At 44.5% G+C, this 70,469-nt stretch overlaps 6 protein-coding genes and 2 long non-coding RNA genes across 15 annotated transcripts; all 8 read left to right on the top strand.

Moving 5' to 3' along the window:
• The first annotated feature begins 2,772 nt into the window (after positions 1-2,772).
• LOC147962986 (uncharacterized) lies at positions 2,773-3,267 on the top strand. Its single transcript, XM_087531280.1, has 3 exons — positions 2,773-2,882; positions 2,971-3,046; positions 3,136-3,267. The coding sequence occupies exons 1-3, from the start codon at positions 2,773-2,775 to the stop codon at positions 3,265-3,267; spliced, it is 318 nt and encodes a 105-aa protein (XP_087387406.1).
• Positions 3,268-4,383: 1,116 nt separating this feature from the next.
• Positions 4,384-6,820, top strand: LOC147962985 (protein FAR1-RELATED SEQUENCE 5-like). The gene is made up of 6 exons (XM_087529429.1): positions 4,384-4,475; positions 4,584-4,800; positions 5,470-5,584; positions 5,666-6,126; positions 6,222-6,311; positions 6,593-6,820. The coding sequence occupies exons 1-6, from the start codon at positions 4,384-4,386 to the stop codon at positions 6,818-6,820; spliced, it is 1,203 nt and encodes a 400-aa protein (XP_087385555.1).
• A 10,514-nt stretch (positions 6,821-17,334) lies between these two features.
• LOC147962984 (wall-associated receptor kinase 3-like) lies at positions 17,335-20,022 on the top strand. The gene is made up of 3 exons (XM_087529428.1): positions 17,335-17,602; positions 18,207-18,419; positions 18,918-20,022. Exons 1-3 carry the CDS (start codon positions 17,335-17,337, stop codon positions 19,904-19,906), a joined length of 1,470 nt encoding a protein of 489 aa, XP_087385554.1. The 3' UTR covers positions 19,907-20,022.
• Positions 20,023-21,278: 1,256 nt separating this feature from the next.
• LOC147962983 (uncharacterized) lies at positions 21,279-24,888 on the top strand. 4 transcript variants are annotated; one of them, XR_015609509.1, is made up of 6 exons: positions 21,279-21,763; positions 21,884-21,940; positions 22,058-22,108; positions 22,198-23,091; positions 23,196-23,976; positions 24,597-24,888. It is a non-coding gene; the product is annotated as an uncharacterized LOC147962983 (long non-coding RNA). The 4 variants fall into 4 exon arrangements; XR_015609508.1 differs by having other exon boundaries at positions 23,162-23,976; XR_015609507.1 differs by having other exon boundaries at positions 22,198-23,976; positions 24,648-24,888.
• A 14,351-nt stretch (positions 24,889-39,239) lies between these two features.
• On the top strand, positions 39,240-39,734 carry LOC147962982 (uncharacterized). The gene is made up of 3 exons (XM_087531279.1): positions 39,240-39,349; positions 39,438-39,513; positions 39,603-39,734. The coding sequence occupies exons 1-3, from the start codon at positions 39,240-39,242 to the stop codon at positions 39,732-39,734; spliced, it is 318 nt and encodes a 105-aa protein (XP_087387405.1).
• Positions 39,735-48,907: 9,173 nt separating this feature from the next.
• Positions 48,908-51,479, top strand: LOC147962981 (wall-associated receptor kinase 3-like). The gene is made up of 3 exons (XM_087529426.1): positions 48,908-49,175; positions 49,828-49,992; positions 50,491-51,479. Exons 1-3 carry the CDS (start codon positions 48,908-48,910, stop codon positions 51,477-51,479), a joined length of 1,422 nt encoding a protein of 473 aa, XP_087385552.1.
• Positions 51,480-52,466: 987 nt separating this feature from the next.
• Positions 52,467-56,461, top strand: LOC147962980 (uncharacterized). 5 transcript variants are annotated; one of them, XR_015609486.1, is made up of 7 exons: positions 52,468-53,336; positions 53,457-53,551; positions 53,631-53,681; positions 53,771-53,904; positions 54,200-54,664; positions 54,769-55,549; positions 56,170-56,461. It is a non-coding gene; the product is annotated as an uncharacterized LOC147962980 (long non-coding RNA). The 5 variants fall into 5 exon arrangements; XR_015609485.1 differs by having other exon boundaries at positions 54,735-55,549; XR_015609484.1 differs by having other exon boundaries at positions 52,467-53,336; positions 53,771-53,892; positions 54,200-55,549.
• Positions 56,462-57,573: 1,112 nt separating this feature from the next.
• LOC147962979 (uncharacterized) lies at positions 57,574-60,344 on the top strand. Its single transcript, XM_087529425.1, has 4 exons — positions 57,574-57,832; positions 58,537-58,593; positions 59,495-59,697; positions 59,802-60,344. Exons 1-4 carry the CDS (start codon positions 57,574-57,576, stop codon positions 60,342-60,344), a joined length of 1,062 nt encoding a protein of 353 aa, XP_087385551.1.
• The last annotated feature ends 10,125 nt before the right edge of the window (positions 60,345-70,469 follow it).

The following is a 70,469-nucleotide window of genomic DNA, read 5'->3' as shown; positions in this document are numbered from 1 at the left end:
GGCTGCCACTACAGCTCATGATGATGACTTTATGGAGCCACCGGTTAGGTCAACATCACTTCCCGTTAAATACGTAGCGCCGGTTTCTAGATGCACACCCATTTCTATTTCGTCCATCGTGAAAGATTTTAACGATGAGAAGAAACGCTTAGTCATTGAAATGAAGTTTGACGGCATTTTGAAACTACCGGAAATCACAAACTCTCGGGAATTTAGTCACAACCTTCTATCTAGGGTATCCACTGAAGAAATAGCAATTAGAATGGGTGATGGAACTCTTCTGCACTTCACTGATGGTGATGTTCACAAAGTTCTGGGTATCCCATTCTCGGGAAAGGAGTTGCGAATTCCTTCCACGGAAGAAGTCAGTCACATAAAAAATGTAATATGCATCCGACTGAATGTCCCGGAGTTTAAAAAAATCACGAGAAGTGTACTCACTGATATTCTAAGCAAGAAACATGAAGCACCAATGTCGGATGAGGAAATTGCTGCCTTCAAGACTGCCTTCATTCTTCTTTTGATGACAAAATTTCTCGCGCCACAAACTTTGTTGGACAATATATGTCCTAAATATTTTATGGCGCTCAAGAATTTAGATGACATCCCTAACTGGAACTGGGCGAGGTATGTCGTCAATGACATTATAGCAGCAGCACGGGCATTGGCCAACAAGCTCAGTGATGACACAAAAGCCACGTATATAAACGGATGTGTCATATTTCTGCAGGTATTTACATTACCTAACAAAATTAAGTTTGCATAAACAGCTTGCATATAGTTTGAATTAATAATTACATTCTACATTCAGATATTCTACTTGGACAACTTGGAATTGGGTCCGCTGAGTCTCAAGCATGATTGCTTCCCACGAATTATGGCGTATGATAAACACGCAATAAAAGTAAGAATGAGTATGGACCTCAAAGAGAAGAATCAGTACAAGCCAACCCAGTTTGGGATGATGAAGGTAGAAAACAGTCTGATTGTTACATTATAGTCTGTCTATCATATTGAATTAGGACCTATTTAGTCATTTTTATTTTCATTTTTATGTCCTTACATGCATTATTTTCTTGCAGCTACGTCCAAGAAGTGATGTCTGTTACAACAGACCTAATGTGGGTATGATGTCGGCTTTTCGAGTTGAAAGTGCTTCTGTCCCATCAGATAACAATCCTGATAATAGCAAGGTATTTTCATAATTGTCTAGTTATACTCGTTTAGCATAGTGTCTGCAATTCAATACGTTGTGAATATATGTTTACAGATAGTTCAGCAAGCATTCCTGCAAGGGGACAATTTGTCAGATGGAAATATGGATTCCTGCGCCAATGTATTTCGTCAACCTTCTCATGTTCAGCTGCAGCATCCGTCAGGTATTTTTCGAAACTTTCATGGATGACGAATAGCAATTTTAGTAAGTAATGGTTACTGATTTCATTTCAGCTCTAGCTCATATGCAATTTACGCCCAACATACCCGCAGCAAATAATTTGCATGCCAGAACATCTACAACAATGAGTACACCAGGTTACAATGGATCACTCGATTTAAATCGGTCGGTTAAGGGTGAGGAAGAGACGAGCCTAAACCTCAACAAAACATACCCACGTCCTTCATTGTGCGATATAGAGCCACCCTCTTTTGATCTCGGCATTGACCTGACACCAGCACAAGAACCAAAGAAAGGTATTAGTTACATACATTTTCATTCCTTTCTCATCTACATTTCTTAATTACTTTTCCTACATTTTTTCTCAGATTCTACGGACTTCCGTCGTTCCATCTCACCACGTTCTATGTCACGTGAGATAGCAGCATCTAGCTGCATTATTCTACAAGACATGTACGTTGAGAACAGCCAAGGGGAACTAAAGCATGTGTGTGGCATAAAACGAGAGTACCCTGAACCCAAACACTTGGACTTCAGTCTTTCTACCCATGACAAACCTCATCGTCAGTGCTTCAAGTCTTCTATTAACTCTCCATTTGGCAACGTGACCGCTGTACATTCCTGTCCAGAAGACGTGATGAATGTATTAGTTAACTGGATTAAGAACTATCAGACTGAAGATGTATCCAGGTATTTAAACTTTTCATAAATTTTTTGGTAGTATAGTAACCTATGAAGTTCACAATGTTTATTAATTATCCCCTACATATAGCTCTACTTGGGTAGCTCATGTCAAGCCAACTGCGATCAAACTAACGGGGACAGACATCCATAATTTCATTGAAGGCAATGACAGAGTTGAATATCCAACTATGAGTCTTTACACTAGAAGGCTCATTCAACTGGATTTCGAAATGTACGGGGAAACTGACGCTTATGGAAAGCGCCACTTTATTGAGCCTGATTTTGGGGTTAGTTATCTCGTTATCGTGCTCCGTAAAATTTGGATTTATTACCCAAACTTTTATTTACGGAAGACGTTTGCAGGTTCATGCAATTGCTGGTGGAGATTGTTGGAACGCGGAATTATTTCGACAACAGTTCACTGGTCCGCACCTCAAGTACAACGTCTCCAAGTGTGAAACTGTAAGTGTTGTTCAGATACAAGTACATTTTTTCGCTAATCTAGATTAATGTGCTTTGTCTAACGGCCGGGTATATAGTCAATGCAGATTCATGTTTCCCTATGCGACATTAAACACTGGTCTTGTTATACATTCAACTTGCGTCACAGAGTTATTTACATCCTTGACTCTAGTGAGACTAAAATTAGCGCAGATATTAAGCAATATAGTAGACATACTTGGATTGTACCTATGTTGGCTTCTGCCATGCAACAATGCTTGACCCTCTTCTTCAGTGACTGGAAAGAAGATGTAACTACATGGGCTTATAACGAACCTGTTGTGCCAAGACACCGATTTGAGTAAGAAATTCTTCTGGATAACCTTACATCTCATGATAGTTCAAGATTTAACTGTTTATTTATATACCAGTTACATCCAATTATGCAGGGTTGAGAGTGGTGTTTATACTTTGGAGTTCATGAAGAATTGGAATGGGATAGAAGTCGCCAAAGAGCTCAATCCAGTAAGCCATCCATAATTTTTCTTACAATAATTTCCATTGAAAAACTATCATCCTCGTGTTGCATTACTTACTTCCTATCCTCAACACAGACTTGCATGGACAATGTTAGGGCCAACATTCTAATGGACATTCTTACCATCAGAGATAATGTAGCGGCACTTCCAGATTTCGTCAAACAACTTGTGAGGCAATACGAGGATGGAGTCGTCGTGAAGAAATGAAGACGGTCTTATTACCTTTATTTCATATTTTACATAAGTATATCGAACTAGCTGTCATTTTGGGACAAAGTAGTGAACATTATATGTAATAAGTACAATTATTTGCTTCATTTTATGCCAGAACAACTGCCGAATTATTGGTCAATCCGTTCATACGTTTCCTTGGGTATCATGTTGTCAGTCCAGATTCCCACGGACATATCTTGTTGTCACACTTTTTAGCGCCGACATGTATAATTCTTAAACGAAGCCTCATACAAATTAGACTACAATTATTTCCTCCATTTCGGATTTACAATTCAACTCGTTTGGGTCTCCCATACTCCAATAAAAACAAAATCTGAATATTACCTTCAGTTTCATACATACACTAATCTTTCTCCTCTAGTACTTGGCCATCATAGCATATCATACCTCAGATATATACTTAATATTCGATGACATCAACTTAAAATTTTACGTACCGACAAGTCATTAAATTCGGCGGATGGTGTGCTGCGGTTTAGGGAAATGCCAACTGCGCGTCGACACGGGTCAGCTAAATGGCGCCACAGATATCATGGCGGGCTCAGAGGGTAGCAACTGCTCTGCTGTGGGTTTGACGCATCCATGCAAACCGGACCGCCATACTCACTACTATTTTACGTTATTATTCTCAACTAACCCTACCAGCGCCATGCTCACTACATTTCTCGTCGTTGCAAATAACCAATATCCACACCTTCTATAGTGCTAGTACCCAGTTCAATTCTTAATAAAAAATGTAAGTCAGACGATCATAGCACACATCAATTTTTAATACGGAATCAGCGAGGATTCTTTAACTAGGTGTCTTGCAATTAAGAAGCAATCTAAAATCTTTCGTAAATATGGAAGCTGAGCAAGTGCTTGTGCACTGCCTTGTACGCTGAACCACTACTAGTGAATGCAACAAATCACTAATTCCTAGTAATTTGGCAATGAATCACACCAATAACTATGAGTTAATAACCCGAATCAGTTACTGATCATGGCTGGTGGAGTCTCCTATCTCACGTATGGGTATTTAAAAGGAGAATCCCTCCTTCCCAGACACACCATTTCACAACGAAACACCATAGATTGAAGCGCAACCTAATGGCCACTCCTTCTGAAGGAGATGTCGCTGGTGTCACGGATGGATGTTTTTCACTGGATTGTTCTAATCAAGGCAGGACTACCAATGGCAGGTGATTTCTGATACTACTATACCCGTCTTCCCTATGTAATGCACACATTAGTCATTTTTGTTCTAGATATTGTACTGAGTATTGACTCATTCTATATTCTACAATTAGTGATGACTCCAGAACTGCGCTGGTTACTATTCCACCAGAATATTGTGATGCAATGATTATGGATCCTTTTTTAGGCCAGGTATTCCATGAAGACACGGATGCCTTCCAGTTTTATAACATGTACGCGTTGAGAAAAGGGTTTGGTATAAGAATTCGTAAACAAGTCCAAAATGTTGCTGGTGACACTACTTACATCGAATTTGTATGCTCATGCGAGGTATGTACTACTTATCGTTTATTACTGAAACTAAATTAATTCATGATTGTGGGATCATTCAATTTTCCTATTGTCTTGTCTTTCCTTTCCCAGGGCAAGCCATCTAAGGGGGTTCAAAAATCTGTGAAGAGAGGTTGCGGTGCCATGATGCACATACACAGACATGAAGAACATAAGTGGATCATCACACAACTCCGGCAAGAACACAATCACCCCCTTACAACCAGTACAGGTATGACCCGCAACTGGAAATCACATAACAAAATCGGTGAGGGCACCAGACGCATTATGAAAGATATGATGGAAAACAATAGCACCACAACTCAAATGTATGGATATTTAGCCGGGATTGCTGGAGGAGCATCGATGCTGCCTTACACTAGGACGTATTTTCAAAGTGTTAAACAATCAATCCGAATTGAAGAAAATACAGATGACATCAAGAAGACATTACGGCTATTTGTAGAAATGCAAAAATCAAGCAAAGATTTCTTTTATGCTGTCGATGTTGGAAAGGATGGCAAGATAAAAAATGTTTTCTGGTCGCATGCTTGGTCTAGGCTTAGTTACAAGCACTTTGGTGACGTGGTTACATTTGATACTACCTACCAAACAAATATATATGGTATGCCATTTGCTCCTTTTGTGGGTGTAAACAATCACTTCCAGACTATCATCTTTGGCTGCGCACTGGTTATAGAAGAATCAGAGGATGCCTTCAAGTGGTTGTTTAGTACTTTTCTCAAAGCTGTCGAAGATAAGCATCCAGTTGGAATTCTCACAGGTTTACTCTCCACATACCCTTAAAGCACTTTCCTGTTTTCTTTTCTTCAAACATTCTAATTATTTTCTACAAATAATACAGACCAGAACAGGGCCATGGAACTTGCCATCAAAGCTGTATTCCCTAACACAATCCATAGGTGGTGTAAATGGCACATTTTTTACAAAGCCAAAGAACATATAGGTCCTACTCTTTACAGCAAGACATCTGATTTCAAAGACAAGTTCCATAGAGTTCTTAATCATACAAGGACCATAGGTGAGTTTGAAGGTGCTTGGAACTCACTTATTGCTGAGTATGATCTCCATAGCAACACCTGGCTACAAGATGTGTGGGATAAACGTGATCGCTGGGCGCCACCATACTTCAAAGATTATTTCTTCGCAAAGATGACGACAACGCAACGCAGTGAGTGCATGAATCATGTGCTCAAAGCCTACGTTTCACCATCATCAACCATGCATAACTTTGTTAAACAATACGATAAATTTATTGCGGATAGGATTGCGGCTGAGGACAAACTTGAGTTCGACACTTCGAAGGTACATTTATAATACAATACAAATATACCTTTTCCATTTTCTAAACGTGATTCATTACCCATACCTCACTAATTTGCCACTTCTCATATTCACAGGATGCAAGGCAACCGAGATGTGGTTCGCCAATAGAGAGGAAAGCTGCTAAAGTTTACACGGACACCATGTTTGCGAAGTTCAGCGACCAGGTATACATGAGTGCATCTTACTTTGTCCAAGAAATCAGAGATGATGGCACATACATCACTGTTCACATGGATTGTGATACGAGGGAAAACTGGAGTAAGTTGGAGTTTCCAGTTCATGCAAATGAAGATGAAGAGGAATACAGATGTATTTGTAGATTGTTTGAAACACATGGGCATATTATGCTCACACATAATCAGGGTATGAACAATGTAACCTTTCAGTACTAGTCTTCTTTTCCCAAGGAAATTAGAGTCAAATTATATTCTTTATTTTTGTTCAGGTTATGGTGCATATTGGGTGCTGCACTCTTCCAGACAAATACATCAAGAAAAGATGGACGAGCAATGCCCGAGAAGGAAATAAAAGCAGATTCGACGTGGATGCTGCTACTTCGAGGACTCACCGGCGTACCCTGTTATTCGAAGCTTGCATGGACCTATCGTCCAAAGGTGATGCATCAGTTGATGCGCACCATGTTGCAATGAGGAAAATTACTGAAGCTTTATAGGAGATCCGTTTGCTGCCAACCCAAGAAGATGCTATGGCTATACCTCAAGTCCACACAACGTCTACACATTTATCTGCAGAATCAGATGATGAGTGCGCCAATGAAATGGAAGACGAGGACATCTTGGAAGCTCAAATGCATGACGATGTGCTTCCACCTAACCGACGCAAGAAGCGAGGACGTCCGAGGACAGCAAGGCTCAAATCTGTTGCGGAAGGTGGTGTAGGTAAACAACGGAAATGTTCATTCTGCCATGAGAAAGGACACTACAGAACTGGTTGTCCTCAAAACCCAGAGAATTTGACAAGGCCAAAGATTAATAAAGTCTGCAAGAAGTGCCAACTTCCTGGCCATAACACTTCCACATGTGGCGATCCTCCTTTACATACCTGATACGTTTCAGTACAAGTGTATTAGTTTTCTTCCAAAATTTCCTTCATCTTATTGAAGCATGTACTGTTCGTCCTTAATAATAACAGTGCCAAGATATTTATGATTTCACATTGATTTTGTTTTTTGCATAACACTAAGCAATGGTCGTGTTAATCTAGTGTCGTCCTCTCTGCCAACTGTTTAATGTGTGTGTTCTGACTGAGTATCATCCTGCTATCTGTTGTTATCTCCATTGCCATACCTTGCTCATGTTTGTAGATACCCAATGTTTCTCGATATCTTAAAAGGTAAATATGTGATTAAAGCTTCTAGACGATAAGGCAACGGAAAAGATATTTGATAAACTTCAACAAAGCAAAATCTGCTTACAAAGTATTACGTCATACCCAACTATTTTTGATAGTATTACTTCTGAATTATTTCTAATTATATGTACATATACCTACATGACCCAGACTAGAAAAATGGCTAACATTCAACAATTAATGATTTTTGCAAATATTAGTAGTGATCCTTTATATTTTACCTATCAACTACCATACATGCCATTGCGTGCGGGAATTATTTCGGTTTCATTATTTCAAAAAAATTACATTAATTAGAGGCCCATCTTTGGAAGGTATTTCATTGCCTAGTTATACCATTTCCATAATACACACGCCCTGCAAAAAATTTGGAAGGTATCCGACGGGAAATCAGCTCGGTTTAATTTCGCCAAAAACGATTGACCATTGATGACAGCCCTATTTTTTGGAAGGCAATACCCTTTCCATGTTATACCCTTTCCAAAACCATGTATCATTTCGGTATGTTTTTTCAAAAAAGATGGACCATTAATGCACATTCCACGCCATTCAACTTTCATAGCAAGGTATTCAATTCGCATGCATCAATTATTTTTGGAAAGTTCGCACAAACATATGGAAACTAATTTTCTTACCAATGGATATAAAATGCATAAAATATACACCTATTTCTTAACGGGTCATACCCAATATCAGATCTAATGGCATCTAGGCAAGGTGCCTGGGCACCTAGGTGTCCCAAACTGCCGTCCTATATATATATATATATATATATATATATATATATATATATATATATATATATATATATATATATATATATACTCACAACCACCATTATTCACGACAATTGGGTGTGTTTCATTCGTGCCTACGTGTTGTATACAATTAGGTATATATACTATTTCTCCTACATGTTGTTTTCGTGCCTTCGGAGCACGATGACAATTGGGAGTGGTTCATGGGGCGGTAGCGGCTAATAGTATTCTTCTTTGGATCTATGACCTGGTCGAGCAAAAATCCCGATATTTCATCTTGAAGTGCTCGTATGCGCTCTGTTGGTAGGAGTTGGTCCCGCACGTCTTTGAACTATTAAGAAGGAGATCAATATGCATGTGTATTGTCAGTTGTGTGACTAGATATCGATAATCATGTAAAATTTGTGAATAGTGTTCTGGCAAACGTACCCATTGCTGTCTAGCAGATTTGCTACTTTCAGACGTCATGATTCAAATGTTATCGCAAACGTAGTATGCACACACATCAGTCTCCGGCTCCTGCTTCAGGGCCTTTATGAGAATAGAATTTAACCTGATAATAATTAGTCAAGCATGATAATTAATTAATGGTATTAAAACAAGAAATAAAGGGATGGTAGCTAGCTAGTACTACTTAATTACTCCCTCCGGTCCTTTTTACTCCGCACATTGGATTTGCCGAAAGTCAAACTTTGCTAAGTTTGACCAAATTTATATTAAAAATTATTAGCATCTATAATATCTAATAAATATAATATGAAAATATATTCCAAGATGAATCTAATGATATTGGTGTTGTTATGTGAATGTCTATAATTTTTTATATAAACTTGGTCAAAGTTGAATGAGATTGACTTCAGACAAACCTAATATGCAGAGTAAAAAGGACCGGAGGGAGTATTACTTACCTTTGGTCAATACCAGAACAGTTTTTGTCGCCATTTGCCTAGAGTCACCTTGATGAACTTTGCCCAACCCCTGCCCGCCGACAAAGAAAATTAATAAAGAGGTTATTAAATAGTTGATACAAGGAAATGACGAACTAAATAGGCCAAAATATAGTTAATAATGATTGAAATTACCTGTCAACTATTCCATTCACGATGGTGAAGTCACTATCTTTTTTAAGTAGTGAGTCCAGTACTTCAACTTTTACTTCTTCAACTCTAATGTCTAACAAGATCCAATGGTAACTGCATGCGCACACGTTTGCATGTCTTAATTAAGCGGGCATGTGCATAACACTAATCAACTACCCTAAACCCTATACACTTAATTATTAACATCTAGCTAGCTAGTAAGTAAAAACAGAATTTGTAGTACAAGACAGTGTGACTCATAGGAAGTTGTAAGGGAAGTAGTATATCTTCATTGGTATTGAGGCGCTTCAAGAACTCTAGAATTTTATTCTCTACATCTTGTTTATACCATTCCAATTTCTATGTGTGTTCATTAATGGTATTTGGGTCAATGAACCCAATGCCATAGCGTTTAACTTTTTTCATTTCATATATCTTCATCCTGCATAATACCACAAAAAAGAATATAGTGAGGATAATTACAGGTAATGATCGATCAATGAGCACTAAAGCTAGCTTGAGACTTACTTTACAAAAAGAAATCACTTACAGACAATAGCAACTGACTACAGATTTGTCGAGTGCATCTTGATTGAATAACTGAAATAGTTCTGAATAATCAACGGATAGAGCTAGCTTATGGAAGTAATGATCTTCCTTGACATTCACCATGTGGGACTCTTGATTGGAACTCTTGGTAATTTTCATGTACCAATCATACAATTCATACATTCTCGTTCGGAGATTCTTGACCTCCTCGGACTCGACCAAATGTTGGCCACGGACATATTTCCGTTTTATTTCCTCCTCTCTAAGCAGAGACATGGGCTCGATCTCGAGGAGTTGTCCAACAGTGATACCGAGCATTTTAGCCTGGCTTATATGCTCCTCGGTTATTACCAATGATAGATCCACTGAAGACACACCTCCACACACCCACCGACGATACTAGACGCACCATCTGAACGGGGACTAGGCGGGAACAACTTCAGTCCTTCTTCAGAAAGCTGTTGCCGTCTTGTGTTCCTGAGCAGGACACAAACCCTAACAAAATTTGAAGAAACATCTAACGACGGAACCCTCCCGACGGCAAGGGCTGGGATTCACTGCACCATCATGGCCCTAAGGCCACCGGAGACGAGGCGGACCGGCGACGAAGCTGGCGGGAGACGGAGGAAACCACCCCTTTTACTATAGTTATTAAGTGCGAGGAAATTTGAGGAGTCAATGGCCTTCCGTGGACAGAAAAATCATGTCATGCTCACATTGATTGCCGCTTTATCTCTGAATCACAATTCATTGCAGATTCATATACACTGCCCCTCTTCAAACTCTCAAAACCTTTCTGTGGTTACGCTCAAGCGTCTCCCGTGTGAAGCCTATCCACGTGCCTTGTCTGATAGTTAAGGCACATTGTTCTCGTATACATGCATGCACCTGCATCCACTAGCTACTAGTTTGAAGCGACAGGTAGGCCGTATAGGTATGTGCACAACTTGTCATGAGCGTGTTTGTTTTTATTAATTGTTCTATAGCTGTTGCATTATTATTGATGCAAACTAGTGACTTTGCCTGGCATGGTACGTTTGCTTCGCATTTATTTTGAGCAATCATGTCCTTTGCAATTTTTTTTTACTGTTTGCGATGCATTGACAGATTATTTAGTATATAATGCCACCAAGTTGCAGTTTGTCCTAGCCAATCCAATCATGATAGGTTCATCTGTTCCAAGACTAGTCAATGGGAAATATTCTCTCTGGTGAGAGCACGTGGTACGATCCAGTTCAAGTCTCTTGACCAGAAATATAACTGTACAAATTCAGTTGGTGTTACTTTAATTTCTATGTGGTAAATATTTGAATTGTGTTTTTGTAATTAGTGGTCGAAGATAGAAAAAAAATTTGACCATACATGACCAGGGATGAATGCAGCCTTGGCTTTGGAATGCAATCTCCTGGACGATGTCACCACTGTTTTGGTTTTTCTTCTTTGGCAAGTAGCAATGTGCATATGGTTAACTATCTGAAATAGAGACCGGCACGAGACCCGTGACTGTGAAAGCGATATTGTCGAGTGAACTGTTGGTTTCATTCGATCTGGATTTTTTAATATGGAGATTGAGTCGCACAATACCAAACACGGATCACCATTGGTAGTAGTTATCTGATCTAAGATAATTAGAGGAGAAGAAGAGTAGCAGGCACTAGTTGGACAAGTGGCACATAGAGATTGAGTTTATTGGTTGGCAGGATACGACCACTAGCAGTAGCCGTAGCAAGGTTCTTCATCCATAGGTAAGTCAGAGTTGGACAAGTTGTTAGATGTTTAATTTGACGTGACAAATTTTTCCATACTTACAAATTTGGACAAGTTGTTAGGCAATAATGCAGCCACCTGCCTACTTACATTGTTTGAGTCTTGGAAAAACTGTTATTTTCCACATGAGGATTGCTGTCTGAGGTGGTGGAGGCCTTTTGTCCTAGAAAAAAGAAGTAAAGTGGCGAATGGAGTGACTCATGGAGGTGAGGTCATGTGATGGACGTCGAGCAAATTGAGCAATCCGGGAGTACATACGAGGAGGGAGGTGATCTCGCTCCCGTGAGACTCAAGTGTGTCGCACCGGTCAACCTAGGGCGTCCACCACCAGCTCCGGCTCTATGATACGTCTATTGTGCATCATGTTTTCCTACTATTATTTATAGTGTTTTTAATCAATATAACACTCTGTAGAGCAATTCTAATGCCTTTTCTCTACTATTATCCAAGGTTTACACAAAGAGGAAGATTGCCGTCAGCTGGAATTCTGGACCTCAAAAAGCTATGTCAGAGATACCTATTATGCACATCTACAAATGAGCTATAATTTTACGGAGTTTTATTTTGACATAAATAAAAAATACTGGAGCAAAGAAGTACCAGAGGGGGCCACCCAGGTGCCCACAAGGCACTAGAGCATGTCTCCCCCCCCCCCCCGCCCACCCCATCCCCAGTGCGCCCTAGTGGGTGGTGGGGCGCTTGGTAGCACCCGGTGCCCACCAGGCACCAGGGCGCGACTGCATCCCATTTTCCCTAAAAATAATAAGGGGAGGACTTTCGAGATGGAGCACCACCATCTCGAGACGGAACTTGGAGACGAACACTTTTGCTCTCCGGCGGAGCAATTACGTCGGGGAAACTTCCCTCCGTGAGGAGGAAATCGAAGCCATCGTCATCACCAATAACCCTCTCATTTTGTGAGGATCAATCTTCATCAACACCTTCACCAGCACCATCTCATCTCACTACCCTAGTTCATCTCTTGTGTTCAGTCTTTGTACCTATGGGTGACTAGTAGTGTTGATTACATCTTATAGTTGATGCTAGTTAGTTTATTTTGGTGGAAGATTATATGTTGAGATCAAAGGAATTTTTTATACGAATATCCATGCAAGATCAAAGGAATATAACATCAATTGAGACATAACGCTGAGACATAGCAAAACTGTTGGTACAAACCGCGACAGTTTACCTAAAGTCGTAGACCCCCCCCCCCCCCCCCCCCCCCAAGAAAAAACAACACTTGAGACGAAATAAGAAAATAAAACTAAACGCAACCGCACTACTAGCTCTTTGTCGGCCTAACTCCTACCTGAAATAAATATGATACCCGAGTATGGATCTTGATACTGCTCACTGTGGTCACGCTCTCATCCTACTAGGCATGAATAGAGCTGCAGCCTACAACTTCATCATTGACAAGTTTAAGGCTATACTCAAGTGCAGGTAGACTCACTCTCATTAAATATGTCTTTGCTTCTCTTCCTATTACTACATGTCCAACATTCTCTTGAGTAAAACCACCATTTGTAAGCTTACTTCCATCGTTTGAAAATTATGATGAACTGGTATTGATAAAGATAATGCTTATAATCCTATTTGTTTCAAAGCATGGTATGATAACTGTAAATAAATGCATAAAGGTGGGTTGAGCATCACAGATTTGGCTCACATGAACAAATATATGATGGCTATGATAGAGTGGAAAATTATCAAGAATCCTAATTCATTAATAATAAAAAATCTTAATGATAAATATTTTCGTAACTCCTGTATTTAGAGACCGGACTATTATGCTCCGAAATCCACCTTTTGGGCTTCTGTTATTAATATTCTTCATTTCATGTTGAAGGCTAGTAAACTTCAAATTTAATGGGAACTCTTGCATTTGTACAAGTCCTTGGTGAAAGGATTGGGAAAACGTTCATGATCATCTCCAAACTAATTTGGAGGGGCCCAATATTAATAGTCACCTTTGAAAGCCCCATGACAAAGTTTGGGATGAAGAGAAAATTAGTGCCTGCTTTGATGATTCCATTAAGAATAATATATTGAATAATCATGTTATCAATGCCAATCTTGAATATACCATGTGTAGCGCTCACACTCCAAATGCAGATTGTACAACAAAAAATGCAGACAAAACTCTTGTGCAGGAAATTCAAGATTGCTATTTGAGAAGAGAAGCTATTTTTTGGATCAAGGAGTTGCTATCCTGAACCAGGTTTGGAATAGCAAAACCATGATCCCTAGGGTCAATTTTTTTTTGCTTGGAAGCTAATTACACGGGTTGTAACTACATGATTAAGAGCTTCCAGGTACTCCAAACATATCAAGAAATATTGTCGTAGGTATGGTCAAGTAGAATCAGATTTGCACATTTTCTTCGAATGTACTTTTTCTAGACCAATTTGGTTCACCGTTTGTTCCAAATTTGATATGATAAATTCTAATCTATATCTTGCCGGTGTCATTCAAAAGATCTTGACCACATATCACTTAGAACTAAAGGTAGACACTATTTCCACAATTCTATCGAATATACGGAAATCATATATCTTCTCTTCAATAAAAAAATAGGGTACTACAGAGGTTATACATGCCACAAAAGCAACGCTTAATGAAGGTTCAGTGGGGAGAAAGAGGAAGGATATAAACCCCCTTCAGATGGGCGAGCTCACCAGAGGGCGATCCCTTGGGAGCAGCAATAATAGAGGCGGCCAATGACGCGCCTGCGCGACCGCCCTTGTCGGCCCATGATGAGAGCACCATGGGTGAGGTACGTTCTCACTACACCGACATGGTGTTGGCCGATGGGGAGGTGCTGCTCGAGTCCAACCACTCCGCTCGTAAAATCCACCACGACAGATGGCGCTACCGCCTCCATGAGGCACAATTAGAAGCCGCCTTGAAGGAAATCTATGAGTCGGCAAATGGAGTTTACAGGCCCGACGGTGACGAGAATGAGGAGGTTGGTAGCTCTGCAACGGCCGCGGCATGGCGCCACAACAACAATGCCGACATGTCCCCCTGGGCCGCCGGCATCCAGGTAGAGTGGAGCATGGGAGGGCACCGACACTCGGGTCCCGGGAAGGCCACCACTCTTCCCCTCCCACAGAAGCTAAGCTTGGCGGGCTCGTTGGCTGTAGAGGTGGAGCTGGGGCATTAGTTTCTCGGGCTCATTGCCGGCCAGACATGGGGAACGGGCGCCGGCGGTCATTTAGAGTAGGTGAGAGTATGGTTTAGTTTAAGAAAAGTCTGAATATAATTAATGTGCTCTAGTTTATATGAAAATCATTCGGTTTGCATGAAATATATCCAAAATGAAAATGCTTTCTTTTGGTTTATATGAAAATCAGCCGGTTTGCATGAATTTTGTCCGGTCCGTTGAGATGAGATTTGAAATGTATGCGGATATCTTTGGATGGCTGGCTCCCGCATCCGTGTCTGCGGGCTGGTCCTCACCAGTCCGCGGAGAAATGAGGTGTCTGTTTTGTGGGTTGGTGTTGGAGATGTCCTTACCCCTAAAAAAAGTTATTTTCCTCTCTTGTCTCAACAAAAGTTCTTTTCTTCTCGATCCGATAAGGTAAGTTGTGTTCGCATTTTTCTTCATGCAATTTAACATTTGCATACACCCGCAGGAAAAAGAAACTTTCTTGAATTTTATATTTTTTAATATTTCATCATGGCTATTATCATTCCAGCTAAACGGAGTAGCTGCAGAACAGTCGTGTGCATATATTTAACTTGACGTACATGTATATAGGGTGCTGAAATGTGTACTGCCTTCACGATTCTACAGAGTTGGCGTATGGATGTGTAGCCAGACAAACGATTCCGATGGTGATTCCCAAGTTGGGTTATGGATGTTTCATGTGTAACCTTGGACATATAAAACTTGTGCACTAATTGTATGTCGAGAAGTCTTGTATGCCCTTCCCATCTCCATTGGTTGAGACAGATCCATGTCTCCTCGTGCTCCTTATAAAATGTAGCCAATTGATAACGCGAATCAAGTCAAGAGCAGCCAGCCTATCACAGACAATATACATTACCATCACGCGTAAAACATGTATCAATAAGTATGTAATAATAGGTATATAGGTATGGCACATGCAGTCAGTCCTTCCTACTCCCTCCGTTCCTAAATATAAGTCTTTTTAGACATTTCAAATGAACAACAACATACGGATGTATGTAGACATATTTTAGAGTGTAGATTCACTCATTTTGCTCCGTATGTAGTCACTTGTTAGAATCTCTAGAAATACTTATATTTTGGAATGGGGGGGAGTAGATGCTAATAATGGAGCCAATAATACGGGCTGACAGCTGACTTACATAAGATAAGCCAGTCAATACAGCTTCTAGCTAGTAGATGCTGACTCATATTGCGTTATTTTTTCTGCAACAAAAGCAAGTTGCTATTTTTTGTTCGACAAGCTGTACTAGATTCTTTTGCCAATCCAAGTTGTTTATTTGAGTTAGACTCTATAGAATAGCACATTTCCACACAAGAAAAACTGCAGAATACCGTACCAAGTCGTATCCTGTATGGTGTCGTAGTGCATATGCCGATTCAGTTTTTTTTGGCAATTGGTATGCGAGTTTCTCCTATTTGCATTTATTAGAGATGCATATACGTAAGCAAACCTTGATATTTCTTTTCGTAGAGACTTATTATGGCATCACCTGTATCGTGCAATGAATTGCTCACACGTCTAGAGCCAATTCAACTGTCAAACAAACCGAATGAGTTTCGATGGAACTTGCATCTGAATGGCAGATTTGCTGTCAAGTCTTGATATGAGGAGCTTTCCAATAGTGATGTTCCTATTGATGATAAAAACAATTGTAAGCTCAAACTACCTCTTCGAGTGAAGTATTATTCATGCATGCACATGATCACTCTGTAATTGGCCGATCCTTCAGAGGCCAAGGAAAGAGACATTTTTAGGTGGCATCTACCCACCTAGATGATCAACCAATAAGGTTGTGTCCCATCATGGATGGCCATGTAAAACTTGGATTGGAATTCTTAATTTTAATGTAAAACAATGTTCTTCTCGGTTTTTTTTTTGGATGGGAGCATCGCATTATGCAGAGGCTGAATATTTCCTCACTAGGGTTGTATCACCTTGATATATTGGTTGAATGAAAATGTTATTTGTTGAATACACATAAGCATGCCATCACAGGCATGCTTACATCAGAGTCATGCCTTGTTGTCCACTGGTACGTTCTTTATCACTAAAAGAATAATCCACCTCAATTAGCTGGCTGGCGTTCTCATTCATTTGTCATGTTGTACTGGATCAACCTGCATTTCTTGGAGACACAACATAGGAAAAAAAGTATATTCAGTGCATCGTTCGGAGTACTATTGTTGAACCATATATTCACATCTCATGAAGCTCCACTTCCCCACCCATCCCTTGCTGCGCTCATGGTTTTCACTTTCGGTGAGATTTCGGTGAAATTCACTGAATTTCAGTAATTTCAGCAGACACTGAAATATTACGTTTCGGCCAAAATATTTCAGCAATTTCAGTATAGCACAACAATTCCAATATTTTTCAAAATATTTTTAAATTATTTCAAATTTTTAATTGAATTCAAGTGAATATTTCCACAACGTCAGTCGCTGCAGCTACGCGGTCCTGATGGACTCGTCCAACTTCACCTTCTCGACGACCTATGTGACCTGGCCGGCGTTCATTAACAACTACGGCGGCCAGGCCCCGTTCGTCATGGATTGGGCTATCGGGAACGAGACGTGCGACGTAGCCCGCAAGAAGCCTGGGTCCTACGCGTGTGTCAGCGACAACAGTGAGTGCTTCAACTCGCTCAATGGACCAGGCTACATCTGCAACTGCTCAAAAGGCTTCCATGGTAATCCTTACCTGCAAGATCCGGAGCACGGATGCAAAGGTACGTAAACCTGCTTACCCATCCATCAATTTATTTATCCACATGCATGCATGCATGTTCCATCATCAATTTATTTATCTACTCCCTCGAAATACTTGTACCTGGAGGAAACTAGTACATGTTTAGGCGTTATGGAGACTCTACATGTTTCTGTACAAGTTCCCCTAACTACAAGTACTTCGCTACAGAGGTAGTATACCAAATAAGATTAATTTTATAAGCAAGATTAACTTAGTGGAAGAACCGTAAATTTGGTAAAATATAATTGTCATCTCGCAAAAATATGTGTGCTTGCTTTAAAGTTTTTTTTTTCAACTGCAAACCGTAGAACAATTGTTCTACGCTATTTTCACATTAATAAGTCAACAAGATACACTCTTTACAACAAGAAGAGAAACAGCAAAGAAATAAAGTGAAAGTTGGGCTCAACCAATTCTCCTTTTCTTGGGAACATGTGATTATCTAGTGGTTCTGGTTCTCAAAGTGTTAGAATCATAGATGTGCACTAATCCATCCTTTCAAGGTATTCAAATGCTTTGCTTTGATTCTGTGTTCCAGCGCTAGCTTTAAACTAGATGAAATGGTAGTTGAAAACGTTTTGGAGAAACTGTCATTACCAATTCGTTAACATCCCCAAGTGTTAATTCTTCAGACATTGATGAATGCAAGCTCCCCCAACTGTATCGCTGCACAAATGGCGGGGTCTGCAGAAACAGGCTGGGAGGCTATGACTGTCCGTGCAAATTTAGATGGAAAGGCCACACCAAAGCGGGAACCTGCATAGATCATTTCCCTCTAGCAGCAAAGGTCGCAGCCGGTAAGTACTCTACTGCACCCCATTGTGGGTATTTTTGTTGATAGCTCATGGTGCAACGAACATTAGTACACAGCACGCTGGGTGAGATCTGTTCGAGTAGAATCTATAAACACATGTATGACATACCGACTGCTTGTACATCTCTTCATGGATGCAAGCCATATGATTGCTTCAAAGGATTTCAATCATTCAGTTGTATATACTGCTTAATTTCTATAAATGGCCTGGCTGTAATCTACGACCTACATGATTTCCTTGTCTTTTAAAAGCTCAATTTCCTTGACGTTGTTCTACGGATTCAGATTCGGCAGTCGAGTTTCAGCCCCTTGGCGGTCTTGATTTAGATTCCTTTTTCTTCTTGTAATTCTAGTGGTAATTTGTTTTAAATTCTGAGTAGATGAGCAAAAGAAACTATCAACTTTTTATACGAAATATTTCTGCCAGAATTGTAAATACGATTTTAATGATATAAAATAAGTTTGTTTTATGTTCACCTAGGTGCAATAGGTGGTATTCTTCTCATGTCGATAATATCGTTCCTTATTATTCTTTACAATGAGAAGAAGAAGATGAAGAAATTCTACAAAAATAATGGCGGCCCTCTATTAGAGGAAGCAACAGGCATTAAAATTTTCAAAAAGGGGGAGCTCAACCCATTTTTGAAGAATAGCAACATAATTGGAAAAGGTGGATTTGGTAAAGTTTACAAGGGCCTTCTTGACAATAAAGAAGTTGCAATAAAGAAGACAATCAATGGTAGCGTGCGAGAGAATGAACAATTTGCAAATGAAGTCATGATCCAATCTCAAGTCATCCACAAGAACATTGTTAGGCTCATTGGTTGTTGCCTCGAAGTTGAAGCCCCCCTGCTGGTCTATGAGTTTATCTCACAAGGTAGCCTCCATGGTATTCTTCACAACCACAATAACAAGGTGGCTCTCAACTTGGAGACACGTTTGAATATCGCTGCGCAGTCAGCTGATGGGCTAGCTTATATGCACTCAAAAGCAAATATTAGAATTCTGCACGGTGATGTCAAGCCAGAAAATATACTCTTGGATGATAACTTTGTACCCAAGATTTCCGACTTCGGCATATCTAGGTTGCTTGCTAGAGACAAGGAACACACAGGATCAGTCATCGGTGACATGAATTATATGGATCCAGTATATCGACAGGAAGGCCTACTCACCGAAAAAAGTGATGTCTACAGCTTTGGATTTGTGATCCTGGAGCTTATCAGTAGTAGGAGGGCCATACATTCCGAGAATAATAGCTTGTTAAAGAGCTTTCTTGAATACGATAAGAAAAAGGAAAAAATGACTGAGCTTTTCGACAAGGAAATTGCAATAACAAAAGATTTGGGGCTTCTTGATACTCTTGCAGGTATGGCCCTAAAATGCCTTAGCCTTGATGTAGACGAAAGACCAACAATGATGGAGATAGCTGAGCAGCTACTCATACTGAGCCGCTCTCGTAAGGTGTAAGATATTTGGTAGGCTGAATGTCTGTATGCTGGTTTGTAACTGTGTTTCAAAGTGCTGTACTTTTAAACAAACTTGTAACAGTGTTATGGTTAGGCATTGTTTTCCTTGAGTGCAGAATTCCAAACCACTTTATACGCAGTAATGAAAATATTTGCCTCAAATCAAGAACAATTCTCATGTTGGAATCCCCTCCTGAGCGCTTCCCCTCCCCTCTTTCCACTAGCCACCACTCTGGCACCGGCGTCCACCTCCGTCTGCATTGCCGGCCACTACACCCTCCCACCACCACCACCTCTCCCCCTCCCCTTGACTCCTCATGGCGTCTTCCTCTTCTGCAGCCGGTGGGCAGATCCGGGAGGGACACGTCACTAGTACAGATCGGGCAATTTAAGCACCCCTGTTAGAGTTAACCACGACGTGCGTACACAAAAACAGTCACCAGGTAGGATTAGAAGTAGAGACAGAGTAGGTAGCTTCTAGTCTATCTTGAACATATTTATATGCGTGTACCCATACCCCTTGTACAACCGTGAGTTGTGGAAAAGCAATAAAAGTCAAACAGCACGCACGACACGTGTGTTGGCTTTAGTAACGCTAGACCAAATCCTCCCGTAGCAGTGCACTGCAAAGCTAGCAAGCTAGCTAGCACCTGGCTTGATGTACAGTAGTAGCACTAGCACACGCAGGTACACGAACTTGACTTGGGCTAGCAATCGGCTTCTCTCCGCGGAACAAATACGAGGCACCAAATCGATGTATTGCAACAGGCTCGTCTCGAGCCTGGTTCTGTTTTGCTTTGCGTTTTGTTGGTCTGATTACAAGGTTATACGTGAGTATATATACCCAAGCCTCTATTCCAGGCAAGGTTTTCGCGATGAGAATTACCCACTTGGTCGAAAGCGGCCTGGCGGTAACTCATTTGATGGCACGTGTATTTGTTTAGTACCTGGTTGGGTACGAATGCGCTGTGACTTTGGTTTGCCGTTTCAAATTTTTTGAACTGCTATACAACTTATTTAGGTAGATTTAGCATACGTTCAGCGTTTCTTCCTGTGCTTGCGTTCAGTCCATGGCGGCGCCGTCTCGATCGCTCATCTGGTTCTGTATTGGTTCCTGTCACTGTCGTTTCCTGCAATTTGATTCATGGTTAAACTTTTCAGTCTGCCGGGCGGTGGCCTGCTCCCTCTCGAAGACTCCTGCCGCTCGCCGCCCGCCGCTTATCCCGTCTGCTGCCGCTCGCCGCCTGCCCCCCGCCGCTTATCCCATCTCCTGCCGCTCTACTGCCGCCCCAGCGCCTCTATAAGATGGCCCCCGGCCTCGCTTATCCACAAGCGGCCGCGGAGGGGCAGCTCACCCGAGCCACAACCAGGGGGCGTACCGGCGAGGGGCTGCGTCCACCTTGCCGTCGAGTGCCTCCTCCCCTCCGGCCGCCCCGATTCCCTCTTCATCCTCCAGCTCCAGCCCAACCCCGACACCCCGGATGTCAAGCGGGCCTTCCGTCGCCTAGCCAACCTCCTGGCCCCTCGGCGCGATCCCCATCCCCGGCTGACACCGCCCTTCGCGTCGTTGAAGAGGCCTTCGCCCACCTCTTGGAGAGCACCTCCACCAGCGCCGGTTTCGCTCCTGCTGCTCCCGGCGGCGTTTCCGTCGCAGAGATGTGCTCTGGACGGTCTGCCCCCACTGCTGCCATGTGCATGAGTACGAGCGCATGCTGGTGGGGCGTTTGCTTGGGTGCTCGAACCGCTGGTTCATGTGCGTGTTCGTGGCTACCTAGCGTCCTAGCCCACGCGGCTGCCCTCTCCCTGCTCGCCGGTCGCCGCCGCTCGGGTTGTTCGCGCAGGCTAAGCCACGGATTGTGTACGAAATATTCACAACAAAGCAACGCTAAGCTTGCTCTATCCTTGAATAAATCTTTGCATATTTTATTTGGGTTGCCATCGTATGTTTATCCTTATGTATCCTATTGAAATTGAATAGATCAAACAGAGATCCAGTTACAGCAAAGATGCGAAAATTGAGTAGTCAATATAGCAGGTGCAGTGTGAACTCCTGTTTTCCCGTAGTAACTTTAGGTGGGTTTGGTGCATTCACCAATCAAATTAGTTCATTTTTATCTCTAATGTTGTTTTATGCATCTTTCGGTTGTTGCAGAGAAAAGTCTCTCTACATGGGTTAAGAAATTCAGAACTTTACAGTGAGCAGGTGTGTAAAATTATATCTCGAATCAAATAAAGTTTTCTGTGCACATTGTCATGCCACCATACTTGAACTGTTATATTTTTTCCAAGCAGAATGTGGACCTTATAAGGGCTATACATGCAAGATTCAGGAATTGGAAACGGAAGTAACACGGCAGAAGTTCTCCACTGGGCTCAAGGGGATGAATTGGTTAACTACAGAGAGCTTCAACATGGTGGCAACCTGGGTGACCTACCTTTTGTTGATCCTTGCTGCTTGCTGATATTGTGGTATCTCTAGCCTGATTTTAGTGCGCTAGCGACAATTAGCACTGCTAAACTTGAAACCAAAATGAAGCTATGAGTTACCCCATAAGTTGTGTAGAAAACGATTATTCATCTTCAAATCATGTCATGTTTATTCTTATTGTTCCAAGGAACATCCTGCTGTTGTTTTTACCTCCTGAATTGTCAAGTATTAAATTGTACAAATATAAAAATTCACTGAATTAAGAACTTCCATATCGTTTTCTATTTTACCAGTTTGGAATCCATTGATCCAGTTTGGAATCCATCGCCGCCGCCTGAGGCAGCCGCCAGGCAAGCCCGGGGCGCCAAGGATGGTGGCGGCGGGGCCTCGGTTGCCCTGCATCTGCGTGGGGAACCCCGGATCTGGAGCGGCGGCTCCATTGGCAAGGCACGGCCGGCTAGCAGCTGTGGGGGCGGTGGATCTGGTGTCCCGGCTGCGCGGGCGGCGGGATCCGGTGGTCGTTGGCGGCCGGCGGCGGCTTCTGCGGCGGTCGGTGTGCACGATCTGGCGCCATCCCCTCCTTCCTTGTTCGGCGTGCGGGCAAGCCTGGTCGGGCCGCGCTTCCTCTTGGTCGCCGATTCTGTACAGGAGGCGCTGCTGGTGGCAGGGATCTAGTTCGGGCGAAATCCCTGGCCGGCCATGACCGGCCGTGCCGACGGCGACGCCTGAGGGCGCCGTTCCCCTCCTTGGAGGCGTCGGTATGGACTGATCTCCTCAATTCACCTTCCCCTAGGTCTCCCAGGCGAAAGCCCTAACTTTGTTTGGCAGCGGCGGCGCTCACGGCGCCGTTCCCTTCTTGAAGGCGCCGCTTTGGGAACCTTGGGGTTAGGTGGCGCTTGTGGGTGGTGGGCGACGGCGGTGGTGCGGCCCTATCCTAGCATGGATTTACGTCCGTTGCTTGGAGATGGACTCGCGTAGGTGGAGGTCGTCGGCTGGCGTCGTGGTGGCGTCAATGGCGGAGGACCTACCAAGGCTCGCGTAGGTGGAGGTCGTCGTTTGGCGTCGTGCTGGCGTCGATGGCGGAGGACCTGCCAAGGTTGTCACCTCAATTTGCTCTGAAGATGGACCAGTGGAAGATGGCGGCGATGACACATTTGAGTGCGTCGGACCGGTTTGAGCCCCGGACCCGGCAGAAGGCTTTGGTCGGGGCCTCCGGCTTTAGATGTTAGGCTTAGGTGAGAGGTCTGGATATGTGGCCCAGCTTGCACCCCTTCATCATTTGGATAGGAATAGCGGTAGATGTTGCCAAGATGGCGGATTCAGGCATATTGTTGTTCTACTTTGTAAGGTCCTTGAGAATAATCAATAAATTGGCCGCATGCATCTTCCAGATGCAGAGGCCGGAGATCATCCTCCTTTTCCAAAAAAAAGCAAATTTTTCTGTTTAATCATTTTGTTGAGGCTTCCGGAAAAACAGGTTAATCTATCTTTTGTTCACATGCCTTGCTACCTAATTTTACATGAGCTTTCTTCACGGATGTACATATTTTTCTTTACCCTGTAATGTTGACGGGCTCATTTTTCTGGTAGTGAAGAAATGAGAGGAAGTGGAAGGGTAGAAGGTACGCTTCTGCAGAATCCAAGTAAGACTTTGTTCCTTACCTATGCTTGAACAAAGAGCAGCACACAACATGTATGTTAGTGTTTCAATTTCAAATGATGGATTTTTATATCATTAATAGTGGTAACTAATGATAAGTAACTTTTAGTTCTGCTAAAATTATTTTTCTTTTTTGAATTTCCTCAAAATGGAATAGTAATGATTTTAAGCTAAATAATGAGTTCTCTTTGTGTGTCGCTGGGTAATAGAAGGAATAAGAAGCAAGTTTTATATATTATATGGAATACTTCTTTTAAATAGCTATTGAGTTATGCCGTGTAGTTTCTTCTTCGTGTGTATGTTGTTCTTATGCTATTTAAGATGGTGACTATTTAATTTACTGTCATACGGTTAATTCTTCGGAATTCTTGGTCAACTGCTTAGATAGAGACAAATAGTGTACTCTTTATTTTTTTTTGTGCTGAGATCTTCATTTATATGCAGAACCAAACATGTAGGTAGCTTAAAAGTACATTTAAAACGCAAATCACCCTAAGATATCCCAGTGTGTGGTTTAACCTGAACATATCTTAACTTGCAAATAAGCATGATTTTCTTACAACTTGCTTCTCTGATGTCCCCCTTATTTGCCTTCTTAATCAGTATACTTGGAGTCCACATCCAAGATAAAAGCATCTTGCTCTGTTCACTCAGGTTCTCAGAGATGTCTCATCCAGCCGGACGATATTATTGACCATTTAATAGCAGCTGACCAACAGTTTTGGTAATTAGAGAAGAAGACAATTCCACAGAAGCAAAGCCAGTTCATTGGTAGGGAGCTAAATTAGCAGGCATGCTACCTGTACTAAATACATGTTGTGCTTCCTGCCCCTTATGTCATTCTATATATTGAACTCATTGGCATATGATGTAACCTGTTAATATTCTTAATGAAATCACCCGTAATGGGCATTTTTCTTAAAGAAAAGATTACAGTATACCATGACTAAGGCTTCATACAGGATTGTGTCTCCCTTGGTGTTATTTGCAACAGCTGAGTAGCTCCAGAGAGTGTCAACGTATGTGCCCAAACTCAGTAGAACAAGCACTAACGATAGCAGAACTTGAAAATTCCAGGAGATGGCTGCTCTCACCATATAGTTCAAAGGTTCACTATCCAATTATGCTATTTATGTTTAGGGTACTTATTGTATAACTGGTTATAACAGATATATTGTTTTATGATGACATATCTTTAGGAAAGAATATTCAAATAGAGAAATTTTGCTGTGTTAGATTTTTATTATTACCAAGTATACGAGTTTGCTCTATCTGATTGTCTCAAAGTATTACAGTTATACGTGAATATGATAATCAATTGCATGTTTGTGAAGAACAGAGGCCTGTAAGTGTGGCGGTATGGCCTAGAGACATACTTGACTGCTTATTAAGTTGTGGGTTGTTTTTTGACAGATATATTTTCTCACTTCCTTACAACAACTTAGTCTCCAGCTATTGTACAAGTCTGGTGCGCAAGTGTTGTTTCGTTCCATCTTCAGTTTGATTATTGTTTTTTTGGCGAGAAAAGTTCCCATCTATTCATCAACTGTCAAGGCAGTACAATTCTTTTTTTTTTAAACAGGATTCCTAGATCAAATTTTCTGGCTGGGACAAGAAAAGGAACATGCTCCAGTCTCCAGAATGTCATAGATTCAATAAGGACTGTAAGCTGATCACATTCTATTTTGAAGGATACTACATCAATTGTTTCAACCTAGAAAATCAAAGCAGGCCCAATTCTCGGTATTCCCATTCACCATCGTAAGCTAACAAACAGCGAGTGGAAGTGCATCGAGGATCGGTTTGAGAAGAAACTGAGTTGCTGGAAAGAAAAACTCATGTCTTATGGAGGCCGGTTGATTCTTATTAACTCGGTGCTCACGAGTTTACCTATGTTCCTCTTATCCTTCTTTGAGGTCCCAGTTGGGGTTAGGAAAAGGCTTGACTTCTATCGATCCCGATTCTTTTGGCAGAGTGATGAACTTAAGAGAAAATACCGACTGGCCAAATGGGATATTATCTGTCGACCAAAGGACCAGGGGGCCTTGGTATTGAAAATCTTGAAGTCAAGAACAGATGCCTGCTTAGTAAGTGGCTGTATAAGTTGTCATTTGAGACAGAGGTAACGTGGGCGCAGATTTTACATAGTAAATATCTGCAGTCCAAGACCCTGTCCCAGGTCACACTGAGACCAACTGATTCGCTGTTCTGGAAGGGGCTCATGAGAATCAAAGCTACCTTCTTTAAGAGAACTAGGTGTATTGTCGGTAATGGTAACAACACTCGATTCTGGGAGGATACGTGGCTTGGCGACGCGCCTTTGGCGACCTAGTATCTGTCCCTATATCATATTGTTCAGCATCGTGAGGCTCTTGGTGCCATGGTTATGCAGTCCATTCCACTCAACATTCAGTTTAGGAGGGTGCTTGTGGGTGATCGATGGGAAGCATGGCTTCACTTGGTTCGTAGACTGATGGAGGTTCAGTTAACTCCTCAGCCCGATCAGTTGTGTTGGAAGCTTACTAGATCTGGGGAGTTCACAGTTAAATCTATGTATATCGATATCATTAACTCTAGTGTGATTCCTAGCTCCAAAGATGTTTGGAAAGTTAAGGTCCCTTTGAAGATTAAAGTGTTTATGTGGTTTGTACATAAACAAGTAATTTTAACAAAGGACAATCTAGTTAAGCGCAACTGGACAGGTTCTACTAGGTGTAGTTTCTGTGATCGGGACGAGACTATCAAGCACCTCTTTTTTGACTGCCCGTTGGCACGAGGTTTGTGGCGCTCTGTGCAAATTGCCTTTAACATTACTCCGACTTCGGTCAACATGTTATTCGGGGTGTGGCTTGCTGGGATAGAGTCCGAAACAGCTAGACACATTCGTATAGGAGTATGTGTATTGTTATGGGCAATTTGGAATTGCAGAAATGATTTGCCTTTTAACAGAACAACTATTTATTTTTTGCAGGTTTTATTCCGGGCTACTGCGCTGATCTGTATGTGGTCCTTACTCACTCCGACGGAGGTCAGGGAGCGTTTGGTTACTGGATCTGTCCGGTGGGAGATGGTAGCGCGGGATATCTTCAACCGGTTTGGATGGCGGTCATGTAATAGGATAGGCGATTAGTTTACCTATTTTTTATTTTGCCAGCCGGTTGTGGCTTGTTGGGCTTTCTGTTTTGGCGTTGAGGCTCTGTGTGAGCTAGCCGTTCCTTTTGTTTGCAGACTTTAAGACCTTGTTGAACCTTATTTACTTTCTTTTAAATGTAAACGTATGCATCGTTCTGATGCAGAGGCCGGGGAGTCCCTTTTTCGAAAAAAATGATGCTGACAGGAGCTGCCCGTCTGCACCTTCTCGGACAGTACTTCTTCAACTCAAGTGGCACCCTGCAACTGCAGAGTGGTGAGCATCGTGTCACGTGTCATGTTCGATGTCAATTCGTCTTGGTACGTAAATCAAGTAGTGGATGTCTTTTCTTTCTTTCTTTCTTTTTTTATTTTTTCTCACAAATGAATAAATCTCCCGACCGCTGCATCTGTGGATCCATACATCCATAACATTAACAATGTTGATAAAAGGCAATAAGTCCAAATTCGTCAATAAGCCAGGTATACAATCATGACAAGATATAAAAAAACACATATGCATGACAAGTCATCTTTCTTGCAACAGCATCTTCAAGAAGGGAGGGTACTTTTCATCTGTATACTGGGTCAAACCAATTAAGGACGGTACACAGAGACAACCTCTTCAACACGGGGAACTTTTCTCTTTTGGTTCTTCATTAATAATTTGATTGCTATGCCGGTACACGATAATTTGCATGAAAACTATGGCTAAAGAAGAGGAAGGGTTCAAGAAAAACAACTTGGTTCTGCCGTTCTAGTTTGTGCTGACCTGGCAAAGCCTATGTGCTGGTCAACAGAGGTTGGAGAAGTTTCTGGCCGGAAACTGGCTGCAATGTCATACACCGAGCCACCGAGCAGTATGAGAGACATCAATGTCCTTCACTACACGCAAATGAAAAGGGCTCAGACGTTGATAAGGAGGAATCCATTGTTAGGATTCCTTCCTGGAGAAACGAAACTGAACCGAGCATACAGGGCACCATTGGGATTCAGGAGATCGGCGAGTACATGCAACTCTGGCACATGATCGAGCACACGACGCTCTCCGCCGAGCCAGATCATCTCCTCTAGAAGTGGAGCTCCAAGGGCACCTACACTGCGCAGTCCGTCTACCTTGCCACGTTCCACGGATCCACCCGATGTGATGCCTGGAAGCTCACTTGGAAATGCTGGGCGCCGCCCCGGGTCCGTTTCTTCCATTGGCTCGCCCACCTAGATCGATGCTGGACGGCCGACCGCCTCGCCCGTCGCGGCCTGTAGCATCCCGCGCGCTGCCCACTCTGTGACCAGGCGCGGGAGACCATCCAGCATCTCCTCCTCGCCTGCCCATTCTCTCGGCACGTATTGTACGAAGTCCTGAGCTGGCTGAGGGTTCCCCGCAACCCGCCTGACAGCAAGCCATCAACCAACACCTGGTGGCTCTCTGTGCGGCAGCACACGCCCAAGCCTATGCGCAAGGGCATCGCCTCTGCAACATTGCTCATTCACTGGATGCTTTGGAAGCATCGAAAGGACTGTGTCTTCGACAGAGCTAGCCCTTCAATCACTGTGGTATTGGCTAAGATCAAGGAGGAGGCTACCCTTTGGGCCAAAGCCGGCGCGTTGGGCCTGCGTGCTCTCATTCCCCACACCTGGGATGTACACTAATTAAAACACTCTCGCATTGTATGATTGCCTCCTAGGAGGATGTAACTCAAACCCCTTCCTTTTCAATGCAATGAAACGCAAATCTTCTGCGTTTTCTCAAAAAAAAAACTACACTTGAGAATGAATCTAACAATATTGATTTGGCATTGTGGATGTTGCTACTTTCTTCTATAAGTTGGTCAAAGTAGAGGTGCTTTGACTTTGGACAGAACTTATATGCAGACTAAAAGGGACCAGAGGGAGTATACGATGCTTACAGGAGCTGCCCGTCCATTTGCACCTTCTAAGACAGTAGCTCTTCAACTCAACTGGCATCCTGCTGAGTGGTGAGCATCGTGTCACGTGTCATGTTTGATGTCAATTCATCTTGGTATGTAGCTATAAGTGAACGTCTTTTCTTTCTTTCTTTTTTTTCATAAAAGGAGGGTTAAAATCTTCCAACCTTTGCATCTGCGGATCCATACATCCGTAACATTATCAAAGTTGATAGAAGGCAATAAGTCCAAATTCCTCCACAAGCCGAGTATACAATCATGACACGTTAGAAAAAAAAAACACATATGACTAAATCGTTTTTCTTGCAACGGCATCTTAAAGAAGGGAGGGTGCATTCACACTAATGCCTGTCAGCGTCTAGCCTAAAAAACCAATCAATGGCGGTATTTGACCAAGGGTGGGTCCCTCTCTCCTAGCCACTCTCACTGACTTCTGGGTCCGGTCAACGCTGACTGTGCCAGTCAAATATGACACATGGGGCCCACATCTCGGTTGCACAGAAACTAATAGGGGATTTATTTAGCCCTAACTGCATCATTAACATTGGGGGACCCACATGTCACTGTCTCGAACTAATGACGCCTCGTGTCGGCACAACCGAGGTTAACTGCTGGCGACCTCAAATCACGGCGGTGTTTCGCCGGAGGCCACAACGACGGTGTTGGAGGCTACCAGGGTGTAGCTTGCGCTCGCGCACATCCATGGGTGGTCACAGGAGGCTGTGGGATGGCCGGAGGCAGGCTACCAATGGAGCTGAGCGGCGGCAGAGGCACGACTCCGACGATGTCGGTGTTACGACACGAATCCAAGCGGACTAGCCAGATGGGCGTAATCTACGGACCTATGGGGTCACGACAGGTAGCATAAAGACACAAGGGGAGCTCGGCAACGACGAGCACGGCGACCATGGAGGACGGCGGCGCTGAGCTCGCGTGGATGACGGCTACAACACGAGTGCGAGCTCTAAAGGAGAGGGCAAACTGAGACAGGATCACCGCGAGTCTAATTGTGGCGAAGGTTAGGCCTGGGCTCGCCTATGCGTGACAAATCATTTGTCGGCGTCCGGCGGCTGCAGCCGGAGAAGACAACCCGATTGGGCCGACTCCGGGCATCTGGGCTTGAATCCTTCGGTGCAGAGGTCCGGCATGATATTTTGGAGGCTCCGGACATGCTAGTTTGGCGAGGGGTGGCCGGTGGCTACGTCGACGGTTGGCGGCGCTCTGTGGTGCTCGATTTCATAGGGTCTTCCTGTCCTGTCGTTCATAGGGTCTTGTTGGCTGAGGATACCATCCATTTTGTATGCATCTTTCGTTCGTAGATCTTCATCAAATAGATTGCTGCAGAGATTCTCGATGCATCACCAATTCAGCGTAAGCATCCATGATGCCACTGAATTAATTTAATGAATGCAAGTCTTTTCAGCCTCGCCCAGTTGAAGAAGGAGCCTGAACATTCTCCAGGCAAGCCGAGCAAGTTCGAGCAATCCCATTGCCGCTAGACGAGGATCCGAAGATGAAGAAGTCCGCACGCCAGACCACCGCCGCCACAAAAGGGGGCAATGTGGGGCTGCACCTGCCACCGCCGAAAAATGCGAGGTTTGGAGCCGGCATGGCGTATGGGTGGACGGGGTTGGGAAGGCAGCAGGCGGAGAGCCGATGCGGAGGGATGGTGGTGGCCGACGCCGCTAGCAAGCCAAGAAACGGAAGGGGATGCAGATCCGGGCTGCGATATACGTGGCCGCCTGAACATTGACAAGCCAAAGTAACTGGAAGGGACGCAGCTACCGGAGCGTCGAGGCTGAAAATCCGCACCAGCATTGCGTCGACAGGCCATGGACACTGGAGAACACAGGTTCGTGGCCGTCGGGACCAAAGTGATGTCGACGGGGATCCACCGCAAAGCTTTGACCGACTGCCAAGAGAGACCACCATGACTAAAGACGTGCAGGGGTCGCCACCGCCGCTCGGAGGAGGCGCCGTCGGTGACGAAGGGTGGTGTGCGCCGGGGCAGGACCATACCCCGGCCAGCCCATCCACCTACACCCAAAAACAACTCTTTGCATTTATTAACCGTCGCTACTGAAACAAGAAACGACAAAACTAGAAAAGAAAACACAAAATTCTCACAGCAGCAGCAAGCCAGCAACTTGCAGAAACAAAACCAGAAATCAGTCAAGACGCAGAAATACATACCACACCGTACATTTGTAGCATCAGTTAGTAGTACGGAAAAGCAGACCAACATCAAATCACTTCGCACTGAGTACTAATAACATACGAAATTTACAAGTATGAACAACAGGGTTGCAGAAATCATACGGAATCAACCACAAAAGCACTGCTATACTGAAACGTGCCAAATGAATCAACAAACACACACAAATATCTCTTGGAGAATATTTGTATTATTGGTATACACCATCAGAGATAGAGTGGTTAACTGGCCATACAAATGAAAACATAAAAGCGATACATCATAAACAAACAAAGTAAATATTCGGGATATAACTTAGACAGGTATGTTAATCTCGTACTGGATGGATCTGCCTTCACCACCAACGTCTCCACCTTCTACCTCTTCTTCTTCCTTGTTTTCGGGAGGCTCCGACTTCTGATACCTATCGGCAGATGTCTCCATCCCCATGAGTGACAAGAGGATCCAGACATAAGAGAGCAGCTCCGACCTTCATTCATGTTCTTTGCATGCAAGTACCCCCTGTACCTACTGGCAGAGTAGCATAGCATCCGTAGACCCGGATCATCGTCCTCGCCTACTTGGCCTTGTGCAAGGAGGGCATGTTCCTCCTCGCGTTTCTTCTTGCGGCTGTCCCGGGCCCAGTGGCCTGCGATGCCACAGTAGTGACACTTGTCACGATCCGCGTCGCCGCCGCCGTTCTTCCCACCACCGGCGTCAGTGCCGGCAGGGGACTTGCCTTTTTCACCGCGTCCACCGCCGTGGCCACGTCCGCGGCCACGCCCTAGTCCGCGCGCCTGTGAACCTGACGAGTTGCTGCCGCTTGCGCCGTTGTTCGCCGTACGCTTCTCGTACGCACGCTAGTCCTCCAGGGTCATCAGAAGGCGACCGGCATCCTCGCCTCCGCCGTCTTGGTCGAGGCGTTCCTCCGCCACCTTGAGCCGTCCGGTGAGCTCCTCCACCGTCAGGGTGTCGAGGTCGACCAACGTCTCGATGGAGAGTGCCACCTGAGCGTATTTGCGGGACACAACACGAAGGAACTTACGTACCACACGTGCGTCCCCGACGGGACCACCATGGATGGAGAGGTTGTTGACGAGCCTGGTGAGCCTCATCGCAAAGTCGTCGACGTTCTCGTCGGGCTTGAAACGGATATCCTTGAATTCTCGACGGAGGCCCTGGGCCTTGGCCTCGCGCATGGCGGCCGAGCCCATCCGCATGGTCTTGACGGCGTCCCAGGCCTGCTTCGCCGTCTCCTTCGTGGAGAGGACCGCGAGCATCTCCTCTGGCACCGCCCGGAGGACGGCCTCCAGGGTGGTGCGGTCGTCGTGGTAGTCGGTGATTCCAGTGGTGACGGCGTCCCATAGCCCGCGAGTCTGCAGGATGGCTCTCATCAGGAGAGACCAGCTGCCGTAGTTGCTCCGGGTCAGTGTTGGGAACACTGTTGGGAGGGCCACCTCGCGTCTCTGCACCACCGGCGCGGCGACCTCGCGCTCGCGCACGGTGCGGCTATGCCTAGCCCTGGGAGACCGCGAGAGCGTGCGCCCACACGTCGGCGATGGAGTTCGGGACCCGCCATCGGAGTCCTTTCGCGACCCCTCGCCGGAGCCCTTCCGGGGCTCCTTGCTTCCCGCCATGACCGCCGGGTCGTACTAACGGCTCTGTTGCCAATTGTAAGCACCGATCACACACACACACACACACACACACACACACACACACACACACACACACACACACACACACACACACACGAGAGTGCTCAGAAGACAGTGGTTTTGCGTTGCGAACACTTGCAACTTTTCTGCATTTCTTCTTCTCCTCTTATTGTGTTACAGAAGGGAAACGAGGCCACTAACGGCCCGAGAAAACAGCCAAGCCGAGCCACAACGATCGCGCCATTCCACGATCCAGCTCGTGCGGGGTGTGGACTACTTCTAAGGAAAAAAACTTTCTAACAAACTTATCTACTCAGCTGACTAAGCAGCGTTTATTTTCTGCTAAGACTAAACTGACGAATACACAAGGTTTAAGTCCACAGTCTACAGGAAAAAAAATAGGGGACAGTAGGCAATAGCACCAGTAGAAATTCACCCTTATATTCGAAAGCATAAGCAATATATCACAAATCTGATTGTCCAAAAATTAAACGGAGATCACAGACTAGAAAGCATAAGGGGGCAGTAGGCAGCAGCAGCAGTAGAAATATTTCACATAGAGCACAAGCAATTTGCACATGGTCTTATTTTTTCCCTCCCCTCCCGCGCCGCTCCCGCACGGCGAGCGGGAGGGCAAACCCCAGCGCCGCCAAGCGAGCTCTCCCTTCTCCTGCCCTCTCCTCGCCGCCGCCGGGCTGTGCCGCCGGGCAAAGCCCGGTCGGCGTCGGCGGCGGCGGGGCATCTCCTCCCCACGCGCGGTGTCGGCAGGCGCGGGCGTCTGCATCGAGCGGTGGCGGCGCGCTGGCGGCGGGGCGTGATGGCGCGATGGCGGGCGGCGCGGGGGCGAGCGGCGCGGCCTGCTGCTCCCGCTGGCACCTGGCCGAGGCGTGGAGGCTGCGCGGGGCCGCCGGGCTGGCTTGGTCTGGCTCGGCCAGATCTGGCCGCCTGGGCTGCGCGGGCACCGCCGGGGCTGCCGTCGGCGGGTGGTCCGGTGCTGGTATGCTGGGGCGGCGGCCCCAGGCTGAGGCGGATTCGCTGTCTTCTCCCCGGAGCGGAGTCCCATCATGGTGGCTGGTTGGGAGTTGCGGCGGATGTGCGGCGGCGTCCCGGCGAAGGCGATGATGTCCCTGGCCGTGAGGGCGGCGGGGATGCGGCGGGTGGAGGCAGGCGCTGGTCTCCCTCGACCAGGGGCTGCGGTGGACGCGCCTACTAGGCGGCGTGGTGGTCTGCGGATGTGGCGCGGCGGCATTCGGTTCCCCTCTCCACGGTGATGGCCCAAGGTGGCAGCTTTGCCCCCCACTTCAAGTTTGCTGAGCTCCGGAGATGATGGGCGTGGCCAAGGAGAAATCCGGCGCGGCTACGGCTGAGGGCAACGGCGACGCTCGTGGGCACCGTCTCCTCCCTGGAGGCGTTGTCATGGCCATGTCCATCCGCTCTACTGACACCGGAGGAAACTCTAGGCTCGGTTCACCGGGCCAGGCAGCGGTGGCGTATCGGCGCCGTCCCCTTCTTGGAGGCGCTGCCTAGGTGCTTGGGGTGTCGTCCGGGCACGCGGCTGGTGGGTTGCCTCGCTCGCCTCGGCGGTGTGGCTTGGGGTGCAGGGCTGTCATGTGCGGGATGTTGCTGTGGACATGAGCATTCGGGGCGCTATGTACTCCATCATCGATGCCTCATCGGCCATGTCTTCTTCGAGTCAGACTAGCTCCCGCTGTCCACTGGCCGATCTTCTAGGCACCATCGGTGGAGAGTGCGTTGATCTAGTTTGGTTAGGTGATTTGTCGTGCTATGACATGTTTGATACCGGGGGATGCGGCCTGTGCTCTGTGTCCGTACTTTTCGCCATTGTTTGGCTTAAGTTTGGGCAAGGGTGTTAGTTGCCGATGTTGTCACGGTGATTGTGGGTGTTAACCTCTCGGGGTGGCACATTGCCGAAAGGCGTTGTATCAACCGTCTTGGCTTTTCTTCTATGAATATATGATACGCATACTTGTGCGTATTTGAGAAAAAAAAACAGAAATCACATAGAGCAGGACGAAGATGAAGACGACAAGCATTTGACAACGAGAGTCCGGACGCGCACGGCCGGCAACCTGGACTTCACAATCAAGGGCGGCCGGCCATTACTTTTATTTTATCCCAAACTGCAACGGTGCCGGCCTCCCTTCGTTGCAACATGCCCGTTGGGGACCTGTAATGTAAAGTGAATATAAGCCATCAGACACTAGAAGATTGAACTGACTTTCTTATGGTCATACAAACTTTTGAAACGATCAAATCTTGCCGATATACATCATATTATATCGAGAAAAGTATACTTTTCGTCCCTTAATTCTTGGCGGAGTCTAGATTTGGTCATTCAACTTCAAAACCGGACAACTTGCACTCTTAACTTCTGAAACCGGACAAGATTCATCCCTGATCACAGTTTTGACCGGTTTTGGTGTTGTCCCACCCAGATTTTGACCGTTCCGACTCAAATTTTCCTACCTTTTCCAAGTCCACGTAATATTTTCAAATTTGGTTACTTTTTTCAAATACGTGAACCTTTTTTAAATTTGTGTACTTTTTATTAAATGTGCGTACTTTTTCCAAGTTCATGTACCTTTTCAAATATGCGTATTTTTTTAAAGTTCATTTAGTTTTTTAAGTTCATTTAATTTTTTTAAATTGATGTACCTTTTCATATTCGGGTACATTTTTTTGAAAGAGTTCATGTTGAAAATTTTATGCGAACTTGAAAAAAGTACGCAGATGTGGACTTCTCTTATGCAAAAATATGTGGATTTCAAAAATTATTTCAACTTGAAACAAGTACGTGAATTTCAAACAAAGTTCATGGATTATAAAAGGAACACGGATTTGAAAAAAATGCAGACTTTGAAAAGCATGTGGATTTGAAATGAGTTTGCGAATTTCAAAACCAGTTCATGGCTTTGAAAAATACTTGGATTTGATCAAATTACACAAAGTTGGGAAAATACGGGGATTTGGAAAAAGTATGTAAATGTTAAAAGATCACAGATTTGAAAAAAGTACACGATTCCACCTTCCAAAAATATTGCATGCGGATCATTTAGGACCTGTCATAATGTCTCGCTTTATTCTGTTGATATTTAATTCGACTGTTTCCAAAAATAAAGGTTGCGCTCTAATTTGATTGCTTACCCAAAAAAAAGGCTCATGCACTGCCATAATTTGGCCGACGAATTAAAGATGGACGAAATCAAAGCATGCAGCACGCATTTTACATACCTATACGTGGTCCACTCTCCCCGATTCTTTTTCTACTCCCCGCCGATTTCACCTCTCCTTAGTTCGTCCTCTCCGCAAGCTTCAGATCATCATTGGTCCATCGTTCATCTTCACACGAGCATACCATGTGATCATCTCTCCCTTCGTATAGCTTGGCCATGGTAGCCAGTGTCACCTCCATGGTCGCCGATTGCGGTCGTTTTTCTCCATCGCAATTTACATTTTTCTTTTCCAATTGTAGGTATATCCATGCCCAGGTTACAAAGGTGTGCTACTGCTAGAAGAAAGAAAATTGTTGGTGTTGGTCGTGGCAAGATGGCTGCCACTACAGCTCATGATGATGACTTTATGGAGCCACCGGTTAGGTCAACATCACTTCCCGTTAAATACGTAGCGCCGGTTTCTAGATGCACACCCATTTCTATTTCGTCCATCGTGAAAGATTTTAACGATGAGAAGAAACGCTTAGTCATTGAAATGAAGTTTGACGGAATTTTGAAACTACCAGAAATCACAAACTCTCGGGAATTTAGTCACAACCTTCTATCTAGGGTATCCACTGAAGAAATAGCAATTAGAATGGGTGATGGAACTCTTCTGCACTTCACTGATGGTGATGTTCACAAAGTTCTGGGTATCCCATTCTCGGGAAAGGAGTTGCGAATTCCTTCCACGGAAGAAGTCAGTCACATAAAAAATGTAATATGCATCCGACTGAATGTCCCGGAGTTTAAAAAAATCACGAGTAGTGTACTCACTGATATTCTAAGCAAGAAACATGAAGCACCAATGTCGGATGAGGAAATTGCTGCCTTCAAGACTGCCTTCATTCTTCTTTTGATGACAAAATTTCTCGCGCCACAAACTTTGTTGGACAATATATGTCCTAAATATTTTATGGCGCTCAAGAATTTAGATGACATCCCTAACTGGAACTGGGCGAGGTATGTCGTCAATGACATTATAGCAGCAGCACGGGCATTGGCCAACAAGCTCAGTGATGACACAAAAGCCACGTATATAAACGGATGTGTCATATTTCTGCAGGTATTTACATTACCTAACAAAATTAAGTTTGCATAAACAGCTTGCATATAGTTTGAATTAATAATTACATTCTACATTCAGATATTCTACTTGGACAACTTGGAATTGGGTCCGCTGAGTCTCAAGCATGATTGCTTCCCACGAATTATGGCGTATGATAAACACGCAATAAAAGTAAGAATGAGTATGGACCTCAAAGAGAAGAATCAGTACAAGCCAACCCAGTTTGGGATGATGAAGGTAGAAAACAGTCTGATTGTTACATTATAGTCTGTCTATCATATTGAATTAGGACCTATTTAGTCATTTTTATTTTCATTTTTATGTCCTTACATGCATTATTTTCTTGCAGCTACGTCCAAGAAGTGATGTCTGTTACAACAGACCTAATGTGGGTATGATGTCGGCTTTTTGAGTTGAAAGTGCTTCTGTCCCATCAGATAACAATCCTGATAATAGCAAGGTATTTTCATAATTGTCTAGTTATACTCGTTTAGCATAGTGTCTGCAATTCAATACGTTGTGAATATATGTTTACAGATAGTTCAGCAAGCATTCCTGCAAGGGGACAATTTGTCAGATGGAAATATGGATTCCTGCGCCAATGTATTTCGTCAACCTTCTCATGTTCAGCTGCAGCATCCGTCAGGTATTTTTCGAAACTTTCATGGATGACGAATAGCAATTTTAGTAAGTAATGGTTACTGATTTCATTTCAGCTGAAGCTCATATGCAATTTACGCCCAACATACCCGCAGCAAATAATTTGCATGCCAGAACATCTACATCAATGAGTACACCAGGTTACAATGGATCACTCGATTTAAATCGGTCGGTTAAGGGTGAGGAAGAGACGAGCCTAAACCTCAACAAAACATACCCACGTCCTTCATTGTGCGATATAGAGCCACCCTCTTTTGATCTCGGCATTGACCTGACACCAGCACAAGAACCAAAGAAAGGTATTAGTTACATACATTTTCATTCCTTTCTCATCTACATTTCTTAATTACTTTTCCTACATTTTTCTCAGATTCTACGGACTTCCGTCGTTCCATCTCACCACGTTCTATGTCACGTGAGATAGCAGCATCTAGCTGCATTATTCTACAAGACATGTACGTTGAGAACAGCCAAGGGAAACTAAAGCATGTGTGTGGCATAAAACGAGAGTACCCTGAACCCAAACACTTGGACTTCAGTCTTTCTACCCATGACAAACCTCATCGTCAGCGCTTCAAGTCTTCTATTAACTCTCCATTTGGCAACGTGGCCGCTGTACATTCCTGTCCAGAAGACGTGATGAATGTATTAGTTAACTGGATTAAGAACTATCAGACTGAAGATGTATCCAGGTATTTAAACTTTTCATAAATTTTTTGGTAGTATAGTAACCTATGAAGTTCACAATGTTTATTAATTATCCCCTACATATAGCTCTACTTGGGTAGCTCATGTCAAGCCAACTGCGATCAAACTAACGGGGACAGACATCCATAATTTCATTGAAGGAAATGACAGAGTTGAATATCCAACTATGAGTCTTTACACTAGAAGGCTCATTCAACTGGATTTCGAAATGTACGGGGAAACTGACGCTTATGGAAAGCGCCACTTTATTGAGCCTGATTTTGGGGTTAGTTATCTCGTTATCGTGCTCCGTAAAATTTGGATTTATTACCCAAACTTTTATTTGCGGAAGACGTTTGCAGGTTCATGCAATTGCTGGTGGAGATTGTTGGAACCCGGAATTATTTCGACAACAGTTCACTGGTCCGCACCTCAAGTACAACGTCTCCAAGTGTGAAACTGTAAGTGTTGTTCAGATACAAGTACATTTTTTCGCTAATCTAGATTAATGTGCTTTGTCTAACGGCCGGGTATATGGTCAATGCAGATTCATGTTTCCCTATGCGACATTAAACACTGGTCTTGTTATACATTCAACTTGCGTCACAGAGTTATTTACATCCTCGACTCTAGTAAGACTAAAATTAGCGCAGATATTAAGCAATATAGTAGACATACTTGGATTGTACCTATGTTGGCTTCTGCCATGCAACAATGCTTGACCCTCTTCTTCAGTGACCGGAAAGAAGATGTAACTACATGGGCTTATAACGAACCTGTTGTGCCAAGACACCGATTTGAGTAAGAAATTCTTCTGGATAACCTTACATCTCATGATAGTTCAAGATTTAACTGTTTATTTATATACCAGTTACATCCAATTATGCAGGGTTGAGAGTGGTGTTTATACTTTGGAGTTCATGAAGAATTGGAATGGGATAGAAGTCGCCAAAGAGCTCAATCCAGTAAGCCATCCATAATTTTTCTTACAATAATTTCCACTAAAAAACTATCATCCTCGTGTTGCATTACTTACTTCCTATCCTCAACACAGACTTGCATGGACAATGTTAGGGCCAACATTCTAATGGACATTCTTACCATCAGAGATAATGTAGCGGCACTTCCAGATTTCGTCAAACAACTTGTGAGGCAATACGAGGATGGAGTCGTCGTGAAGAAATGAAGACGGTCTTATTACCTTTATTTCATATTTTACATAAGTATATCGAACTAGCTGTCATTTTGGGACAAAGTAGTGAACATTATATGTAATAAGTACAATTATTTGCTTCATTTTATGCCAGAACAACTGCCGAATTATTGGTCAATCCGTTCATACGTTTCCTTGGGTATCATGTTGTCAGTCCAGATTCCCACGGACATATCTTGTTGTCACACTTTTTAGCGCCGACATGTATAATTCTTAAACGAAGCCTCATACAAATTAGACTACAATTATTTCCTCCATTTCGGATTTACAATTCAACTCGTTTGGGTCTCCCATACTCCAATAAAAACAAAATCTGAATATTACCTTCAGTTTCATACATACACTAATCTTTCTCCTCTAGTACTTGGCCATCATAGCATATCATACCTCAGATATATACTTAATATTCGATGACAACAACTTAAAATTTTACGTACCGACAAGTCATTAAATTCGGCGGATGGTGTGCTGCGGTTTAGGGAAATGCCAACTGCGCGTCGACACGGGTCAGCTAAATGGCGCCACAGATATCATGGCGGGCTCAGAGGGTAGCAACTGCTCTGCTGTGGGTTTGACGCATCCATGCAAACTGGACCGCCATACTCACTACTATTTTACGTTATTATTCTCAACTAACCCTACCAGCGCCATACTCACTACATTTCTTGTTGTTGCAAATAACCAATATCCACACCTTCTGTAGTGCTAGTACCCAGTTCAATTCTTAATAAAAAATGTAAGTCAGACGATCATAGCACACATCAATTTTTAATACGGAATCAGCGAGGATTCTTTAACTAGGTGTCTTGCAATTAAGAAGCAATCTAAAATCTTTCGTAAATATGGAAGCTGAGCAAGTGCTTGTGCACTGCCTTGTACGCTGAACCACTACTAGTGAATGCAACAAATCACTAATTCCTAGTAATTTGGCAATGAATCACACCAATAACTATGAGTTAATAACCCGAATCAGTTACTGATCATGGCTGGTGGAGTCTCCTATCTCACGTATGGGTATTTAAAAGGAGAATCCCTCCTTCCCAGACACACCATTTCACAACGAAACACCATAGATTGAAGCGCAACCTAATGGCCACTCCTTCTGAAGGAGATGTCGCTGGTGTCACGGATGGATGTTTTTCACTGGATTGTTCTAATCAAGGCAGGACTACCAGTGGCAGGTGATTTCTGATACTACTATACCCGTCTTCCCTATGTAATGCACACATTAGTCATTTTTGTTCTAGATATTGTACTGAGTATTGACTCATTCTATATTCTACAATTAGTGATGACTCCAGAACTGCGCTGGTTACTATTCCACCAGAATATTGTGATGCAACGATTATGGATCCTTTTTTAGGCCAGGTATTCCATGAAGACACGGATGCCTTCCAGTTTTATAACATGTACGCGTTGAGAAAAGGGTTTGGTATAAGAATTCGTAAACAAGTCCAAAATGTTGCTGGTGACACTACTTACATCGAATTTGTATGCTCATGCGAGGTATGTACTACTTATCGTTTATTACTGAAACTAAATTAATTCATGATTGTGGGATCATTCAATTTTCCTATTGTCTTGTCTTTCCTTTCCCAGGGCAAGCCATCTAAGGGGGTTCAAAAATCTGTGAAGAGAGGTTGCGGTGCCATGATGCACATACACAGACATGAAGAACATAAGTGGATCATCACACAACTCCGGCAAGAACACAATCACCCCCTTACAACCAGTACAGGTATGACCCGCAACTGGAAATCACATAACAAAATCGGTGAGGGCACCAGACGCATTATGAAAGATATGATGGAAAACAATAGCACCACAACTCAAATGTATGGATATTTAGCCGGAATTGCTGGAGGAGCATCGATGCTGCCTTACACTAGGACGTATTTTCAAAGTGTTAAACAATCAATCCGAATTGAAGAAAATACAGATGACATCAAGAAGACATTACGGCTATTTGTAGAAATGCAAAAATCAAGCAAAGATTTCTTTTATGCTGTCGATGTTGGAAAGGATGGCAAGATAAAAAATGTTTTCTGGTCGCATGCTTGGTCTAGGCTTAGTTACAAGCACTTTGGTGACGTGGTTACATTTGATACTACCTACCAAACAAATATATATGGTATGCCATTTGCTCCTTTTGTGGGTGTAAACAATCACTTCCAGACTATCATCTTTGGCTGCGCACTGGTTATAGAAGAATCAGAGGATGCCTTCAAGTGGTTGTTTAGTACTTTTCTCAAAGCTGTCGAAGATAAGCATCCAGTTGGAATTCTCACAGGTTTACTCTCCACATACCCTTAAAGCACTTTCCTGTTTTCTTTTCTTCAAACATTCTAATTATTTTCTACAAATAATACAGACCAGAACAGGGCCATGGAACTTGCCATCAAAGCTGTATTCCCTAACACAATCCATAGGTGGTGTAAATGGCACATTTTTTACAAAGCCAAAGAACATATAGGTCCTACTCTTTACAGCAAGACATCTGATTTCAAAGACAAGTTCCATAGAGTTCTTAATCATACAAGGACCATAGGTGAGTTTGAAGGTGCTTGGAACTCACTTATTGCTGAGTATGATCTCCATAGCAACACCTGGCTACAAGATGTGTGGGATAAACGTGATCGCTGGGCGCCACCATACTTCAAAGATTATTTCTTCGCAAAGATGACGACAACGCAACGCAGTGAGTGCATGAATCATGTGCTCGAAGCCTACGTTTCACCATCATCAACCATGCATAACTTTGTTAAACAATATGATAAATTTATTGTGGATAGGATTGCGGCTGAGGACAAACTTGAGTTCGACACTTCGAAGGTACATTTATAATACAATACAAATATACCTTTTCCATTTTCTAAACGTGATTCATTACCCATACCTCACTAATTTGCCACTTCTCATATTCACAGGATGCAAGGCAACCGAGATGTGGTTCGCCAATAGAGAGGAAAGCTGCTAAAGTTTACACGGACACCATGTTTGCGAAGTTCAGCGACCAGGTATACATGAGTGCATCTTACTTTGTCCAAGAAATCAGAGATGATGGCACATACATCACTGTTCACATGGATTGTGATACGAGGGAAAACTGGAGTAAGTTGGAGTTTCCAGTTCATGTAAATGAAGATGAAGAGGAATACAGATGTATTTGTAGATTGTTTGAACACATGGGCATATTATGCTCACACATAATCAGGGTATGAACAATGTAACCTTTCAGTACTAGTCTTCTTTTCCCAAGGAAATTAGAGTCAAATTATATTCTTTATTTTTGTTTAGGTTATGATGCATATTGGGTGCCGGACTCTTCCAGACAAATACATCAAAGAAAAGATGGACGAGCAATGCCCGAGAAGGAAATAAAAGCAGATTCGACGTGGATGCTGCTGCTTCGAGGACTCACCGGCGTACCCTGTTATTCGAAGCTTGCATGGACCTATCGTCCAAAGGTGATGCATCAGTTGATGCGCACCATGTTGCAATGAGGAAAATTACTGAAGCTTTATAGGAGATCCGTTTGCTGCCAACCCAAGAAGATGCTATGGCTATACCTCAAGTCCACACAACGTCTACACATTTATCTGCAGAATCAGATGATGAGTGCGCCAATGAAATGGAAGACGAGGACATCTTGGAAGCTCAAATGCATGACGATGTGCTTCCACCTAACCGACGCAAGAAGCAAGGACGTCCGAGGACAGCAAGGCTCAAATCTGTTGCGGAAGGTGGTGTAGGTAAACAACGGAAATGTTCATTCTGCCATGAGAAAGGACACTACAGAACTGGTTGTCCTCAAAACCCAGAGAATTTGACAAGGCCAAAGATTAATAAAGTCTGCAAGAAGTGCCAACTTCCTGGCCATAACACTTCCACATGTGGCGATCCTCCTTTACATACCTGATACGTTTCAGTACAAGTGTATTAGTTTTCTTCCAAAATTTCCTTCATCTTATTGAAGCATGTACTGTTCGTCCTTAATAATAACAGTGCCAAGATATTTATGATTTCACATTGATTTTGTTTTTTGCATAACACTAAGCAATGGTCGTGTTAATCTAGTGTCGTCCTCTCTGCCAACTGTTTAATGTGTGTGTTCTGACTGAGTATCATCCTGCTATCTGTTGTTATCTCCATTGCCATACCTTGCTCATGTTTGTAGATACCCAATGTTTCTCGATATCTTAAAAGGTAAATATGTGATTAAAGCTTCTGGACGATAAGGCAACGGAAAAGATATTTGATAAACTTCAACAAAGCAAAATCTGCTTACAAAGTATTACGTCATACCCAACTATTTTTGATAGTATTACTTCTGAATTATTTCTAATTATATGTACATATACCTACATGACCCAGACTAGAAAAATGGCTAACATTCAACAATTAATGATTTTTGCAAATATTAGTAGTGATCCTTTATATTTTACCTATCAACTACCATACATGCCATTGCGTGCGGGAATTATTTCGGTTTCATTATTTCAAAAAAATTACATTAATTAGAGGCCCATCTTTGGAAGGTATTTCATTGCCTAGTTATACCATTTCCATAATACACACGCCCTGCAAAAATTTTGGAAGGTATCCGACGGGAAATCAGCTCGGTTTAATTTCGCCAAAAACGATTGACCATTGATGACAGCCCTATTTTTTGGAAGGCAATACCCTTTCCATGTTATACCCTTTCCAAAACCATGTATCGTTTCGGTATGTTTTTTCAAAAAAGATGGACCATTAATGCACATTCCACGCCATTCAACTTTCATAGCAAGGTATTCAATTCGCATGCATCAATTATTTTTGGAAAGTTCAGACATATGGAAACTAATTTTCTTACCGATGGATATAAAATGCATAAAATATACACCTATTTCTTAACGGGTCATACCCAATATCAGATCTAATGGCATCTAGGCAAGGTGCCTGGGCACCTAGGTGTCCCAAACTGCCGTCCTATATATATATATATATATATATGTATATATATATATATATATATATATATATATATATATATATATATATATATATATACACTCACAACCACCATTATTCACGACAATTGGGTGTGTTTCATTCGTGCCTACATGTTGTATACAATTAGGTATATATACTATTTCTCCTACATGTTGTTTTCGTGCCTTCGGAGCACGATGACAATTGGGAGTGGTTCATGGGGCGGTAGCGGCTAATAGTATTCTTCTTTGGATCTATGACCCGGTCGAGCAAAAATCCCGATATTTCATCTTGAAGTGCTCGTATGCGCTCTGTTGGTAGGAGTTGGTCCCGCACGTCTTTGAACTGTTAAGAAGGAGATCAATATGCATGTGTATTATCAGTTGTGTGACTAGATATCGATAATCATGTAAAATTTGTGAATAGTGTTCTGGCAAACGTACCCATTGCTGTCTAGCAGATTTGCTACTTTCAGACGTCATGATTCAAATGTTATCGCAAACGTAGTATGCACACACATCAGTCTCCGGCTCCTGCTTCAGGGCCTTTATGAGAATAGAATTTAACCTGATAATAATTAGTCAAGCATGATAATTAATTAATGGTATTAAAACAAGAAATAAAGGGATGGTAGCTAGCTAGTACTACTTAATTACTCCCTCCGGTCCTTTTTACTCTGCACATTGGATTTGCCGAAAGTCAAACTTTGCTAAGTTTGACCAAATTTATATTAAAAATTATTAGCATCTATAATATCTAATAAATATAATATGAAAATATATTCCAAGATGAATCTAATGATATTGGTGTTGTTATGTGAATGTCTATAATTTTTTATATAAACTTGGCCAAAGTTGAATGAGATTGACTTCAGACAAACCTAATATGCAGAGTAAAAAGGACACTTTTTCTAGACCAATTTGGTTCACCGTTTGTTCCAAATTTGATATGATAAATTCTAATCTATATCTTGCCGGTGTCATTCAAAAGATCTTGACCACATATCACTTAGAACTAAAGGTAGACACTATTTCCACAATTCTATCGAATATACGGAAATCATATATCTTCTCTTCAATAAAAAAATAGGGTACTACAGAGGTTATACATGCCACAAAAGCAACGCTTAATGAAGGTTCAGTGGGGAGAAAGAGGAAGGATATAAACCCCCTTCAGATGGGCGAGCTCACCAGAGGGCGATCCCTTGGGAGCAGCAATAATAGAGGCGGCCAATGACGCGCCTGCGCGACCGCCCTTGTCGGCCCATGATGAGAGCACCATGGGTGAGGTACGTTCTCACTACACCGACATGGTGTTGGCCGATGGGGAGGTGCTGCTCGAGTCCAACCACTCCGCTCGTAAAATCCACCACGACAGATGGCGCTACCGCCTCCATGAGGCACAATTAGAAGCCGCCTTGAAGGAAATCTATGAGTCGGCAAATGGAGTTTACAGGCCCGACGGTGACGAGAATGAGGAGGTTGGTAGCTCTGCAACGGCCGCGGCATGGCGCCACAACAACAATGCCGATATGTCCCCCTGGGCCGCCGGCATCCAGGTAGAGTGGAGCATGGGAGGGCACCGACACTCGGGTCCCGGGAAGGCCACCACTCTTCCCCTCCCACAGAAGCTAAGCTTGGCGGGCTCGTTGGCTGTAGAGGTGGAGCTGGGGCATTAGTTTCTCAGGCTCATTGCCGGCCAGACATGGGGAACGGGCGCCGGCGGTCATTTAGAGTAGGTGAGAGTATGGTTTAGTTTAAGAAAAGTCTGAATATAATTAATGTGCTCTAGTTTATATGAAAATCATTCGGTTTGCATGAAATATATCCAAAATGAAAATGCTTTCTTTTGGTTTATATGAAAATCAGCCGGTTTGCATGAATTTTGTCCGGTCCGTTGAGATGAGATTTGAAATGTATGCGGATATCTTTGGATGGCTGGCTCCCGCATCCGTGTCTGCGGGCTGGTCCTCACCAGTCCGCGGAGAAATGAGGTGTCTGTTTTGTGGGTTGGTGTTGGAGATGTCCTTACCCCTAAAAAAAGTTATTTTCCTCTCTTGTCTCAACAAAAGTTCTTTTCTTCTCGATCCGATAAGGTAAGTTGTGTTCGCATTTTTCTTCATGCAATTTAACATTTGCATACACCCGCAGGAAAAAGAAACTTTCTTGAATTTTATATTTTTTAATATTTCATCATGGCTATTATCATTCCAGCTAAACGGAGTAGCTGCAGAACAGTCGTGTGCATATATTTAACTTGACGTACATGTATATAGGGTGCTGAAATGTGTACTGCCTTCACGATTCTACAGAGTTGGCGTATGGATGTGTAGCCACACAAACGATTCCGATGGTGATTCCCAAGTTGGGTTATGGATGTTTCATGTGTAACCTTGGACATATAAAACTTGTGCACTAATTGTATGTCGAGAAGTCTTGTATGCCCTTCCCATCTCCATTGGTTGAGACAGATCCATGTCTCCTCGTGCTCCTTATAAAATGTAGCCAATTGATAACGCGAATCAAGTCAAGAGCAGCCAGCCTATCACAGACAATATACATTACCATCACGCGTAAAACATGTATCAATAAGTATGTAATAATAGGTATATAGGTATGCCACATGCAGTCAGTCCTTCCTACTCCCTCCGTTCCTAAATATAAGTCTTTTTAGACATTTCAAATGAACAACAACATACGGATGTATGTAGACATATTTTAGAGTGTAGATTCACTCATTTTGCTCCGTATGTAGTCACTTGTTAGAATCTCTAGAAAGACTTATATTTTGGAATGGGGGGGAGTAGATGCTAATAATGGAGCCAATAATACGGGCTGACAGCTGACTTACATAAGATAAGCCAGTCAATACAGCTTCTAGCTAGTAGATGCTGACTCATATTGCGTTATTTTTTCTGCAACAAAAGCAAGTTGCTATTTTTTGTTCGACAAGCTGTACTAGATTCTTTTGCCAATCCAAGCTGTTTATTTGAGTTAGACTCTATAGAATAGCACATTTCCACACAAGAAAAACTGCAGAATACCGTACCAAGTCGTATCCTGTATGGTGTCGTAGTGCATATGCCGATTCAGTTTTTTTTGGCAATTGGTATGCGAGTTTCTCCTATTTGCATTTATTAGAGATGCATATACGTAAGCAAACCTTGATATTTCTTTTCGTAGAGACTTATTATGGCATCACCTGTATCGTGCAATGAATTGCTCACACGTCTAGAGCCAATTCAACTGTCAAACAAACCGAATGAGTTTCGATGGAACTTGCATCTGAATGGCAGATTTGCTGTCAAGTCTTGATATGAGGAGCTTTCCAATAGTGATGTTCCTATTGATGATAAAAACAATTGTAAGCTCAAACTACCTCTTCGAGTGAAGTATTATTCATGCATGCACATGATCACTCTGTAATTGGCCGATCCTTCAGAGGCCAAGGAAAGAGACATTTTTAGGTGGCATCTACCCACCTAGATGATCAACCAATAAGGTTGTGTCCCATCATGGATGGCCATGTAAAACTTGGATTGGAATTCTTAATTTTAATGTAAAACAATGTTCTTCTCGGTTTTTTTTTTGGATGGGAGCATCGCATTATGCAGAGGCTGAATATTTCCTCACTAGGGTTGTATCACCTTGATATATTGGTTGAATGAAAATGTTATTTGTTGAATACACATAAGCATGCCATCACAGGCATGCTTACATCAGAGTCATGCCTTGTTGTCCACTGGTACGTTCTTTATCACTAAAAGAATAATCCACCTCAATTAGCTGGCTGGCGTTCTCATTCATTTGTCATGTTGTACTGGATCAACCTGCATTTCTTGGAGACACAACATAGGAAAAAAAGTATATTCAGTGCATCGTTCGGAGTACTATTGTTGAACCATATATTCACATCTCATGAAGCTCCACTTCCCCACCCATCCCTTGCTGCGCTCATGGTTTTCACTTTCGGTGAGATTTCGGTGAAATTCACTGAATTTCAGTAATTTCAGCAGACACTGAAATATTACGTTTCGGCCAAAATATTTCAGCAATTTCAGTATAGCACAACAATTCCAATATTTTTCAAAATATTTTTAAATTATTTCAAATTTTTAATTGAATTCAAGTGAATATTTCCACAACGTCAGTCGCTGCAGCTACGCGGTCCTGATGGACTCGTCCAACTTCACCTTCTCGACGACCTATGTGACCTGGCCGGCGTTCATTAACAACTACGGCGGCCAGGCCCCGTTCTTCATGGATTGGGCTATCGGGAACGAGACGTGCGACGTAGCCCGCAAGAAGCCTGGGTCCTACGCGTGTGTCAGCGACAACAGTGAGTGCTTCAACTCGCTCAATGGACCAGGCTACATCTGCAACTGCTCAAAAGGCTTCCATGGTAATCCTTACCTGCAAGATCCGGAGCACGGATGCAAAGGTACGTAAACCTGCTTACCCATCCATCAATTTATTTATCCACATGCATGCATGCATGTTCCATCATCAATTTATTTATCTACTCCCTCGAAATACTTGTACCTGGAGGAAACTAGTACATGTTTAGGCGTTATGGAGACTCTACATGTTTCTGTACAAGTTCCCCTAACTACAAGTACTTCGCTACAGAGGTAGTATACCAAATAAGATTAATTTTATAAGCAAGATTAACTTAGTGGAAGAACCGTAAATTTGGTAAAATATAATTGTCATCTCGCAAAAATATGTGTGCTTGCTTTAAAGTTTTTTTTTTCAACTGCAAACCGTAGAACAATTGTTCTACGCTATTTTCACATTAATAAGTCAACAAGATACACTCTTTACAACAAGAAGAGAAACAGCAAAGAAATAAAGTGAAAGTTGGGCTCAACCAATTCTCCTTTTCTTGGGAACATGTGATTATCTAGTGGTTCTGGTTCTCAAAGTGTTAGAATCATAGATGTGCACTAATCCATCCTTTCAAGGTATTCAAATGCTTTGCTTTGATTCTGTGTTCCAGCGCTAGCTTTAAACTAGATGAAATGGTAGTTGAAAACGTTTTGGAGAAACTGTCATTACCAATTCGTTAACATCCCCAAGTGTTAATTCTTCAGACATTGATGAATGCAAGCTCCCCCAACTGTATCGCTGCACAAATGGCGGGGTCTGCAGAAACAGGCTGGGAGGCTATGACTGTCCGTGCAAATTTAGATGGAAAGGCCACACCAAAGCGGGAACCTGCATAGATCATTTCCCTCTAGCAGCAAAGGTCGCAGCCGGTAAGTACTCTACTGCACCCCATTGTGGGTATTTTTGTTGATAGCTCATGGTGCAACGAACATTAGTACACAGCACGCTGGGTGAGATCTGTTCGAGTAGAATCTATAAACACATGTATGACATACCGACTGCTTGTACATCTCTTCATGGATGCAAGCCATATGATTGCTTCAAAGGATTTCAATCATTCAGTTGTATATACTGCTTAATTTCTATAAATGGCCTGGCTGTAATCTACGACCTACATGATTTCCTTGTCTTTTAAAAGCTCAATTTCCTTGACGTTGTTCTACGGATTCAGATTCGGCAGTCGAGTTTCAGCCCCTTGGCGGTCTTGATTTAGATTCCTTTTTCTTCTTGTAATTCTAGTGGTAATTTGTTTTAAATTCTGAGTAGATGAGCAAAAGAAACTATCAACTTTTTATACGAAATATTTCTGCCAGAATTGTAAATACGATTTTAATGATATAAAGTAAGTTTGTTTTATGTTCACCTAGGTGCAATAGGTGGTATTCTTCTCATGTCGATAATATCGTTCCTTATTATTCTTTACAATGAGAAGAAGAAGATGAAGAAATTCTACAAAAATAATGGCGGCCCTCTATTAGAGGAAGCAACAGGCATTAAAATTTTCAAAAAGGGGGAGCTCAACCCATTTTTGAAGAATAGCAACATAATTGGAAAAGGTGGATTTGGTAAAGTTTACAAGGGCCTTCTTGACAATAAAGAAGTTGCAATAAAGAAGACAATCAATGGTAGCGTGCGAGAGAATGAACAATTTGCAAATGAAGTCATCATCCAATCTCAAGTCATCCACAAGAACATTGTTAGGCTCATTGGTTGTTGCCTCGAAGTTGAAGCCCCCCTGCTGGTCTATGAGTTTATCTCACAAGGTAGCCTCCATGGTATTCTTCACAACCACAATAACAAGGTGGCTCTCAACTTGGAGACACGTTTGAATATCGCTGCGCAGTCAGCTGATGGGCTAGCTTATATGCACTCAAAAGCAAATATTAGAATTCTGCACGGTGATGTCAAGCCAGAAAATATACTCTTGGATGATAACTTTGTACCCAAGATTTCCGACTTCGGCATATCTAGGTTGCTTGCTAGAGACAAGGAACACACAGGATCAGTCATCGGTGACATGAATTATATGGATCCAGTATATCGACAGGAAGGCCTACTCACCGAAAAAAGTGATGTCTACAGCTTTGGATTTGTGATCCTGGAGCTTATCAGTAGTAGGAGGGCCATACATTCCGAGAATAATAGCTTGTTAAAGAGCTTTCTTGAATACGATAAGAAAAAGGAAAAAATGACTGAGCTTTTCGACAAGGAAATTGCAATAACAAAAGATTTGGGGCTTCTTGATACTCTTGCAGGTATGGCCCTAAAATGCCTTAGCCTTGATGTAGACGAAAGACCAACAATGATGGAGATAGCTGAGCAGCTACTCATTCTGAGCCGCTCTCGTAAGGTGTAAGATATTTGGTAGGCTGAATGTCTGTATGCTGGTTTGTAACTGTGTTTCAAAGTGCTGTACTTTTAAACAAACTTGTAACAGTGTTATGGTTAGGCATTGTTTTCCTTGAGTGCAGAATTCCAAACCACTTTATACGCAGTAATGAAAATATTTGCCTCAAATCAAGAACAATTCTCATGTTGGAATCCCCTCCTGAGCGCTTCCCCTCCCCTCTTTCCACTAGCCACCACTCTGGCACCGGCGTCCACCTCCGTCTGCATTGCCGGCCACTACACCCTCCCACCACCACCACCTCTCCCCCTCCCCTTGACTCCTCATGGCGTCTTCCTCTTCTGCAGCCGGTGGGCAGATCCGGGAGGGACACGTCACTAGTACAGATCGGGCAATTTAAGCACCCCTGTTAGAGTTAACCACGACGTGCGTACACAAAAACAGTCACCAGGTAGGATTAGAAGTAGAGACAGAGTAGGTAGCTTCTAGTCTATCTTGAACATATTTATATGCGTGTACCCATACCCCTTGTACAACCGTGAGTTGTGGAAAAGCAATAAAAGTCAAACAGCACGCACGACACGTGTGTTGGCTTTAGTAACGCTAGACCAAATCCTCCCGTAGCAGTGCACTGCAAAGCTAGCAAGCTAGCTAGCACCTGGCTTGATGTACAGTAGTAGCACTAGCACACGCAGGTACACGAACTTGACTTGGGCTAGCAATCGGCTTCTCTCCGCGGAACAAATACGAGGCACCAAATCGATGTATTGCAACAGGCTCGTCTCGAGCCTGGTTCTGTTTTGCTTTGCGTTTTGTTGGTCTGATTACAAGGTTATACGTGAGTATATATACCCAAGCCTCTATTCCAGGCAAGGTTTTCGCGATGAGAATTACCCACTTGGTCGAAAGCGGCCTGGCGGTAACTCATTTGATGGCACGTGTATTTGTTTAGTACCTGGTTGGGTACGAATGCGCTGTGACTTTGGTTTGCCGTTTCAAATTTTTTGAACTGCTATACAACTTATTTAGGTAGATTTAGCATACGTTCAGCGTTTCTTCCTGTGCTTGCGTTCAGTCCATGGCGGCGCCGTCTCGATCGCTCATCTGGTTCTGTATTGGTTCCTGTCACTGTCGTTTCCTGCAATTTGATTCATGGTTAAACTTTTCAGTCTGCCGGGCGGTGGCCTGCTCCCTCTCGAAGACTCCTGCCGCTCGCCGCCCGCCGCTTATCCCGTCTGCTGCCGCTCGCCGCCTGCCCCCCGCCGCTTATCCCATCTCCTGCCGCTCTCCTGCCGCCCCAGCGCCTCTATAAGATGGCCCCCGGCCTCGCTTATCCACAAGCGGGCGCGGAGGGGCAGCTCACCCGAGCCGCAACCAGGGGGCGTACCGGCGAGGGGCTGCGTCCACCTTGCCGTCGAGTGCCTCCTCCCCTCCGGCCGCCCCGATTCCCTCTTCATCCTCCAGCTCCAGCCCAACCCCGACACCCCGGATGTCAAGCGGGCCTTCCGTCGCCTAGCCAATCTCCTGGCCCCTCGGCGCGATCCCCATCCCCGGCTGACACCGCCCTTCGCGTCGTTGAAGAGGCCTTCGCCCACCTCTTGGAGAGCACCTCCACCAGCGCCGGTTTCGCTCCTGCTGCTCCCGGCGGCGTTTCCGTCGCAGAGATGTGCTCTGGACGGTCTGCCCCCACTGCTGCCATGTGCATGAGTACGAGCGCATGCTGGTGGGGCGTTTGCTTGGGTGCTCGAACCGCTGGTTCATGTGCGTGTTCGTGGCTACCTAGCGTCCTAGCCCACGCGGCTGCCCTCTCCCTGCTCGCCGGTCGCCGCCGCTCGGGTTGTTCGCGCAGGCTAAGCCACGGATTGTGTACGAAATATTCACAACAAAGCAACGCTAAGCTTGCTCTATCCTTGAATAAATCTTTGCATATTTTATTTGGGTTGCCATCGTATGTTTATCCTTATGTATCCTATTGAAATTGAATAGATCAAACAGAGATCCAGTTACAGCAAAGATGCGAAAATTGAGTAGTCAATATAGCAGGTGCAGTGTGAACTCCTGTTTTCCCGTAGTAACTTCAGGTGGGTTTGGTGCATTCACCAATCAAATTAGTTCATTTTTATCTCTAATGTTGTTTTATGCATCTTTCGGTTGTTGCAGAGAAAAGTCTCTCTACATGGGTTAAGAAATTCAGAACTTTACAGTGAGCAGGTGTGTAAAATTATATCTCGAATCAAATAAAGTTTTCTGTGCACATTGTCATGCCACCATACTTGAACTGTTATATTTTTTCCAAGCAGAATGTGGACCTTATAAGGGCTATACATGCAAGATTCAGGAATTGGAAACGGAAGTAACACGGCAGAAGTTCTCCACTGGGCTCAAGGGGATGAATTGGTTAACTACAGAGAGCTTCAACATGGTGGCAACCTGGGTGACCTACCTTTTGTTGATCCTTGCTGCTTGCTGATATTGTGGTATCTCTAGCCTGATTTTAGTGCGCTAGCGACAATTAGCACTGCTAAACTTGAAACCAAAATGAAGCTATGAGTTACCCCATAAGTTGTGTAGAAAACGATTATTCATCTTCAAATCATGTCATGTTTATTCTTATTGTTCCAAGGAACATCCTGCTGTTGTTTTTACCTCCTGAATTGTCAAGTATTAAATTGTACAAATATAAAAATTCACTGAATTAAGAACTTCCATATCGTTTTCTATTTTACCAGTTTGGAATCCATTGATCCAGTTTGGAATCCATCGCCGCCGCCTGAGGCAGCCGCCAGGCAAGCCCGGGGCGCCAAGGATGGTGGCGGCGGGGCCTCGGTTGCCCTGCATCTGCGTGGGGAACCCCGGATCTGGAGCGGCGGCTCCATTGGCAAGGCACGGCCGGCTAGCAGCTGTGGGGGCGGTGGATCTGGTGTCCCGGCTGCGCGGGCGGCGGGATCCGGTGGTCGTTGGCGGCCGGCGGCGGCTTCTGCGGCGGTCGGTGTGCACGATCTGGCGCCATCCCCTCCTTCCTTGTTCGGCGTGCGGGCAAGCCTGGTCGGGCCGCGCTTCCTCTTGGTCGCCGATTCTGTACAGGAGGCGCTGCTGGTGGCAGGGATCTAGTTCGGGCGAAATCCCTGGCCGGCCATGACCGGCCGTGCCGACGGCGACGCCTGAGGGCGCCGTTCCCCTCCTTGGAGGCGTCGGTATGGACTGATCTCCTCAATTCACCTTCCCCTAGGTCTCCCAGGCGAAAGCCCTAACTTTGTTTGGCAGCGGCGGCGCTCACGGCGCCGTTCCCTTCTTGAAGGCGCCGCTTTGGGAACCTTGGGGTTAGGTGGCGCTTGTGGGTGGTGGGCGACGGCGGTGGTGCGGCCCTATCCTAGCATGGATTTACGTCCGTTGCTTGGAGATGGACTCGCGTAGGTGGAGGTCGTCGGCTGGCGTCGTGGTGGCGTCAATGGCGGAGGACCTACCAAGGCTCGCGTAGGTGGAGGTCGTCGTTTGGCGTCGTGCTGGCGTCGATGGCGGAGGACCTGCCAAGGTTGTCACCTCAATTTGCTCTGAAGATGGACCAGCGGAAGATGGCGGCGATGACACATTTGAGTGCGTCGGACCGGTTTGAGCCCCGGACCCGGCAGAAGGCTTTGGTCGGGGCCTCCGGCTTTAGATGTTAGGCTTAGGTGAGAGGTCTGGATATGTGGCCCAGCTTGCACCCCTTCATCATTTGGATAGGAATAGCGGTAGATGTTGCCAAGATGGCGGATTCAGGCATATTGTTGTTCTACTTTGTAAGGTCCTTGAGAATAATCAATAAATTGGCCGCATGCATCTTCCAGATGCAGAGGCCGGAGATCATCCTCCTTTTCCAAAAAAAAGCAAATTTTTCTGTTTAATCATTTTGTTGAGGCTTCCGGAAAAACAGGTTAATCTATCTTTTGTTCACATGCCTTGCTACCTAATTTTACATGAGCTTTCTTCACGGATGTACATATTTTTCTTTACCCTGTAATGTTGACGGGCTCATTTTTCTGGTAGTGAAGAAATGAGAGGAAGTGGAAGGGTAGAAGGTACGCTTCTGCAGAATCCAAGTAAGACTTTGTTCCTTACCTATGCTTGAACAAAGAGCAGCACACAACATGTATGTTAGTGTTTCAATTTCAAATGATGGAATTTTATATCATTAATAGTGGTAACTAATGATAAGTAACTTTTAGTTCTGCTAAAATTATTTTTCTTTTTTGAATTTCCTCAAAATGGAATAGTAATGATTTTAAGCTAAATAATGAGTTCTCTTTGTGTGTCGCTGGGTAATAGAAGGAATAAGAAGCAAGTTTTATATATTATATGGAATACTTCTTTTAAATAGCTATTGAGTTATGCCGTGTAGTTTCTTCTTCGTGTGTATGTTGTTCTTATGCTATTTAAGATGGTGACTATTTAATTTACTGTCATACGGTTAATTCTTCGGAATTCTTGGTCAACTGCTTAGATAGAGACAAATAGTGTACTCTTTATTTTTTTTTGTGCTGAGATCTTCGTTTATATGCAGAACCAAACATGTAGGTAGCTTAAAAGTACATTTAAAACGCAAATCACCCTATGATATCCCAGTGTGTGGTTTAACCTGAACATATCTTAACTTGCAAATAAGCATGATTTTCTTACAACTTGCTTCTCTGATGTCCCCCTTATTTGCCTTCTTAATCAGTATACTTGGAGTCCACATCCAAGATAAAAGCATCTTGCTCTGTTCACTCAGGTTCTCAGAGATGTCTCATCCAGCCGGACGATATTATTGACCATTTAATAGCAGCTGACCAACAGTTTTGGTAATTAGAGAAGAAGACAATTCCACAGAAGCAAAGCCAGTTCATTGGTAGGGAGCTAAATTAGCAGGCATGCTACCTGTACTAAATACATGTTGTGCTTCCTGCCCCTTATGTCATTCTATATATTGAACTCATTGGCATATGATGTAACCTGTTAATATTCTTAATGAAATCACCCGTAATGGGCATTTTTCTTAAAGAAAAGATTACAGTATACCATGACTAAGGCTTCATACAGGATTGTGTCTCCCTTGGTGTTATTTGCAACAGCTGAGTAGCTCCGGAGAGTGTCAACGTATGTGCCCAAACTCAGTAGAACAAGCACTAACGATAGCAGAACTTGAAAATTCCAGGAGATGGCTGCTCTCACCATATAGTTCAAAGGTTCACTATCCAATTATGCTATTTATGTTTAGGGTACTTATTGTATAACTGGTTATAACAGATATATTGTTTTATGATGACATATCTTTAGGAAAGAATATTCAAATAGAGAAATTTTGCTGTGTTAGATTTTTATTATTACCAAGTATACGAGTTTGCTCTATCTGATTGTCTCAAAGTATTACAGTTATACGTGAATATGATAATCAATTGCATGTTTGTGAAGAACAGAGGCCTGTAAGTGTGGCGGTATGGCCTAGAGACATACTTGACTGCTTATTAAGTTGTGGGTTGTTTTTTGACAGATATATTTTCTCACTTCCTTACAACAACTTAGTCTCCAGCTATTGTACAAGTCTGGTGCGCAAGTGTTGTTTCGTTCCATCTTCAGTTTGATTATTGTTTTTTTGGCGAGAAAAGTTCCCATCTATTCATCAACTGTCAAGGCAGTACAATTCTTTTTTTTTAAACAGGATTCCTAGATCAAATTTTCTGGCTGGGACAAGAAAAGGAACATGCTCCAGTCTCCAGAATGTCATAGATTCAATAAGGACTGTAAGCTGATCACATTCTATTTTGAAGGATACTACATCAATTGTTTCAACCTAGAAAATCAAAGCAGGCCCAATTCTCGGTATTCCCATTCACCATCGTAAGCTAACAAACAGCGAGTGGAAGTGCATCGAGGATCGGTTTGAGAAGAAACTGAGTTGCTGGAAAGAAAAACTCATGTCTTATGGAGGCCGGTTGATTCTTATTAACTCGGTGCTCACGAGTTTACCTATGTTCCTCTTATCCTTCTTTGAGGTCCCAGTTGGGGTTAGGAAAAGGCTTGACTTCTATCGATCCCGATTCTTTTGGCAGAGTGATGAACTTAAGAGAAAATACCGACTGGCCAAATGGGATATTATCTGTCGACCAAAGGACCAGGGGGCCTTGGTATTGAAAATCTTGAAGTCAAGAACAGATGCCTGCTTAGTAAGTGGCTGTATAAGTTGTCATTTGAGACAGAGGTAACGTGGGCGCAGATTTTACATAGTAAATATCTGCAGTCCAAGACCCTGTCCCAGGTCACACTGAGACCAACTGATTCGCTGTTCTGGAAGGGGCTCATGAGAATCAAAGCTACCTTCTTTAAGAGAACTAGGTGTATTGTCGGTAATGGTAACAACACTCGATTCTGGGAGGATACGTGGCTTGGCGACGCGCCTTTGGCGACCTAGTATCTGTCCCTATATCATATTGTTCAGCATCGTGAGGCTCTTGGTGCCATGGTTATGCAGTCCATTCCACTCAACATTCAGTTTAGGAGGGTGCTTGTGGGTGATCGACGGGAAGCATGGCTTCACTTGGTTCGTAGACTGTTGGAGGTTCAGTTAACTCCTCAGCCCGATCAGTTGTGTTGGAAGCTTACTAGATCTGGGGAGTTCACAGTTAAATCTATGTATATCGATATCATTAACTCTAGTGTGATTCCTAGCTCCAAAGATGTTTGGAAAGTTAAGGTCCCTTTGAAGATTAAAGTGTTTATGTGGTTTGTACATAAACAAGTAATTTTAACAAAGGACAATCTAGTTAAGCGCAACTGGACAGGTTCTACTAGGTGTAGTTTCTGTGATCGGGACGAGACTATCAAGCACCTCTTTTTTGACTGCCCGTTGGCACGAGGTTTGTGGCGCTCTGTGCAAATTGCCTTTAACATTACTCCGACTTCGGTCAACATGTTATTCGGGGTGTGGCTTGCTGGGATAGAGTCCGAAACAGCTAGACACATTCGTATAGGAGTATGTGTATTGTTATGGGCAATTTGGAATTGCAGAAATGATTTGCCTTTTAACAGAACAACTATTTATTTTTTGCAGGTCTTATTCCGGGCTACTGCGCTGATCTGTATGTGGTCCTTACTCACTCCGACGGAGGTCAGGGAGCGTTTGGTTACTGGATCTGTCCGGTGGGAGATGGTAGCGCGGGATATCTTCAACCGGTTTGGATGGCGGTCATGTAATAGGATAGGCGATTAGTTTACCTATTTTTTATTTTGCCAGCCGGTTGTGGCTTGTTGGGCTTTCTGTTTTGGCGTTGAGGCTCTGTGTGAGCTAGCCGTTCCTTTTGTTTGCAGACTTTAAGACCTTGTTGAACCTTATTTACTTTCTTTTAAATGTAAACGTATGCATCGTTCTGATGCAGAGGCCGGGGAGTCCCTTTTTCGAAAAAAATGATGCTGACAGGAGCTGCCCGTCTGCACCTTCTCGGACAGTACTTCTTCAACTCAAGTGGCACCCTGCAGCTGCAGAGTGGTGAGCATCGTGTCACGTGTCATGTTCGATGTCAATTCGTCTTGGTACGTAAATCAAGTAGTGGATGTCTTTTCTTTCTTTCTTTCTTTTTTTATTTTTTCTCACAAATGAATAAATCTCCCGACCGCTGCATCTGTGGATCCATACATCCATAACATTAACAATGTTGATAAAAGGCAATAAGTCCAAATTCGTCAATAAGCCAGGTATACAATCATGACAAGATATAAAAAAACACATATGCATGACAAGTCATCTTTCTTGCAACAGCATCTTCAAGAAGGGAGGGTACTTTTCATCTGTATACTGGGTCAAACCAATTAAGGACGGTACACAGAGACAACCTCTTCAACACGGGGAACTTTTCTCTTTTGGTTCTTCATTAATAATTTGATTGCTATGCCGGTACACGATAATTTGCATGAAAACTATGGCTAAAGAAGAGGAAGGGTTCAAGAAAAACAACTTGGTTCTGCCGTTCTAGTTTGTGCTGACCTGGCAAAGCCTATGTGCTGGTCAACAGAGGTTGGAGAAGTTTCTGGCCGGAAACTGGCTGCAATGTCATACACCGAGCCACCGAGCAGTATGAGAGACATCAATGTCCTTCACTACACGCAAATGAAAAGGGCTCAGACGTTGATAAGGAGGAATCCATTGTTAGGATTCCTTCCTGGAGAAACGAAACTGAACCGAGCATACAGGGCACCATTGGGATTCAGGAGATCGGCGAGTACATGCAACTCTGGCACATGATCGAGCACACGACGCTCTCCGCCGAGCCAGATCATCTCCTCTAGAAGTGGAGCTCCAAGGGCACCTACACTGCGCAGTCCGTCTACCTTGCCACGTTCCACGGATCCACCCGATGTGATGCCTGGAAGCTCACTTGGAAATGCTGGGCGCCGCCCCGGGTCCGTTTCTTCCATTGGCTCGCCCACCTAGATCGATGCTGGACGGCCGACCGCCTCGCCCGTCGCGGCCTGCAGCATCCCGCGCGCTGCCCACTCTGTGACCAGGCGCGGGAGACCATCCAGCATCTCCTCCTCGCCTGCCCATTCTCTCGGCACGTATTGTACGAAGTCCTGAGCTGGCTGAGGGTTCCCCGCAACCCGCCTGACAGCAAGCCATCAACCAACACCTGGTGGCTCTCTGTGCGGCAGCACACGCCCAAGCCTATGCGCAAGGGCATCGCCTCTGCAACATTGCTCATTCACTGGATGCTTTGGAAGCATCGAAAGGACTGTGTCTTCGACAGAGCTAGCCCTTCAATCACTGTGGTATTGGCTAAGATCAAGGAGGAGGCTACCCTTTGGGCCAAAGCCGGCGCGTTGGGCCTGCGTGCTCTCATTCCCCACACCTGGGATGTACACTAATTAAAACACTCTCGCATTGTATGATTGCCTCCTAGGAGGATGTAACTCAAACCCCTTCCTTTTCAATGCAATGAAACGCAAATCTTCTGCGTTTTCTCAAAAAAAAAACTACACTTGAGAATGAATCTAACAATATTGATTTGGCATTGTGGATGTTGCTACTTTCTTCTATAAGTTGGTCAAAGTAGAGGTGCTTTGACTTTGGACAGAACTTATATGCAGACTAAAAGGGACCAGAGGGAGTATACGATGCTTACAGGAGCTGCCCGTCCATTTGCACCTTCTAAGACAGTAGCTCTTCAACTCAACTGGCATCCTGCTGAGTGGTGAGCATCGTGTCACGTGTCATGTTTGATGTCAATTCATCTTGGTATGTAGCTATAAGTGAACGTCTTTTCTTTCTTTCTTTTTTTTCATAAAAGGAGGGTTAAAATCTTCCAACCTTTGCATCTGCGGATCCATACATCCGTAACATTATCAAAGTTGATAGAAGGCAATAAGTCCAAATTCCTCCACAAGCCGAGTATACAATCATGACACGTTAGAAAAAAAAAACACATATGACTAAATCGTTTTTCTTGCAACGGCATCTTAAAGAAGGGAGGGTGCATTCACACTAATGCCTGTCAGCGTCTAGCCTAAAAAACCAATCAATGGCGGTATTTGACCAAGGGTGGGTCCCTCTCTCCTAGCCACTCTCACTGACTTCTGGGTCCGGTCAACGCTGACTGTGCCAGTCAAATATGACACATGGGGCCCACATCTCGGTTGCACAGAAACTAATAGGGGATTTATTTAGCCCTAACTGCATCATTAACATTGGGGGACCCACATGTCACTGTCTCGAACTAATGACGCCTCGTGTCGGCACAGCCGAGGTTAACTGCCGGCGACCTCAAATCACGGCGGTGTTTCGCCGGAGGCCACAACGGCGGTGTTGGAGGCTACCAGGGTGTAGCTTGCGCTCGCGCACATCCATGGGTGGTCACAGGAGGCTGTGGGATGGCCGGAGGCAGGCTACCAATGGAGCTGAGCGGCGGCAGAGGCACGACTCCGACGATGTCGGTGTTACGACACGAATCCAAGCGGACTAGCCAGATGGGCGTAATCTACGGACCTATGGGGTCACGACAGGTAGCATAAAGACACAAGGGGAGCTCGGCAACGACGAGCACGGCGACCATGGAGGACGGCGGCGCTGAGCTCGCGTGGATGACGGCTACAACACGAGTGCGAGCTCTAAAGGAGAGGGCAAACTGAGACAGGATCACCGCGAGTCTAATTGTGGCGAAGGTTAGGCCTGGGCTCGCCTATGCGTGACAAATCATTTGTCGGCGTCCGGCGGCTGCAGCCGGAGAAGACAACCCGATTGGGCCGACTCCGGGCATCTGGGCTTGAATCCTTCGGTGCAGAGGTCCGGCATGATATTTTGGAGGCTCCGGACATGCTAGTTTGGCGAGGGGTGGCCGGTGGCTACGTCGACGGTTGGCGGCGCTCTGTGGTGCTCGATTTCATAGGGTCTTCCTGTCCTGTCGTTCATAGGGTCTTGTTGGCTGAGGATACCATCCATTTTGTATGCATCTTTCGTTCGTAGATCTTCATCAAATAGATTGCTGCAGAGATTCTCGATGCATCACCAATTCAGCGTAAGCATCCATGATGCCACTGAATTAATTTAATGAATGCAAGTCTTTTCAGCCTCGCCCAGTTGAAGAAGGAGCCTGAACATTCTCCAGGCAAGCCGAGCAAGTTCGAGCAATCCCATTGCCGCTAGACGAGGATCCGAAGATGAAGAAGTCCGCACGCCAGACCACCGCCGCCACAAAAGGGGGCAATGTGGGGCTGCACCTGCCACCGCCGAAAAATGCGAGGTTTGGAGCCGGCATGGCGTATGGGTGGACGGGGTTGGGAAGGCAGCAGGCGGAGAGCCGATGCGGAGGGATGGTGGTGGCCGACGCCGCTAGCAAGCCAAGAAACGGAAGGGGATGCAGATCCGGGCTGCGATATACGTGGCCGCCTGAACATTGACAAGCCAAAGTAACTGGAAGGGACGCAGCTACCGGAGCGTCGAGGCTGAAAATCCGCACCAGCATTGCGTCGACAGGCCATGGACACTGGAGAACACAGGTTCGTGGCCGTCGGGACCAAAGTGATGTCGACGGGGATCCACCGCAAAGCTTTGACCGACTGCCAAGAGAGACCACCATGACTAAAGACGTGCAGGGGTCGCCACCGCCGCTCGGAGGAGGCGCCGTCGGTGACGAAGGGTGGTGTGCGCCGGGGCAGGACCATACCCCGGCCAGCCCATCCACCTACACCCAAAAACAACTCTTTGCATTTATTAACCGTCGCTACTGAAACAAGAAACGACAAAACTAGAAAAGAAAACACAAAATTCTCACAGCAGCAGCAAGCCAGCAACTTGCAGAAACAAAACCAGAAATCAGTCAAGACGCAGAAATACATACCACACCGTACATTTGTAGCATCAGTTAGTAGTACGGAAAAGCAGACCAACATCAAATCACTTCGCACTGAGTACTAATAACATACGAAATTTACAAGTATGAACAACAGGGTTGCAGAAATCATACGGAATCAACCACAAAAGCACTGCTATACTGAAACGTGCCAAATGAATCAACAAACACACACAAATATCTCTTGGAGAATATTTGTATTATTGGTATACACCATCAGAGATAGAGTGGTTAACTGGCCATACAAATGAAAACATAAAAGCGATACATCATAAACAAACAAAGTAAATATTCGGGATATAACTTAGACAGGTATGTTAATCTCGTACTGGATGGATCTGCCTTCACCACCAACGTCTCCACCTTCTACCTCTTCTTCTTCCTTGTTTTCGGGAGGCTCCGACTTCTGATACCTATCGGCAGATGTCTCCATCCCCATGAGTGACAAGAGGATCCAGACATAAGAGAGCAGCTCCGACCTTCATTCATGTTCTTTGCATGCAAGTACCCCCTGCACCTACTGGCAGAGTAGCATAGCATCCGTAGACCCGGATCGTCGTCCTCGCCTACTTGGCCTTGTGCAAGGAGGGCATGTTCCTCCTCGCGTTTCTTCTTGCGGCTGTCCCGGGCCCAGTGGCCTGCGATGCCACAGTAGTGACACTTGTCACGATCCGCGTCGCCGCCGCCGTTCTTCCCAACACCGGCGTCAGTGCCGGCAGGGGACTTGCCTTTTTCACCGCGTCCACCGCCGTGGCCACGTCCGCGGCCACGCCCTAGTCCGCGCGCCTGTGAACCTGACGAGTTGCTGCCGCTTGCGCCGTTGTTCGGCGTACGCTTCTCGTACGCACGCTAGTCCTCCAGGGTCATCAGAAGGCGACCGGCATCCTCGCCTCCGCCGTCTTGGTCGAGGCGTTCCTCCGCCACCTTGAGCCGTCCGGTGAGCTCCTCCACCGTCAGGGTGTCGAGGTCGACCAACGTCTCGATGGAGAGTGCCACCTGAGCGTATTTGCGGGACACAACACGAAGGAACTTACGTACCACACGTGCGTCCCCGACGGGACCACCATGGATGGAGAGGTTGTTGACGAGCCTGGTGAGCCTCATCGCAAAGTCGTCGACGTTCTCGTCGGGCTTGAAACGGATATCCTCGAATTCTCGACGGAGGCCCTGGGCCTTGGCCTCGCGCATGGCGGCCGAGCCCATCCGCATGGTCTTGACGGCGTCCCAGGCCTGCTTCGCCGTCTCCTTCGTGGAGAGGACCGCGAGCATCTCCTCTGGCACCGCCCGGAGGACGGCCTCCAGGGTGGTGCGGTCGTCGTGGTAGTCGGTGATTCCAGTGGTGACGGCGTCCCATAGCCCGCGAGTCTGCAGGATGGCTCTCATCAGGAGAGACCAGCTGCCGTAGTTGCTCCGGGTCAGTGTTGGGAACACTGTTGGGAGGGCCACCTCGCGTCTCTGCACCACCGGCGCGGCGACCTCGTGCTCGCGCACGGTGCGGCTATGCCTAGCCCTGGGAGACCGCGAGAGCGTGCGCCCACACGTCGGCGATGGAGTTCGGGACCCGCCATCGGAGTCCTTTCGCGACCCCTCGCCGGAGCCCTTCCGGGGCTCCTTGCTTCCCGCCATGACCGCCGGGTCGTACTAACGGCTCTGTTGCCAATTGTAAGCACCGATCACACACACACACACACACACACACACACACACACACACACACACACGAGAGTGCTCAGAAGACAGTGGTTTTGCGTTGCGAACACTTGCAACTTTTCTGCATTTCTTCTTCTCCTCTTATTGTGTTACAGAAGGGAAACGAGGCCACTAACGGCCCGAGAAAACAGCCAAGCCGAGCCACAACGACCGCGCCATTCCACGATCCAGCTCGTGCGGGGTGTGGACTACTTCTAAGGAAAAAACTTTCTAACAAACTTATCTACTCAGCTGACTAAGCAGCGTTTATTTTCTGCTAAGACTAAACTGACGAATACACAAGGTTTAAGTCCACAGTCTACAGGAAAAAAAATAGGGGACAGTAGGCAATAGCACCAGTAGAAATTCACCCTTATATTCGAAAGCATAAGCAATATATCACAAATCTGATTGTCCAAAAATTAAACGGAGATCACAGACTAGAAAGCATAAGGGGCAGTAGGCAGCAGCAGCAGTAGAAATATTTCACATAGAGCACAAGCAATTTGCACATGGTCTTATTTTTTCCCTCCCCTCCCGCGCCGCTCCCGCACGGCGAGCGGGAGGGCAAACCCCAGCGCCGCCAAGCGAGCTCTCCCTTCTCCTGCCCTCTCCTCGCCGCCGCTGGGCTGTGCCGCCGGGCAAAGCCCGGTCGGCGTCGGCGGCGGCGGGGCATCTCCTCCCCACGCGCGGTGTCGGCAGGCGCGGGCGTCTGCATCGAGCGGTGGCGGCGCGCTGGCGGCGGGGCGTGATGGCGCGATGGCGGGCGGCGCGGGGGCGAGCGGCGCGGCCTGCTGCTCCCGCTGGCACCTGGCCGAGGCGTGGAGGCTGCGCGGGGCCGCCGGGCTGGCTTGGTCTGGCTCGGCCAGATCTGGCCGCCTGGGCTGCGCGGGCACCGCCGGGGCTGCCGTCGGCGGGTGGTCCGGTGCTGGTATGCTGGGGCGGCGGCCCCAGGCTGAGGCGGATTCGCTGTCTTCTCCCCGGAGCGGAGTCCCATCATGGTGGCTGGTTGGGAGTTGCGGCGGATGTGCGGCGGCGTCCCGGCGAAGGCGATGATGTCCCTGGCCGTGAGGGCGGCGGGGATGCGGCGGGTGGAGGCAGGCGCTGGTCTCCCTCGACCAGGGGCTGCGGTGGACGCGCCTACTAGGCGGCGTGGTGGTCTGCGGATGTGGCGCGGCGGCATTCGGTTCCCCTCTCCACGGTGATGGCCCAAGGTGGCAGCTTTGCCCCCCACTTCAAGTTTGCTGAGCTCCGGAGATGATGGGCGTGGCCAAGGAGAAATCCGGCGCGGCTACGGCTGAGGGCAACGGCGACGCTCGTGGGCACCGTCTCCTCCCTGGAGGCGTTGTCATGGCCATGTCCATCCGCTCTACTGACACCGGAGGAAACTCTAGGCTCGGTTCACCGGGCCAGGCAGCGGTGGCGTATCAGCGCCGTCCCCTTCTTGGAGGCGCTGCCTAGGTGCTTGGGGTGTCGTCCGGGCACGCGGCTGGTGGGTTGCCTCGCTCGCCTCGGCGGTGTGGCTTGGGGTGCAGGGCTGTCATGTGCGGGATGTTGCTGTGGACATGAGCATTCGGGGCGCTATGTACTCCATCATCGATGCCTCATCGGCCATGTCTTCTTCGAGTCAGACTAGCTCCCGCTGTCCACTGGCCGATCTTCTAGGCACCATCGGTGGAGAGTGCGTTGATCTAGTTTGGTTAGGTGATTTGTCGTGCTATGACGTGTTTGATACCGGGGGATGCGGCCTGTGCTCTGTGTCCGTACTTTTCGCCATTGTTTGGCTTAAGTTTGGGCAAGGGTGTTAGTTGCCGATGTTGTCACGGTGATTGTGGGTGTTAACCTCTCGGGGTGGCACATTGCCGAAAGGCGTTGTATCAACCGTCTTGGCTTTTCTTCTATGAATATATGATACGCATACTTGTGCGTATTTGAGAAAAAAAAACAGAAATCACATAGAGCAGGACGAAGATGAAGACGACAAGCATTTGACAACGAGAGTCCGGACGCGCACGGCCGGCAACCTGGACTTCACAATCAAGGGCGGCCGGCCATTACTTTTATTTTATCCCAAACTGCAACGGTGCCGGCCTCCCTTCGTTGCAACATGCCCGTTGGGGACCTGTAATGTAAAGTGAATATAAGCCATCAGACACTAGAAGATTGAACTGACTTTCTTATGGTCATACAAACTTTTGAAACGATCAAATCTTGCCGATATACATCATATTATATCGAGAAAAGTATACTTTTCGTCCCTTAATTCTTGGCGGAGTCTAGATTTGGTCATTCAACTTCAAAACCGGACAACTTGCACTCTTAACTTCTGAAACCGGACAAGATTCATCCCTGATCACAGTTTTGACCGGTTTTGGTGTTGTCCCACCCAGATTTTGACCGTTCCGACTCAAATTTGCCTACCTTTTCCAAGTCCACGTAATATTTTCAAATTTGGTTACTTTTTTCAAATACGTGAACCTTTTTTAAATTTGTGTACTTTTTATTAAATGTGCGTACTTTTTCCAAGTTCATGTACCTTTTCAAATATGCGTATTTTTTTAAAGTTCATTTAGTTTTTTAAGTTCATTTAATTTTTTTAAATTGATGTACCTTTTCATATTCGGGTACATTTTTTTGAAAGAGTTCATGTTGAAAATTTTATGCGAACTTGAAAAAAGGACGCAGATGTGGACTTCTCTTATGCAAAAATATGTGGATTTCAAAAATTATTTCAACTTGAAACAAGTACGTGAATTTCAAACAAAGTTTATGGATTATAAAAGGAACACGGATTTGAAAAAAATGCAGACTTTGAAAAGCATGTGGATTTGAAATGAGTTTGCGAATTTCAAAACCAGTTCATGGCTTTGAAAAATACTTGGATTTGATCAAATTACACAAAGTTGGGAAAATACGGGGATTTGGAAAAAGTATGTAAATGTTAAAAGATCACAGATTTGAAAAAAGTACATGATTCCACCTTCCAAAAATATTGCATGCGGATCATTTAGGACCTGTCATAATGTCTCGCTTTATTCTGTTGATATTTAATTCGACTGTTTCCAAAAATAAAGGTTGCGCTCTAATTTGATTGCTTACCCAAAAAAAAAGGCTCATGCACTGCCATAATTTGGCCGACGAATTAAAGATGGACGAAATCAAAGCATGCAGCACGCATTTTACATACCTATACGTGGTCCACTCTCCCCGATTCTTTTTCTACTCCCCGCCGATTTCACCTCTCCTTAGTTCGTCCTCTCCGCAAGCTTCAGATCATCATTGGTCCATCGTTCATCTTCACACGAGCATACCATGTGATCATCTCTCCCTTCGTATAGCTTGGCCATGGTAGCCAGTGTCACCTCCATGGTCGCCGATTGCGGTCGTTTTTCTCCATCGCAATTTACATTTTTCTTTTCCAATTGTAGGTATATCCATGCCCAGGTTACAAAGGTGTGCTACTGCTAGAAGAAAGAAAATTGTTGGTGTTGGTCGTGGCAAGATGGCTGCCACTACAGCTCATGATGATGACTTTATGGAGCCACCGGTTAGGTCAACATCACTTCCCGTTAAATACGTAGCGCCGGTTTCTAGATGCACACCCATTTCTATTTCGTCCATCGTGAAAGATTTTAACGATGAGAAGAAACGCTTAGTCATTGAAATGAAGTTTGACGGAATTTTGAAACTACCGGAAATCACAAACTCTCGGGAATTTAGTCACAACCTTCTATCTAGGGTATCCACTGAAGAAATAGCAATTAGAATGGGTGATGGAACTCTTCTGCACTTCACTGATGGTGATGTTCACAAAGTTCTGGGTATCCCATTCTCGGGAAAGGAGTTGCGAATTCCTTCCACGGAAGAAGTCAGTCACATAAAAAATGTAATATGCATCCGACTGAATGTCCCGGAGTTTAAAAAAATCACGAGAAGTGTACTCACTGATATTCTAAGCAAGAAACATGAAGCACCAATGTCGGATGAGGAAATTGCTGCCTTCAAGACTGCCTTCATTCTTCTTTTGATGACAAAATTTCTCGCGCCACAAACTTTGTTGGACAATATATGTCCTAAATATTTTATGGCGCTCAAGAATTTAGATGACATCCCTAACTGGAACTGGGCGAGGTATGTCGTCAATGACATTATAGCAGCAGCACGGGCATTGGCCAACAAGCTCAGTGATGACACAAAAGCCACGTATATAAACGGATGTGTCATATTTCTGCAGGTATTTACATTACCTAACAAAATTAAGTTTGCATAAACAGCTTGCATATAGTTTGAATTAATAATTACATTCTACATTTAGATATTCTACTTGGACAACTTGGAATTGGGTCCGCTGAGTCTCAAGCATGATTGCTTCCCACGAATTATGGCGTATGATAAACACGCAATAAAAGTAAGAATGAGTATGGACCTCAAAGAGAAGAATCAGTACAAGCCAACCCAGTTTGGGATGATGAAGGTAGAAAACAGTCTGATTGTTACATTATAGTCTGTCTATCATATTGAATTAGGACCTATTTAGTCATTTTTATTTTCATTTTTATGTCCTTACATGCATTATTTTCTTGCAGCTACGTCCAAGAAGTGATGTCTGTTACAACAGACCTAATGTGGGTATGATGTCGGCTTTTTGAGTTGAAAGTGCTTCTGTCCCATCAGATAACAATCCTGATAATAGCAAGGTATTTTCATAATTGTCTAGTTATACTCGTTTAGCATAGTGTCTGCAATTCAATACGTTGTGAATATATGTTTACAGATAGTTCAGCAAGCATTCCTGCAAGGGGACAATTTGTCAGATGGAAATATGGATTCCTGCGCCAATGTATTTCGTCAACCTTCTCATGTTCAGCTGCAGCATCCGTCAGGTATTTTTCGAAACTTTCATGGATGACGAATAGCAATTTTAGTAAGTAATGGTTACTGATTTCATTTCAGCTCAAGCTCATATGCAATTTACGCCCAACATACCCGCAGCAAATAATTTGCATGCCAGAACATCTACATCAATGAGTACACTAGGTTACAATGGATCACTCGATTTAAATCGGTCGGTTAAGGGTGAGGAAGAGACGAGCCTAAACCTCAACAAAACATACCCACGTCCTTCATTGTGCGATATAGAGCCACCCTCTTTTGATCTCGGCATTGACCTGACACCAGCACAAGAACCAAAGAAAGGTATTAGTTACATACATTTTCATTCCTTTCTCATCTACATTTCTTAATTACTTTTCCTACATTTTTTCTCAGATTCTACGGACTTCCGTCGTTCCATCTCACCACGTTCTATGTCACGTGAGATAGCAGCATCTAGCTGCATTATTCTACAAGACATGTACGTTGAGAACAGCCAAGGGGAACTAAAGCATGTGTGTGGCATAAAACGAGAGTACCCTGAACCCAAACACTTGGACTTCAGTCTTTCTACCCATGACAAACCTCATCGTCAGCGCTTCAAGTCTTCTATTAACTCTCCATTTGGCAACGTGGCCGCTGTACATTCCTGTCCAGAAGACGTGATGAATGTATTAGTTAACTGGATTAAGAACTATCAGACTGAAGATGTATCCAGGTATTTAAACTTTTCATAAATTTTTTGGTAGTATAGTAACCTATGAAGTTCACAATGTTTATTAATTATCCCCTACATATAGCTCTACTTGGGTAGCTCATGTCAAGCCAACTGCGATCAAACTAACGGGGACAGACATCCATAATTTCATTGAAGGAAATGACAGAGTTGAATATCCAACTATGAGTCTTTACACTAGAAGGCTCATTCAACTGGATTTCGAAATGTACGGGGAAACTGACGCTTATGGAAAGCGCCACTTTATTGAGCCTGATTTTGGGGTTAGTTATCTCGTTATCGTGCTCCGTAAAATTTGGATTTATTACCCAAACTTTTATTTACGGAAGACGTTTGCAGGTTCATGCA

The sequence above is a fragment of the Triticum urartu genome, chromosome 6A (assembly GCF_056163025.1).
Source record: "Triticum urartu cultivar PI428250 chromosome 6A, HENAU_Tu73, whole genome shotgun sequence".
Lineage (NCBI taxonomy): Eukaryota > Viridiplantae > Streptophyta > Magnoliopsida > Poales > Poaceae > Triticum > Triticum urartu.
This window is presented reverse-complemented; position numbering and strand designations above follow the sequence as displayed.

Coding starts and splice junctions, on each gene's coding strand:
- LOC147962985 (XM_087529429.1), top strand. CDS start 4,384: ATGGCCACTCCTTCTGAAGGAGATGTCGCTGGTGTCACGGATGGATGT. Junction 5,585..5,665: donor TCCAGTTGGAATTCTCACAG/GTTTACTCTCCA, acceptor CAAATAATACAG/ACCAGAACAGGGCCATGGAA. Junction 6,312..6,592: donor TTGCGAAGTTCAGCGACCAG/GTATACATGAGT, acceptor ATTTTTGTTCAG/GTTATGGTGCATATTGGGTG.
- LOC147962982 (XM_087531279.1), top strand. CDS start 39,240: ATGTTGGCTTCTGCCATGCAACAATGCTTGACCCTCTTCTTCAGTGAC. Junction 39,350..39,437: donor GTGCCAAGACACCGATTTGA/GTAAGAAATTCT, acceptor CCAATTATGCAG/GGTTGAGAGTGGTGTTTATA. Junction 39,514..39,602: donor TCGCCAAAGAGCTCAATCCA/GTAAGCCATCCA, acceptor TCCTCAACACAG/ACTTGCATGGACAATGTTAG.
- LOC147962986 (XM_087531280.1), top strand. CDS start 2,773: ATGTTGGCTTCTGCCATGCAACAATGCTTGACCCTCTTCTTCAGTGAC. Junction 2,883..2,970: donor GTGCCAAGACACCGATTTGA/GTAAGAAATTCT, acceptor CCAATTATGCAG/GGTTGAGAGTGGTGTTTATA. Junction 3,047..3,135: donor TCGCCAAAGAGCTCAATCCA/GTAAGCCATCCA, acceptor TCCTCAACACAG/ACTTGCATGGACAATGTTAG.
- LOC147962984 (XM_087529428.1), top strand. CDS start 17,335: ATGGACTCGTCCAACTTCACCTTCTCGACGACCTATGTGACCTGGCCG. Junction 17,603..18,206: donor TCCGGAGCACGGATGCAAAG/GTACGTAAACCT, acceptor AACGTTTTGGAG/AAACTGTCATTACCAATTCG. Junction 18,420..18,917: donor AGCAGCAAAGGTCGCAGCCG/GTAAGTACTCTA, acceptor ATGTTCACCTAG/GTGCAATAGGTGGTATTCTT.
- LOC147962981 (XM_087529426.1), top strand. CDS start 48,908: ATGGACTCGTCCAACTTCACCTTCTCGACGACCTATGTGACCTGGCCG. Junction 49,176..49,827: donor TCCGGAGCACGGATGCAAAG/GTACGTAAACCT, acceptor TTAATTCTTCAG/ACATTGATGAATGCAAGCTC. Junction 49,993..50,490: donor AGCAGCAAAGGTCGCAGCCG/GTAAGTACTCTA, acceptor ATGTTCACCTAG/GTGCAATAGGTGGTATTCTT.
- LOC147962979 (XM_087529425.1), top strand. CDS start 57,574: ATGGGATATTATCTGTCGACCAAAGGACCAGGGGGCCTTGGTATTGAA. Junction 58,594..59,494: donor CCTTACTCACTCCGACGGAG/GTCAGGGAGCGT, acceptor GCTGGTCAACAG/AGGTTGGAGAAGTTTCTGGC. Junction 59,698..59,801: donor CATTGGGATTCAGGAGATCG/GCGAGTACATGC, acceptor TACACTGCGCAG/TCCGTCTACCTTGCCACGTT.